General features: G+C 40.7%; 1 protein-coding gene and 1 pseudogene across 3 annotated transcripts; one reads left to right on the top strand and one right to left on the bottom strand.

The window, feature by feature from the left end:
• Positions 1–6,839: 6,839 nt before the first annotated feature.
• Positions 6,840–7,984, bottom strand: LOC129552426 (mitochondrial carrier homolog 2 pseudogene; annotated as a pseudogene).
• A 13,833-nt stretch (positions 7,985–21,817) lies between these two features.
• CAV1 (caveolin 1) lies at positions 21,818–58,408 on the top strand. 3 transcript variants are annotated; one of them, XM_055420823.2, is made up of 3 exons: positions 21,818–21,949; positions 23,376–23,540; positions 56,211–58,408. In XM_055420823.2, exons 1-3 carry the CDS (start codon positions 21,920–21,922, stop codon positions 56,550–56,552), a joined length of 537 nt encoding a protein of 178 aa, XP_055276798.1. In that variant the 5' UTR covers positions 21,818–21,919; the 3' UTR covers positions 56,553–58,408. The 3 variants fall into 3 exon arrangements, with proteins under 3 accessions (XP_055276798.1, XP_055276799.1, XP_055276800.1); XM_055420824.2 differs by lacking the exon at positions 21,818–21,949 and adding an exon at positions 22,516–22,647; XM_055420825.2 differs by lacking the exon at positions 21,818–21,949 and adding an exon at positions 22,651–22,669.
• Positions 58,409–68,546: the final 10,138 nt, after the last annotated feature.

Here is a 68,546-nt window from a genome sequence, read left to right as displayed (position 1 = left end):
GTGAAGAGTAGCTGCTGATATTGGCATAGATTTTCTTGTTGTGAATTAATCTGGAAAAATGACCTACCTCCAATAATAAAGTACATGTTTCGCTTTGTAAAATGCTCTTTAAAGATGTGGAGAACTTCAAAGTCCCTCTTTTCAGTAGTTGTCTAAATCCCATGAATTTACTTAAATAATTTTCTTGGGAAACTGTTGGACTTAGTGAAAAGAGCCCTGCCCTCCAGGTCAGGCATCTGGATGCCTATCTCAGCACTGCCATTACTGAGGTATGTCACCTCCTGCAAATGGTTTAATCTCAAGGTCTCAGTTTCCTACCTTTAATGAGAGGATTGGACTCAAGGATCTCTTAGAAGCTTCCCATCTTCTTATTTTCTGTGATTTCCGTAGAATGAAGTTTGGCTATGTATACGCAATCTTGCTCTTCAGTCCAGGAATTTTTTTTAATTGGTTTTTAAAATCATGAATTTTCTAACAAAGGACTGGCATGCTATAAATACAGGAATTAGTGCACAGATGCTGACTGCAGCCATGAAATTAAAAGACGCTTACTCCTTGGAAGGAAAGTTATGACCAACCTAGATAGTATATTAAAAAGCAGAGATGTTACTTTGCCAACAAATGTCCGTCTAGTCAAGGCTATGGTTTTTCCCGTGGTCATGTATGGATGTGAGAGTTGGACTGTGAAGAAAGCTGATCGCCGAAGAATTGATGCTTTTGAACTGCGGTGTTGGAGAAGACTCTTGAGAGTCCCATGGACTGCAAGGAGATCCAACCAGTCCATTCTAGAGGAGATCAATCCTGGGTGTTCATTGGAAGGACTGATGCTAAAGCTGAAACTCCAATACTTTGGCCACCTCATGCGACGAGTTGACTCACTGGAAAAGACTCTGATGCTGGGAAGGACTGGGGGCGGGAGGAGAAGGGGACGACAGAGAATGAGATGGCTGGATGGCATCACCGACTCTGTGGACATGAGTTTGAGTGAACTCCGGGAGTTGGTGATGGACAGGGAGGCCTGGCGTGCTGTGATTCATGGGGTCGCGGAGAGTCGGACACGACTGAGCGACTGAACTGAACTGAACTGAACTGAAAGTTGACTGAGACTTTGATTTTCATGACAGGGATTCCTAGATTTATAACAATTCTGTCTCCATCATTGTGAAGTTTCCCCCCAAATAATATGTTGCTCTATGGTTTAAATTAATTACAATTTATTTTATTTGTAGATTTTTTTTTTCTAAAATTACTACTACACCACCATGATCATTGCTATCTTCTTTTGCCTATTCAGTTGCTATAGCCTCCTAACTGATCTCACTCCCAGTTTCAATATGATCTTTTCCAATTCATGTTCCCCTTCAAAAAAGAAGTGATCTCATCAAATACTCCATGCCTCTGCCCTGTGTAAATTACCAATTACATGTCATTGCCTTATAATAAAATCCAAACTCTTCAGCAGTGTTCACAAGGCCTTCACTATCCACACATGGTCTTCAGTAACTCTCTTCTAAAGCACTCACTGAAGTACCCAGCCCTCTCCTGTCTCCATGGCAGCCTCACTCTTCTCCTCAGCCTGTGCTAGCCCCTCCTGTTTCCAAAACTCCTTCACATTAATGCCTCTTTTATGTTTTCACATAACATCTTGTAAGAACCCCTATTATCACTTGCCACATGGTAAAACTATGCCTGCTAACTAACCCCATTAGACTGCTGGTTAGGTCTTTGAGAACCAAAATGTGACTTCATTACTGTTTTCTGGGATTCTAAAATGGTGCCAAGCACTTAACAAGTGCAATCAATATTTTCTGAATGAATGGCTACATGAAAAAATAATTGAAGAAAATTTGGGATGACTGCTGAGCTGGAGTGAAAATCACATTTTGACATTATAATTTTCTTCATTTGAATGAGGAATCTGAAAAGTACTGATCCTGATAAGATGTTCCTTCTCATCATTTTTCTCACTCATAAGTTATTAAGTTAGGAAAATTAAAATATATGTAAAGCACATCAAGTATATTTCATCCTTCAGGGTAATGCCTGTCTACTCTCAATTCTCTTATCTGAAATTTATTTTCACATCTTCAGGGGTAGGAAATGCTAGTATTAATACATAGAAACTGGTTAGGAACAATTCTCTCTGAAATTTCAGAAAGTTGCTATTTCTTTTACTACCCTATTTCCCATTTTGAAATTTATAACACTAAAATATTATTTTATAGAATTTTACATTTTAGAAAACACAGTCTCATACACTGTCTCATTTGAATCCAGGACAAATTAAATAGCATAGTGGAGAAATCACATAAATAATAGCTTGGTTTCTGTAGCTTGCAATCTTATCATTTTTGAATGTTTACTTAAGATAACAAGAGTTTAAAGAATTTTTACATAGTTACATATTACTTTAAGATAAAAAATAGGTAGTGGTGCGATGAAAAATTAAGACTACTACTGTAACTTATCATAGATCAGAATTTGGTATATTTCCTTCCTTCAAGGTATATATGTATACAGGGAGGACAAGAGAAGTATTTGAAGCAGGATGGAGCAAAGGATAAGGATATACTAGATATTTAGGTTATACTTCTTAGGAATAAAACTAATTTGGGCTTCCATATCTAATCTTCCCAATTTCTCCTCCCTGTTAACGCTCAAATAGCCAAATGAGCAAAAGAATGCCCCCTGCTGTATTTTTAAATCATTTTTGTACCCATTCTTCAGCTTCTTTCTTCAATCTATACCTGAACTGCCACCTCTGAAACCTTACACTGTGATGTTTGTTTAAATGAAAGGTAGCTGTGGGTGAGGTAACATTTTAATCTATTAGTAGACATCCATTCAGTTCAGTTCAGTTCAGTCGCTCAGTCATGTCCGACTCTTTGGGACCCCATGAATCACAGCACGCCAGGCCTCCCTGTCCATCACCAACTCCCAGAGTTCACTCAGACTCATGTCCATCGAGTCGGTGATGCCATCCAGCCATCTCATTCTCTGTCGTCCCTTTCTTCTCCTGCCCCCAATCCCTCCCAGCATCAGAGTCTTTTCCAGTGAGTCAACTCGTCGCATGAGGTGGCCAAAGTATTGGAGTTTCAGCTTCAGCATCAGTCCTTCCAATGAACACTCAGGATTGATCTCCTTTAGAACGGACTGGTTGGATCTCCTTGCAGTCCAAGGGACTCTCAAGAGTCTTCTCCAGCACCACAGTTCAAAAGCATCAATTCTTTGGCGCTCAGCTTTCTTCAATGTAAATGGATGATCTAAAACAAAGAATGCTGAAAACTGTGTAAGGGACTTGAGCAGGAGGGCTTTGAGTGGGGTGCCACTTGAGAGCATCCAACACTGATTAAAAGACACGCCACCAAAGAGAAAATCAAGACAGAAAAGGGAAAACAGGAGGTTCCAGTGACACAGTCTTCACCCTTCACAGATTTGTTTCAGGAAACCTCTGTTCAAACCCCTAGTCAATGAAATTAGGTCAAAGGAAACTGAACTGAGGGAAGGAGCTGAAGTCAGCTAAGACCATAAAGGAAAGTTACTTATGTCTTCTTAAATGAAAAGGGCCCTGGTAGGGGGCATGAGGGCTCTCCTAGAACCCTGTGCCCTGAAGACAATGGCAAAAGTTAAAATGAAAACTGTACTACAGCTTGTGACCGTCTGTCTCTCTTCCACCGCGCCTCTCTGTGCTTTTGACTGTTGCCGTGTATCTGTGGCAAAGACCAGGCAGCAGTGAGAGAAATCAGAGGACACCACTTCAACATTTATCCAAAAATAGGACAGACACCTATCCGCCTGCACTTGGACGTGTTTGTCATTTGGCTTGGCTACACAGCTGGAGAAGTCGTTTTACCATTATAGGAAAAGGTAGGGGTGGAGAATGAAGAGAGAAAGGAAGAGACATGACTCATAGTGGGAAAGAGCACGTAACCAAGGGCAAATATTTCTCCCAGACATAAACGGACCAGGAAGAGATAGGCGCTACAGGTCATCTTTGGAGCATTCTTTTCTCTCCCTGCCTCTGAGTAACTTGTCATCAAGCACCTGCCAGTAACAAAAGGGTAGAGAAGGGCAGGAGGCAGGACCTGCCTCTAACTGAATCGCATATAAATTCCAGCCAAGGGCTGGCTCAGCTAACTGGGACAGGGAAACAAGGAGACATTTGGAAAGCTGCAGGGATAAACACCATTTCTCAGGGAGGCAGGTGGCAAGGATAACATGTTTCTCAGTTTCCTGGGAAGGAAACTGGTTGGAATCCTTCATACATTACAACAGTGGGAGAATTCTGATTTCTGGTACAAATAATAGTTCCATTTGTTGAGCACTTATTACCTGCTGGAAGTTATTTGGGGCTTCCCAGATGACTTGCAGACTTCAGTCCATGGGATCACAGAGTCAGACACAACTGAGCGACTAACACTTTCTCAGATGGCTCAATGGTAATGAATCCCTCTGCCAGTGCAGGAGATGGAAGACACGTGGGTTCAATCCCTGGGTCAGGAAGATCCCCTGGGGGAAAGCATGGCAACCTCCTCCAGTATTCTTGCTTGGAGAATTTCATGAAAGTGACTGAGCGTGCACTCATAGGCATTTATTTAATTTGCACAATAACTCTATAATATGAGTTCTATTATCATTTTTCAGATGAGAAAACTGATGCCCTTAAGTTGAACAATTTTCCCAAGATCACACAGAAGTCAAAATTTAAACCAAGAGAATCTGACACTGGAGTTCAGGCACTTAATCACTGATTAAGATTACACACATATTTCCTCACAAAGTCAATATCAAAACAGACAGCAATATGGAAAATGAAACCTCATGGAATATATAAAAGTCACTGGAATATATTAAAAAAAGAAGCATAAGATACAAGCAAGCCTTCCTCTCCAGTTTAGATATGACCTTGTTGAGGCAGTCACAGGAATAGCACACATTATTTAGGGTTTGGGAATATAAACTAAATTAAAATCACCTCAGAGCATCTAGTACAGTCAATCAATTTCATGGGATCCTCTGCATGAAGGGGCCATGAAGAGGGCAGAAGGGGAGAGGGAGGGCCATGATCAAAGCACTGGAAATAAAACAACAAAAAATTTTTTCATCATGTAGAAAAAAACAAATGAGCAATTAACTGAATTATTTATATATATTTTATTTAGACAAGAGGAAGATCCTATGATGATCATAAATTTGAAAACAGACCCCTGAAAAACAGACAGAGTTGTTGGCATTATGTCTAAAGGTGATTAAAGAGCCACCTAAAATATGAAAAATATTGTACAAAAATTCCTCTATTAAACTATCTTTTTTCTGAGAGAAAGTCTAAGTGAAGTCATCCTAAGTGATAATTTCACTGGAGTAGACACACACAAAAAGAATTGTGATCCTAAATATATTCAACAAGGGGAAATGGCATAAAGAAGATCTTAAAATATTTTTCCTGAAAGAACTTTGGGAATGATGAGACAGATCAGATGCAGGCAGTCTCTATCATGCATGATGAACTAGGGATTCACATAAAGATTTCCACGATTTCTTGATTCTTAGAGTTGAAGAAATATTCAGAATTGGAAAGGGAAAGTCATCCCAATCTTAAAATCTTCTATGAAGTTGGCCCAGCATGACACACTTCTAGGGCAGGATGGGTTTGGGCTACCTTGAAGCCTTCCCTAAGAAACTGCTCTGTCTTCCTGTAAAGTTAAAGATTGGTCTGCCTCACTTGTTGTCACAGTCAATACCTTTTGGGTCTGGCTAATGGGAGAACTTTGGGGCTTCCCTGGTGGCTCAGAGGTTAAAGCATCTGCCTCCAATGCGGGAGACCCGGGTTCAATCCCTGGGTCGGGAAGATCCCCTGGAGAAGGAAATGGTAACCCACTCCAGTATTCTTGCCTGGAGAATCCCATGGACGGAGAAGCCTGGTAGGCTACAGTCCATGGGGTCGCAAAGAGTCGGACACGATTGAGCGACTGAACTGAACAGAATGGAATGGGAGAACTTTAGCTTCCCAGGTGGTGCTAGCGGTAAAGAACCCATCTGCCAATGCAAGGTTTGATAAGAGACACGGGTTTGATCCCTGGATTGGGAAGACCCCCAGGAGGACAGCATGGCAACCCACTCCTGGAGAATCCCATGGACAGGGGAGCCTGGTGGGCTACAGTCCTTAGAGTCACAAAGAGTTGGACATGACTTAGCGACTTAGCACAAAATGGGAGAACTTAAAACAGTTCAACTTTTTTTGTAGCAAAAACCATAAACAAACAAGCAGAAAAAAAAAAAAAAACCACCACCAACAAAAAAAACCTCATCTTGGCTGCTGCCCAGTTTATAATTCTTGATTTCACATTCCAAGAAGCCTTCAGTTTATAGAAATGGAAAGAACTGCCAGTTCCCTGCAAGCAACTTGGCAAATGTAGCCTGTCGGGTTCCCCCTTAAATGATGTTTCCTTCAATTTGCTTACAAATATTTCTCTAACAGTATGTCACTTCCTTTTCAGAGTTGGGATTCCCTGTTAAGTTATCCAGGATGCCTTTCTATTGCTCTTTCCATTATGATGTCCAGGCTCTTCTATGTACATATTTTTGAAGGTTTTTCTTCATTCATGGTTCTTACTCAGGAGAGGACTTTTTTTTTTTTTTTGGCTTTTTAGTTTATTTGCTGACATAATGTCTGCCATTTTTATTCATTTTCTCAAGATTGACCGATTATTAAAATAGTTGACTGATTATTATTATTGACTGATATTAAAAATATGCCACACTTTATAGAAATCAACACTTTCTCCCATATTTCTGTGCATCTGGGACTATAGAAATGTCACTGTCTGTGCCCCACATCTTCAAATTAACATTCTTGGATCACAACAATAATTCTTCCCAAAGGGGAACTTCTGGAAAAGACGTTATTTCTTGGCTAATATATCCCCTTTTTTTGTAGCATGCATCAACCATATAAATAAGAAATATATATTAGGGGGTAAGGAGGGCATCCATGAGCAAGTCCACAGCTGTTGACAGTCATAAGACTAGAGACAAGCATAAAGGAATATGTAAACATACTGGCAAAAAATCATGTGACAACTAGAAACCAACTCTTCATTTCATTCATGATGGAAACTCCATTGTCCAATGCATGGACACTGATGAGGTAGACCAATGAGTTACAGAGCCACAAAGAAATGATGTCATCTAGGAGGTGAGGAATAAGATCTGCAAAAAATCCTAGGATTCCCTCTTCCTGGTAGACAATTACTATGGAGTCACAAAATCCATAGTACTTGGGTTCTCTCCCAATGAATTGTACCATAGATCTCAGAGTGATCATGTGAAAGGGATTTGTGATGAGAGCAATAGCACAATGCACTCTCTCAAGCTGTCTCCTTGATAACTCTGTCAAAGGAAGATGAAACTTCTTTCTCTGTGTTTCCAGATCCTGACTCCTCAACCTTGTTACACTTCTGGTAATTCTGTAAAACTTTATCATGGACCACAGTTCCAAGGATTTCTGAAAAGTCTTGGAGTTCTGTGAACAACCTATGCTTCCCATAGATGTTCACAATGTGCTAAGCATAACAAAACAGACCAGGAAGCTGACATACTTGCTGCCCCAAAATATTTGTCCTATTGCTGAAGTTAGCGGCTCATATCCCACCTGGTTGAGAACCTTCACATACATAAGCAGCTAGAACAGAATGGTGAAATAGGAACCGAGTAACACGTGACTGGCCAAGTCCAACAATATGGCACCCGCTGACAGACAGACAGAGACACCAAGCAACAGAGCCAGCCTGATATCACGTCCCAAGGCCACTAACGTCACTGGCCCAATCTCACACACACCCACATACTCACCAACGTGTCTCTCACTGCCCAACTTCTGCCTTTTAAAACACATTGAGAGAATAAGCATTTTCAAGTTTCCCCTAGATCACTGCTTTTCAAAGTTTAATGTGCACATGAATAACCTGGATATCTTGTTAAAAAGCAGATTCTGTCTCAGTAAATCTGGAATTGGACCTGAGATTCAGATTTGTACCTGGATGCTGCAGGTCGTTTTGAGTAGCAAGATCCTAGTTACTAACTTGAGTAAGACACAGAGAGAGGTGAAAATAAAGTAGCTCTCAGTCAGAGGAAAGAATAAATTGAAAGAGAGATTACTTGGCCCTCTGAAAAGATTCTACAGTCTGTCCCATACCTATAACTCCCTACTATTGCAGGGAGGAAGCCAATTCTGACTCCATATTGGAAAATGTTTGACTTGCTTTTCATTGCTTTTGTTATTATGAAAGTCGCTCAGTCATGTCTGACTCTTTGTGACCCCTTTGGAATTCTCCAGGCCAGAATACTGGAGTGGGTAGACTTTCCCTTCTCCAGAGGATCTTCCCAACCCAGGAATCAAACTGGGGTCTCCTGCATTGCAGGGGGATTCTTTACCAACTGAGCTATCAGAGAAGCCCTGGAAAAAATATTTTCCAGGCCAGAATACTGGAGTGGATAGCCTTTCCCTTCTCCAGGGGATCTTCCCAACCTAGGGATCAAACCCAGGTCTCGCACATTGCAGGGGGATTTTTTACCTGCTGAATCACAAGGGACATGATTATAATCATACTTAATAGCTTGCCTCAGAGGACCCTGCCCCTCTGCTTGGCTGTAAGCTAAAGTGCCTTTGTTCAGCTCAGACAAATAATTTGTCCCTGCTGCTGCTGCTAAGTAGCTTCAGTTGCGTCTGACCCTGTGTGACCCCATAGACGGCAGGCCACCAGGCTCCCCCACCCCTGGGATTCTCCAGGCAAGAACACTGGAGTGGGTTGCCATTTCCTTCTCCAATGCATGAAAGTGAAAAGTGAAAGTGAAGTCACTCAGTCGCATCTGACTCTTAGCGACCCATGGGCTGCAGCCTACCAGGCTCCTCTGTCCATGGGATTTTCCAGGCAAGAGTACTGGAGTGGGTTGCCATTGCCTTCTCCGAATTTGTCCCTACCCACCTGCAAATAGAAGAGGTTAACACACCCTTTCCAAAGGCTGACCATTCCTTTGGAGATGTTTTGCAAGACTGAAGACCCTTGCACTTTACTTCCCCACTGCCTCTGCCCCTCTTGTCTACCTTTTGACTTTAGTTCCTCGTTGATTTTCCTCTAACTCTACAAAAGAAGCTGGCATCCAGACTCCTACAAGATGGTTATTTTGAGGCGCTAGCCTGCCATCTTCTTGGTCTGCCAGCTCCCCAATTAAAGTCTCTTCCTTGCCTCAATACCTCATCTCTTGGATTCATTGGCCTGTCCTGTGGCAAGCAGAGTGGGCTCGCACTCTGTAACAATGCCAGCTTTAAAACACATTCACATTCCCTCTGAGGTAAGGTAAATTAATTGACAGACAATTCAGCAGTGCAGAATTAAACCTATCCTCCAGTATGTACAAAAGTCGATGTTACAGTCCCAAATTTTCTCTGGAACTGGTTAAAAAAGAAAAAGAAAAAAACCTCAATATGTAAGTAAAAGGAAGTTCTCTATGAAGACCAGACCACTTAATAAATGGTTGATATGAACTGATATGCACTTTTTTAAGAGTGAGATATTTTATAATTAAGTATCATTGCCTCACAGGGAGTGGCTGTAGACATAAATTTCCCCCAGGTAAAAGCAACTCCTGGTAAATAGTTTATTTACTAGGGAAAGGGCCAAAAGGAAAGCGAGTTTCCTTTGTTAAATAATGGAGCTCTGACTAAGCCAGATGGATTGGTTACAAAACAAAGGGCTTTTGTAAAGGACTCCTCCCAAATATTTACATTAACTTAAGGAAAAAACAGAAGTTCTACTGTGTATATCTCCTTATAAATTCATAGTAATATTTAGGCACCACTAGCATTTTTATTCTTTATCATTTCATTATAACCAAAATAAAAAATTATTTGTTAAAATAAAATGTTCTCACATGCTGTTTAAGTATACCATATATAGTATAAGTATAAGTTCATATGTAGTATAAGTATAGTATGTAGTATACTATAGTATGTAGTATAAGTATAGTATGTAGTATAGTATAGTATAAGTTCATATGTAGTATAAGTATACTAGTATACTATGAAATGCCAAATATCTCAAGTATATATGACATTATATTAAATCATACTATATTACATTTTGTTGTCTTATTGGGTTTCTTGAGAGTTGGTCACACATTGGATAAGATTTATGGAGCTTCCATCTTCCTAAAGGGTGATCAGAATTTTGTTTCACTTGAATAGGAGGAAATGTAGTCATTGTCCACATATCTAAATATTCTACTTCTCTCAACTAGATATAAGGTAGTAACCTGGCTCACACCTTGACCCAAATCTTTCTGAAACATTGCTATGCTTAAGCCTGCTATTAAACAATCCCAATCTTGGATTAGCTAGGATTGCTTCTGCTGCTGCTGCTAAGTCACTTCAGACGTGCTAGGATTGCTATTATCATTAATTTTATATTGATATAAATCTACCTCAATGAAAAAAAAATGAGCCAAGTATTTTTTACATCTCTTCTCACACTTTCTAACTATATTACTCCTTGATTATGTCAGTGTTTCGACTAAGACTTTTCCTATCTTCAGTGAAAGTTAGAAGGATGATTTTAGTAGGGCTATTATAATCCAATTATTAAACAGTCAAGGTAGGTAGATCCCTCAATTTCATAGCAGTTAGTCTGATTTCTTATATGACATCATGATGAAATGATGAGCTGAATCTGGCATTTTAAATGGACTTTAAGCATAAAAAAAGAGAACTCAATGTGATTTGTGTTTGCTTACATTTAGTATTGTTAGGTAGTTAGAATAGGAAAAAGGAGTCCAAAATGGGAGTGGCTAAAAGACAAAGAAAGGTAAAAGCCTGGGAAAATGGAACAAAAGAAAACCTGAGGACTGGAGTGAGAACCTTAGGTGAAACAAACATTCCCCCTTCCTGGCTAGCCCAATTTGCATAGGGCAGGCTCAGCAGGCAGGAAACAAGGGAAAAGAGGAAGCCAAGACAGACTGAGGCCTCTCCTTTGGGGTTGGCTGATCCTCACACCTCGCAGTTGTACTCCAAGGCTATGGTTTTTCCAGTTGTCATGTATGGATGTGAGAGTTGGACTATAAAGAAAACTGAGCACTGAAGAACTGATGCTTTTGAACTGTGGTATTAGAGAAGACTCTTGCAAGTCCCTTGGACTGCAAGGAGATCCAGGCAGACCATCCTAAAGGAAATCAGTCCTGAATATTCAATGGAAGGACTGATGCAAAAGACCCTGATGCTGGGAAAGATTGAAGGCAGGAGGAGAAGGGGATGATAGAGGATAAGATAGTTGGATGGCATCACCAACTCGATGGACATGAGTTTGAGTAAACTCTAGGAATTGGTGATGGACAGGGAGGCCTGGCATGCTGCAGTCCGTGGGGTCGCAAAGAGTCAGACACGACTGAGCGACTGAACTGAACTTGTTTCCTGAATAAAACTCTGAGCTGTAACCAAGCTATAACACTGGTCCACTGTTTCAAATCTTTGTTGGAGCAAGACAGAACCAAGGAAATTACACACTCTCCTGACAGTATTTTCTCAATATTTAAATTTACCTATATGCTGACAAATCAGATTATATTATGATTTTGCTTTTAATGTAATTTATGGGGAAAAAGTTCAAGGAAAAATTGACTGATAAAAGAAAAAACAAACCTTTAAATTTTGAATACCTACTCTTAGAGATAAGATTTTGCTGCTTTTTCAAAGAAAAATCATGTTTCATTATATTGAGTTCTAAGGCCAGAGGAATAATAATGATGATGACAATAAGATGGTCTAAGGTAAGGTAGACTCTTAGTAGCCTTGAAAATCATATTCTGCTTTAAAGCAAGAGAATGTGCCTTGTGACCTGCTGGGCCCCTCAATCTGAGGCCCTCTGTCAAGCATCATATTGTGAAATGAAAATATCTCTGGCCATATTCGTAAATAAGAAATGTCACAGCCATCAGTGATTTCTGGCTTCCAAATGTGAGTGAGGGCTCCCAAAACTTTGATCTAGGGATGCTGTAACCCACTATGGTGACTGCTGAGAAGCTGAGGGAATGAAAGAAGCAAGGTGAACAAGGATTGGCCACAGATAGCTGAGGTGTATATGAAAGGAATGAATTCAGTGAGCCCAGAGCCTTTCATCTACCCATATACATAAGCCAAGTTCCTTAACTTGATACCTGATCCCTTTGATGTTCAGACTGCCTGCTCCCTCTGTTGCAAACTTGTATATAACCTGACTTCCCCTCCTGCCTCCTTGGAGCAGTTTTCTGCCTCCTTAGAGCAGTTTTCTCAGAGCTACTGAAATGCCGTCTCCTGGGCTTGGAGTCCTAAACATTCCCACCAAATAAAATAACTCTACTTCCAGGTTGTGACTATATTTTTCAGTCAACAATATTTAAGAATCTTCACATAGAAAGTCTGCACTTAAGATGAAGAGATTTTGTTATTGTTATTACAAATGGTTTAATAGATTTTAAAAATAATACATAAAGCTTTCTGAGAATGAAATAAAAGAAGCAAAAGGTATATAGAATTTATGCTTTTGAAATGTGGTATTGTAGAAGACTCTTAAGGGTAGCTTGGACTTCAAGGAGATCCAACCAGACCATCCTAAAGGAAATCAGTCCTAAATAGTCTTTGGAAGGACTGAGGCTGAAGCTGAAACTCCAATACTTTGGCCACCTGATGCGAAGAACTGACTCATTGGAAAAGACCCTCATGCTGGGAAAGATTGAAGGCAGGAGAAGAAGGGGACGACAGAGGATGAGATGGTTGGATGGCATCACTGATGCAATGGACATGAGTTTGAATAAGCTCCAGGAGTTGGTGATGGACAGGGAAGCCTGGCGTGGTGCAGTCCATGGGGTCGCAAGGAGTCAAACACGAGTGAGTGACTGATCTGAACTGAACTGAACTGAGAGGGTATATCTCAGAAATTTGATTAAGACTTGAAAAACTGAAAGCAAAAAGCCAGTCTCTAATGACCACACACATTTGATGTAGATTTGGGCTCCTCACAGCTTGCTGCATCACACCCTTGCCTTGGCCTCATCTTGGGATTTATTTGCCAGTCCCTTGACTTTGGATGACTTGCTGTGGCCAACAGAACAGGTTAGAAGTGTCAGCATGTCATCTCCAAGTGTAGACTTCTTGAAGTCTTGCGTATTTTATCTGACTCTTGTGCCTCTGTTACTTCTTAGAGCCTGAGAAGAACCTGCCCTGACTAACTTACTGGTCCAAGAAGGCTGAGAGGCATACAGAGCAGAGCCAGCACAGACCTGCAGTGGGAAGCAGTGGTGCCCCAGCCACCCCACTAGACCAGCCGGGACCCAGCCAAATCAACCCATAGATCTGTGAAAATAAATGGTTTTTCTTCCACTGAGCTTTTATATAAATTATATCTTTGGAATATAGGGTTTGCTATAATTCAAAAAGACCAGATAGATTCTCAGTTCAGTTCATTCGCTCAGCCGTGTCCAAATCTTTGCAACCCCATGGACTGTAGCACGCCAGGCTTCCCTGTTCATCACCAACTCTCAGAGCTTGCTCATTCTCATGTATATCGAGTCGGTGATACCACCCAACTATCTCATCCTCTGTCATCCCCTTCTCCTCCTGCTAACTGAGTCAGTTAGTTCTTCCCATCAGGTGGCCAAAGTGTTAGAGTTTCAACTTCAGCATCAGTCCTTCCAATGAACATTTGGGACTGATTTCCGTTACGATAGTCTGGTTGGATCTCCTTGCAGTCCAAGGGACTCTCAAGAGTCTTCTCCAACACCACAGTTCAAAAGCATCAATTCTTCAGTACTCAGCTTTCTTTATAGTCCAACTCTCACATCCATACGTGACTACTGGAAAAACCATAGCTTTGACGAGACAGATCTAGATAGATCTTAGATGCTACTAACAATATCTCACCAGGATTATTTTTTCTTCCAGTTTTATTAAGATATAATTGATATACAGCACTATATAAATTTAAGGTATATAGCATAATGATTTTACTTATATACATCGTGAAATGATTATCCCAAAGTTTGAAAGTGAAAGTCACTCAGTTTGTGCCTGACTCTTTGCAACCCCATAGACTATATAGTCTATGGAATTCTCCAGGCCAGAATACTGGAGTGGGTAGCCTTTCCCTTCTCCAGGGGATCTTCCCAACCCAGGGAATTAACCCAGGTATCCCGAATTTCAGGTGTAGTCTTTACCAGCTGAGCCACAAGGGAAGCCCATCCCAAAGTTTAGTAAACACTGATCATTTAATATAGATACAAAATTAAAGAAATGGGTGGGGTGAAAAAATTTTATTTCTGATGAGAGCTCTTAGGATTTACCCTTTCAACAATTTTCATATATAACATACAGCAATGTAAATTATATTTATCACATTGTACATCAGGTCTTTATTACTCTTATCTTATAACTAGGGATTTATACCTCCTGACTCAGTTCAGTTCAGTCGCTCAGTCGTGACCGACTCTTTGCAACCCCATGAATCACAGCATGCCAGGCCTCCCTGTCCATCACCAACTCCCGGAGTTCACTCAAACTCATGTCCATCGAGTCAGTGATGCCATCCAGCCATCTCATTCTCTGTCGTCCCCTTCTCCTTCTGACCCCAATCTTTCCCAGCATCAGAGTCTTTTCCAGGGAGTCAACTCGTCGCATGAGGTGGCCAAAGTATTGGAGTTTCAGCTTCAGCATCAGTCCTTCCAATGAACACCCAAGATCGATCTCCTTTAGGATGGACTGGTTGGATCTCCTTGCAGTCCAAGGGACTCTCAAGAGTCTTCTCCAACACCACAGTTCAAAAGCATCCATTCTTCGGCAATCAGCTTTCTTCACAGTCCAACTCTCACATCCATACATGACCACGGGAAAAACCATAGCCTTGACTAGACGGACCTTGGTTGGCAAAGTAATGTCTCTGCTTTTTAATATACTATCTAGGTTGGTCATAACTTTCCTTCCAAGGAGTAAGCGTCTTTTAATTTCATGGCTGCAATCAGCATCCGCCGTGATTTTGGAGCCCAAAAAAATAAAGTCTGACACTGTTTCCACTGTTTCCCCATCTATTTCCCATGAAGTGATGGGACCAGATGCCACGATCTTTGTTTTCTGAATGTTGAGCTTTAAGCCAACTTTTTCACTCTCCTCTTTCACTTTCATCAAGAGGCTTTTTAGTTCCTCTTCACTTTCTGCTATAAGGGTGGTGTCATCTGCATATCTGAGGTTATTGATATTTCTCCCGGCAATCTTGATTCCAGCTTCTGCTTCTTCCAGCCCAGCGTTCCTCATGATGGACTCTGCATAGAAGTTAAATAAGCAGGGTGACAATATACAGCCTTGACGTACTCCTTTTCCTATTTGGAACCAGTCTGTTGTTCCATGGCCAGTTCTAACTGTTGCTTCCTGACCTGCATACAGGTTTCTCAAGAGGCAGGTCAGGTGGTCTGGTATTCCCATCTCTTGAAGTATTTTCCACAGTTTATTGTGATCCACACAGTCAAAGGCTTTGGCATAGTCAATGAAGCAGAAATAGATGGGTTGTTTTTTTTTTTTAATTCTCTTGCTTTCTCCATGATCCAGCGGATGTTGGCAATTTGATCTCTGGTGCCTCTGCCTTTTCTAAAACCTGCTTGAACATCTGGAAGTTCACGGTTCACATATTGCTGAAGCCTGGCTTGGAGAATTTTGAGCACAGACGCGAGAGACGCCGGCTCCGACGGCGCAACTGACCACGCGCAGAAGCGTGGCGGAGAGGAGCTTCCCCACGCCAGAGGTCAGGGGCGGAGGCGGAGAGGAGCTGCCCCACGTCCAAGAGGCGGTGGCTGCGCAGGCGCAGGAGGGCTGAGAGGAGCTACTCCACGTTCAAATCTGGAGGGGCGGCCTTGAGGAGATACCCCTCGTCCAAGGTAAGGTGTAGTGGCTGCGCTCTGCTGGAGTAGCCGTGAAGAGATACCCCACAACCAAGGTAAGAGAAACCCAAATAAGACGGTAGGTATTGTGAGGGGGCATCAGAGGGCAGACACACTGAAATCATAATCACAGAAAACCAGTCGATCTGGTCACACGGACCACAGTCCTGTCTAACTCAATGAAACTAAACCTCCTGATTACCCACATCTAAATCCCAAGGGAAGAAGGAAAGCTTATGAATGATGACACTTTTGATATGTTTGTTCTTTTCTGGATGCCCACGGAGCCTTCCCCTACTGCACTTCCCACTATACCTAGGGAAAGATTATTACAACAGAAAAGCGGAGATAAAGAGAGAAGGTTTCTCTTGATTCCAAAAGCCTTGGTCTTGGGGGAATTTAGGGCATGATAAAGAACTGTTGAGTGATATATGAGCAAGACTTCCTGGTCAAGGGAGAATGAGTTAGGAAAATAAGCAAAGTAATTTTTGACACATGTGCATTTCTAGCATTGACCCAGATTAGGGAGGATCTAAAAGCAGAGGTATTTGTGCCACCTGCTTGAGTAGGGCCCTCTGAGTAGTTCCTTCCAAGTAGTTCCCCTGCACAGTGGCAGGGCATTTATTCTGTTCTCCACACCACATTCACCATATGAGGCTCCATGATGCTGCATCAGGCCTGCCCACTCAGATTTACCAGATTTGCACAGAGCCCCAAGAAAAGGAAAGAGGTATCAAAAAGTGTCTTTAGCCCTAAGGGTCATATCGAATGAGCATGAAGGACATTAGAGCAGCATCCCCAACAAACCAGTGACTGAGGACAGACAAGATGATGTACCCATCAGCAGATCCAAGATGTAAAACTAAGGAAGAGACTCTCCTCACAGACCCACCCTGACAGTCCTTGGCAATAAGCCCCTGGAATTTATACACAATACAATCTTAATAAAATGGAAGAAACTAGGAATTAATTGAGATGAAGTTTCTGCCACCTGAAGGAATGGGGGTTTGTAAAAGAAATTAAGTTCAGTTATTTAAAAAATAGAAAGTTTTATCTCACAAAGGACTTCAATAATCTGTGTTTTCTACTTTTAAAAATCTGAATCAAACCAGACAAAACAAAATTATCTCATCGAGTTGATGATAGGTATTCATTATACTATTTGGTATATCTTAGATGGTTGAACTATTTTACAGAAGAAATATTGCAAAAAAAAAAATCTATTTATTCCAATCCTGAATCTATGGACTGAAATTTGCCTCTTGAACCCTAGCATCTGTTATGATTTAGGCAGTATCCTCAGTGCTTTTAAGTGTATCACCTCATTGAATGTTCATGGCACCCCTCTTGGGTAGACGCCAATTATATTTTTCATTTTACAAATAAAGAAAGGAAAGCTAATTTAAAGAAACAGTATAAAAAGAATACTTTCTTAGCCATCTTGATCAGATTTTTAAGATGTAGAAATTTTTTTTTTTTTTAAGAAAAAAAATAGAAAAAAATCATTTAAGAGAGTCAAAATGAAAAGACTCAAACAGGAAGATTCCAGTGAGGCCTTCAAACCAGCACAGGAACAGGAAGGGATTGGGTAATGAGGCAAAGTCTTCTCTAGAAAGCGATTTTTTTCCATGTATAAAATGAAAGGTATAGAAGAAGTTACAACAGATAAGGGAAGAAGGCCTCAATGGGCTCTGGTGTATGAGGGTGAATAGGGAAAGGTATGAGAGGCAGTGGTGGTGAAAACAGGGTAAATACTCAGCAGAAATACAGGCTGTAAAAATACTGGCATTTATGTACTTGTATATAAATAGCCACTGCTCTAAAATGTACTCCCTCCCCTCTTGTCCTTCTCCCAAGGGCCCCCAACTCCTAGTGAACCAGCAGCTAGCCAGCAGGACGCTCAGGCACAGCTCCAGAGCTGCGACCAGGCCTGGAATGACTCCTTGGTGGCTCTGCATACTGGTTATTAAATAGTTTTTATATCACACCTAGTGATAATTCTTATTATAATCCAAGCTATACTCTTTTTGAACCCATCAACAAAGGCATATTTGGGCAGTCTGAACTTTCTGTGTGTTAAGAAATCTTGGAAAGATGACTGCATTTTCAAACCTTCATATCACTGCTGCTGCTGCTAAGCCGCTTCAGGCGTGTCCGACTCTGTGCGACCCCATAGACGGCAGCCCACCAGGCTCCTCCATCCCTGGGATTCTCCAGGCAAGAACACTGGAGTGGGTTGCCATTTCCTTCTCCAAAGCATGAAAGTGAAAAGTGAAAGTGAAGTCGCTCAGTCGTGTCCGACTCTTAGCAACTCCATGGACTGTAGCCTACCAGGCTCCTCCGTCCATGGGATTTCCCAGGCAAGAGTACTGGAGTGGGGTGCCATTGCCTTCTCCACTATAAGTGGTCAAACCTTAGACTCCTAATCCTGGAGTAGGAATCAGATGAAGCCAGCTGAAAGTATGAAGAGGACCCAGGGAGGTAAGGATGGAAAGAGGAAGCTGAGCTAAGGGGTTTAGGAGGCCAAGAGAAGGAGGTGAGAGAACATAAAAGGCAATGAACTTCAGTCTTGCCATGAGCAGGCCCTCACTGCACTACTTAAGAATCCCACACCCCATAAGCTGTTAACAGGTTCCATAGTTATTTACCAACTTTAAAATGTTTCATTGCCCCACAAAACTCCTTAAGATCATTTTCTTGTCTTTAAACTTCAGTTTTTCCATTTCGAAGATGGCTGGTTTGATGATCTACATCCTTTTTAGCTCTCTATACAATAACATTGAATGCATGAGCTGACCTTTAAGACAGCTTCTTATCAAAAAGAAAAGAGGGCAAATGAGTCTCCATTTACCCATTTTTTTCCTAGTCAATGATTTAGAGAAGTTATTAACCTGCCTCTAAGCCTAAAGTTATCTGTGTGGGTATCAAAGAAAAAAAAATATTTTTTAACATGATCATTCATTTCAATCTTGTACTCTGCTAACAATGTCATACTTCATCTTTTCTTTATATCTTATAAAGTTGGATGCAGCCAATTATCTAAATCAGCTATTATAACCAGAATATGATCTGTTTCTCTTTGGTGCCAGCTTCTTGTTGGGGCAGGTTATTGAAGAATTTGTGGTTTTTCCTCTCATTAGGAATTCATTTTGGCCTTGACAACATTTCACTGATCATTCTGATTTTATGTGCTATGCTGACTTTGGGGTAGAATCCTCAGGGAGGCTGCTTTCCCTTCTTTAAGTGCTAATTAAGCATTCACTCAGGCCTCCCCACAAAGTCCATTCCTTGCTGGAATGCAGGACATGCTGTCTCCCTGTTCCTGTTGACTTTTTTCACAGTCAAGATTACTCATCGCAGCTGAAGACTGGATAACAATAGATGGGAAACAGCTTCCACATTTTTCCATAGAACAAAACTCAACTGCTTTGCAGCCAACATTTACGGAGTGTTTCAGAGAAGCCAGTTCTGACCCTGCTGCAGAGAAGAAGCCAATTCTGACTCCATTTTGAAAACTGTTTGGCTTGCTTTTCAATGCTTTTGTTATTATAATCATACACAAAGGCTTGCTTCAAAGGACCCTGCCCCTATGCCTGAAACTAAAGTGCCTTTGTTAAATTCATAGATAATCGGACCCTGCCCACCTGTGAACAGAAGAGATTAACATACCCCTTCCAAAGGCTGGCCATTCCCTGGAGTTGTCTTGCAAGACTGAAGACCTATGAACTTTACTTCCCAACTGCCTCTCCCTCTCTTTTCTGCCTTTTGATTTTAGTTCCTCTCTACTTCTTTCTCTCCAACTCTATAAAAGAACCTGGCATCCAGACCCCAGCAAGATGGGTATTTTGAGGCACTAGCCTGCCATCTTCTCCGTTAGTTGGCTCCCTGAATAAAGTCCCTCCTTGTTTTAACCCCTAGTTTTTCGGATTTATTGGCCTACCGTGCAGGGAGCAGAATGAACTTACACTAGGTAACAGAAAGAGTTAGAGGAACAGTAATCTTTCAGCAATTATTAGAGATAGACTAGGCACTACAGAGGGTTTCACAGGTAGCTCATCTGGTAAAGAATCCACCTGCAATGAGGTGACCTCTGTTTGATTCCTGGGTCAGGAAGTTCCCCTGGAGAAGGGATAGGCCAGGTACTCCAGTATTCTTGCGCTTCCCTGGTGGCTCAATGGATGTAGGAGACCTGGGTTCCATCCCTGGTTTGGGAAGACCCCCTGGAGGAGGGCATGGCAACCTACTCCAATATTCTTACCTGGAGAATCCCATGGACAGAGAAGCCTGGTGGGCTATAGCCTATGGGGTTGCAAAGAGTCGGACACGACTGAGTGACTAAACACACACACAGGCACTATACAACACACTGACCCTGACACACACACACCGCCTTTGCTAGAATATCTTGTTTGTTAACATGTAATCTGTTTAAAGCATTTAGAAGTAAAATGAAAAGCCCAACTTTGGGAAGATATTTAGTATTCTAATGATGACTAGCCAGCATAATTAGTCATCTAACATTTCTGACACTTCTCCCTTACAGTCGAAATTTATCTTTTCTTAAAAAATTATATTGCCTTTCTGCCATCAACAACAACAAAGCCTGTGCTTTGTCATCCCTTTTATGTGTTTATGTTTTCTCTCCGCCTGCATAATCAACTCTAGGAGTTCCATTCTCTGTTTCTCCTTCTCCTTCTTTTGTACCCAGATGCCCTTTTCTAGACTGCCATGTATCCTGTGCCATTTCTGGTATAGTCCTAACTTTTTCAAGTCATAATCTGACTTCTGATAGCATGTGGAACATAATGTAAAATGTCCTTTCCATTTTTGGAGAGTGAATTTCCTAACAATAACAAGTGAACTTGTCCTAAAGTAAAATGACTGATTATTGCTCAATTCATCTTGTGCTGATTTATAATAAGGTAAAGAGAGAAGCTCCCAATTTAGGAAGTTTCTTAGATAAGATATTTTAACTCCTAACAACTTTTTAAAATTTCTAATCAATTACTAAAAAAAACCAAGCCTCCTTTAACTCACAGTCAAGTACTTTAAAAAATATCTGGAAACTTGAAACTCCAATTAAATATTTGTACAACTGTAAATATTTTATGTATTTTGTAAACATGGCATAACCTGTTGGCACAGATTTCCTTTGTTCCAGAAAAAAAAAAGTAAAATTATAGAAAAGTTAAACATTTTTATTTCTTATTTCAAAGCATTTGGGAGACATTTCAGAACGTTAAATTCTGCAGGCCTGTTTTTCCAAGTTTCCATTCACACAGACTAGATGTAAACCAGTGTCACCAAAAGCACACCACACGCACCCACACAGATTCCTTCCTTGTGTTTAGGTATGAAATACACCTAAAGATTCTGGGTCGCTTTTCATCCCTTTCTCTGCAAAACTGGGAGATAGTTGTATCTTAGGCAACGATGGAACTTGGGCGATGGGAAGAAACGGCTTAAAACAAGGCAGAATTCTCTCCGAAGCTCGGTTGCCTATACTGGGCATCTCCGTACACGGTCTTCGTCTCCCTCCTCCCGTCCCCACCCCTGTTGGGATGATGCACTGAGAAAACATTAGCTCTCCCCAGTACGCCTCTCAGTGGCTTATAGCTGAGAAAATGTTGCCCCAGGTTTAAAATATCTGCCCAAGGAGCCCAGCGCGAGTGAAACGCTTTCTCATTGCTCTTGACTCCCTGCGGGCTCTCCCCACCCTCTGCTGCCATAACCTTGGGGATGTGCCTAGACCCGGCTCAGCGCACATCCCGGCCAACCGCGAGCAGAACAAACTCTTGGCGGAGAGCCAGGAGGCTCCCTCCCAGCCACCGCCCCCACCCCCCACCCCGCCGCCTCACCCTCAGCGCCTTTTTTTTTTTCCCCCATACAATACAAGATCTTCCTTCCTCAGTTCCCTTAAATCACAGCCCAGGGAAATCTACCCAGAACCTTCAACCAGCCACGAGCCAGAATGTCGGGGGGCAAATACGTAGACTCAGAGGTACGCCTGGGTGGGTGCGCTCCGGAACGCGGCGCGCAAGGAGTGCTGCTTCTGCTATCTCCCACTCTAAATATTCTGACTGCTTTGCTTGCCCCAGCCCTCTCTCGACGTTGAAGCACTCCTCTGGCTCTGGCATTGCTGAGGAATGGGCTTGGGCGGGGAGGTGAAGAGGAGGCAGGAATGTTTCATGTTTTCCTGTTAGGAAGGGAGCCTAGGGGCCTAGGTCGCGGAAAGAGGGGGTCGTCGGGGTCCTGAAGTTGGGTTGGTCGGACTGAGGGCGCGTTTCTGAATGGCTTAGGGGTACTGCCTTATTGAGAGCCCCCCCCCCCCCATGGTACGGTCCCTGTCTGCTGGGAGGTGGAGAGCTGGAGTGCAGGGTGGGAACTCATTCACACGCAGTCTTGAGGACAGTCCCCACGACTCCCCACCAGGCACCTCAACCAGCTGGCCGGGGCGGCGGCGCGCGTCATGTTTGCACTTTCCAAAGCTCTTGGGCCACCGCTAGAACTCTTCCTGCATCTCGGCTCCTGGCAGGGGTGCTTGGATAAAGCACCCTCCTCATAACTACCATTCCCCCCACCCCCCACCTTCTTACCACCTCCCGGCGCTCGGGCTCCGCCTGGGTGTGGAAACCTAGTTTTCCCAAACGCAGCCGCCGCCGTTCAGCAACCGGCCAGGGGTCTGGGAGTGACCTAAGGGTGGGTCGGAGGAGTTGTGCAGGTGGAATATCGTTCTAGACAGTACAGAGGGGTCTGACACTTGGCCCGATCCAAAGATAGGGGATGCTGGCTTGTGTGCACCGGGGGAGGGGGGTGTGCGGGGAGCTGTGGAGGGACAGAAACGGCAGAGGGAGGGTGGAGGATGCGGGCAGGTGCAAAGGATACTTGGCCAGAAAGAAACGAAAATGGGAACACTGCGTGGGGCGGGGGTCAAGCTGGATCTTAAGGATGAAGTTAGAAGGAGTTATGAAGAGAAGGGAAATAGGAACCAGGGCCTGGAGCAGGTGAAGAGCTGGGGAGAGGGTGGCATGGCGGAGAGAGGGGCTGGATAAAAGTCGGCAGTCAGATCCGCTCCCCTGTGGGGGTCTCCGCGGGATTCAGCCGGTTGGGAGTGAGTTGGGCTGTGGCCGGGCGGACCGCGCTGCGGGGTTTGCCCTGACCCCTGGCGGTGGCGGGCGAGGGAGGCTGGAGCTCCCAGCCTGGTACCGAGGGGTGTGGTGTCCTCTCCCCGATCCTCTTAAAAAGCTTGCGGCGCCAAGGAGTTTACTGTGCGCGGAGCCACCGCTTCGAAATCGGTTAGTTCGATTTTGAGCCTCGAGGTTTGCCTCGCTGCCAGGCTAACTTTTCTGATTCCGGACTTTTCTTTTTGAAATCTCCTTCCCACCGCCGGTGCCACCCTCTCCCTCCGGGCCGTCCGCCCTCTGCAGGGACATCTCTACACTGTTCCCATCCGGGAACAGGGCAACATCTACAAGCCCAACAACAAGGCCATGGCAGAGGAGATGAACGAGAAGCAAGTGTACGACGCGCACACCAAGGAGATAGACCTGGTCAACCGCGACCCCAAGCATCTCAACGACGACGTAGTCAAGGTAAGGTGAGGCGGCCAGCGCTGACGGGGCCGGGACAGCTCTCCTCTGTCTGGCTAGCAGCCTGTGTTTCTTTCCCTGTCTTTGCCACACACTCACCGTTTTCTGGGGCTTGATGTGCGGGAACCGCGGTCGTCAGAAATGTCACATGTACCCTACCCGCTCCTGCCAGTTAGTTCAGCTGGAATTTAGCTAACTTGAGTTTTGTAGGAGTTCAAATAACTGCACCCTTCTCCTGGCAATATGAACCTCCAGGTCTCAGTAGCAGACAGCCCCGCAACACTTGAGAGCGGGAGGTGTTTTCTCTACAGGTCATCCTCTCTCCGACTTCAGGCTGAAAGTCTAAGTGAAGCGTGGTGCTCCACTGCATATAGAATTAATAAGCAGTGAGATGGTTTTGTAAGGTCTTATGCCAAAGGTAACAACCGGAGTACTAAGGAGGCAGGTTCCCCCGGTTAAAATTAAGATAACCTGAAATGATTTTCTTAAAAATATGGATGGAAATGCTCCTGACTAAAGATGAAATATGTGTGTGTGCATACATATGCAGAATAGAATCGAATATTTAATATTTATAAGAAGGGTATTGGAAAAACATGGTGTTTGTTGTACACAGCTAAGCATATTTACACAACCAAAAATAATATGTGCCTTTTGATTTCTCCTATAGACCTCTAGTTAGTTGTGGAGAGTTGCTTCTTGAGCTTATGGGACATTCAAGATGGAGTTCCTTTTTATATTTCCAGGATGTACTTGGTGAGATTAAAAACAGATTAATTGAATGGGTGTTGGCTAAACTTAGATCTTACTGGATGGTCAGTTTTTAATTATCATCGTGTTATCTAACTTTGATCCTTTTAGTAAATCTTAGAGGAATTTGTTGCTTGAACCCATCTTGATTGGGAAATCATAGGCCTGAGCCATCCTTGGCTGAGGATTTTCTTCAGGAAAAGGGAAGTTCAAGGGAATTCCTGGCCCTTGACCAGATTAAAGTGTGAAGACCCCCAGGGCAGCCAATGGGGTGGATGAGCAGTTTCCAGCTACCCAGCATCCTATCCAGGATGGGAGGAGCCATAGTTCAGAGACTGTTCACATTTATGAATAATATATTTCAAAAAGGGGAACAATTTAATCTGTAACTGGAAGGAAAATAGAACAGTCAGAATTGAGTCTCTTGGCTTGCTGGTGAAGGAAAAAAGAAAATTGGAGCCTAGGTAGACTTTTCTACTAGCCAGATTATGGAATACTTAAAAGCAGCAGCAGCAAAAATAGTAGTTTATAAACTGGAAATTAGAATTGCTAAAAACTATTTATTAAAAACATTACCTTAAAGGAGCAAAGGGCATTTTTACTTGTTTCCCTTCTCATGTAGTTTTGAACAAGATGGAAAAGTGTCAGGAAAAGAGACAGATTTCAGAAAGGCCTAGCTTCATCTCAGCCTCCCTGTTGTTCCCCTGCAGTGGAGAGGGATTCCTGGAGCAAGAGAACCTCCCAGGATGAGTCAGACAGGCCAGTAGTGTGGATGTGGGTCTCTACACAGAGCATGACTAAGTTGAGAAAGAAAGGCCCCACTGGGAAAAGAGACTTCAACACAGATGGAAAAAAGGCATAACAGGCTTAGTGGAAATAGCAGTTTACAAAATAGCATTTCAAAGAGCAAATGTGGGGATCTTCATATTAAAGAAATAAAAAGGAGGAGATAGAGCAAGCTTCTGATGGCCTAGAGAAAGCAAATCCCACCCACTTGCTCATAGAACTATGAGCAAAACAAGACAATCAGACAGAAAAATCAACCTTGAGAAGAATTTCGTAGGCCCACTTACTTAGAGGTCTTGCTTAAAGAGGCCTTTCAAGAACGCCCTGCAAAGAAAGAGTACCATCTGCCAGTAGGGCTGGGAAAGGGAGCCTATGCCCAGTGGAGACGCCTATCTTATATTATTTTTCTTTGAGTCCAATCATAAATGTAAGGATAGAAACAGTGATCATCCTCTCTGTGTTTCCATGACAGTAAATAATAAATCTCTGCAAATTTTACTTTTGACAATATATATTTCTTAAAATAATAAAGGCACTCAAAACTTCACTCTTAATGCCTGGTAACTTAAAATTTCATAAAGAAATGGTGGTCAAATGAATGTACTGTTAGAGCTACCCAGTCAGGTAAGACAAAGTCTATTCTAAAAGCAAGCAGCTCTGTAAAAGCTGCCAATTCTGTCCAATACTATAGTCACTAGCCACTTGTGGCTGCTGCTGCTGCTGCTAAGTCGCTTCAGGCGTGTCCAACTCTGTGCAACCCCATAGACGGAAGCCCACCAGGCTCCCCCATCCCTGGGATTCTCCAGGCAAGAACACTGGAGTGGGTTGCCATTTCCTTCTCCAATGCATGAAAGTGAAAAGTGAAGGTGAAGTCGCTCAGTTGTGTCTGACCCTTAGCGACCCCATGGACTGCAGCCCACCAGGCTCCTCCATCCGTGGGAGTTTCCAGGCGAGAGTACTGGAGTAGGGTGCCGTGTTGCCTTCTCCACTTGTGGCTATTACGATTTAAATTACAAGTAATTGACATTAAATGCAATTTAAAATATAGTTTTTCAGTCACACTAGCTACATATTGGGTTCTCAGCACTTAAGGTTAGTAGCTACCATATTGGATAGCACAGATATAGAATATTTCCACCTTCATGGAAATTACTATTGGACAGCACCAGACTCTTCTTCTTTTTATATTAAAAATGTCCCCATACCAAAGTTAGAAACTTGTAGATGGAGAAGAAATGGTAAGTGTAAGGAGCAGCCCGGCATGTCTCCACAGTATCCTTTAGTCTCATAAAACAGCTATTTAGGGTGGAGAAGAAAACCCAAAAGCTAGAGGTGCCATGAATTTATATTCACGAAGGTGGAGTATTATTACCTATTCCACTGGTGATAATGACATAAGTTAGACTACAATTTAGTTCCAATAAAAATGGTTTCTTCTTTCACTAAAGGTTTGTTGTACCATATTATGTCTGTATAGGTATTTATCCCCCAAAAAAGTCAGTTATAGATTATTTAAAAAATTCCTTCTAATTAAAATGGTCATACCTCCAGACCCTCCATTCTCCCTCTGAGATTTCTGTCTTCTTCATTCATATCTTTACTGTGTACTATTTTGATTTTCTGATAAAGAAAATGGCTTCAGATTTATTACTCTGGTATCACAATAGCCATTGATCAATTTATTAAATTCCTAACATATGCTAGAATAGACACTGTGCTACGTTCTACAAAGGTAATTCCTAAAATAAGCCCTAGCAATCACAAAGATTAGAGTTAATGAAGATGAGATGCATATAGATTAAAAATACACACACACACACACACACACACACACATACATATACACTATCACAACAGTAAGTTACTGCCAAATGTTAACTAATTGGTCCTTTTTTTTTAACTTTGACTGCCAGGAAACATATAACTAGATTTTAAGTTTCATTAATCCATGTTACTTGTTCTCTCACATATGGTTTTGAATTTTCACTTTTTCAACTGGCATGTTGTTTTATGTGCCCTCTATTGTAATGCTTCTCATCACTTTGGAAAGAGACTAAATATATACTATAATAAGAGCTGTCCCAGGTGGTTCAGTGGTAAAGAACCTGCCTGCCAATGCAGGAGACATAGAAACTTGGGTTCAATTCCTGGGTCAGGAAGATTCCCTGGAGGAGGGCATGGCAACCCACTCCAATCTGCTTGCCTAGAGAATCCCCCTGGACAGAGAAGCCTGGCAGGCTATAGTCCACGGGGTTGCAAAGAGTCAGATACAACTGAAGCGACTTAGCATGCACTCACACATATTATAATAAATTAAAAGAAAATAGTATTTAGCATTGCATAATAAAAAGTTTATTTAAAAGTGAATCTTTCAATTATCTTGATCTTAGTACTAATTCTGCAATATGGATGTATATCAAGTCATCATGCTGTGCACTTTAAATATTATATTTGTCAATTATTCCTCAGTAAAGTTTTTTTTAAAGTTTCTTAAAAAGTGAATGGAACTGATATTATTAGGGAGACCCTACTTGGATAGGGCCATAAGGTGAGAGAAGAAGGATCTATTATAGAAAGTTTAATGGAGAAGGGCATGAAGGAGATACAATCTGAGTTGGGTCATAATAATAGACAGATGGAATTCAAATAGCTGAGAAAATTACAGGAGAACATTCTTAATGAAAAGGCATGGAGATGGGAATGTCCCACACAGGACATAAGTCTAGGAGGTTTAGTAGCCCATTTTGACATTAGAGTTCTTGTGGCATAGTCACAGGTCATAAAGATGAAAACGCTGAGTGTGGCCAGATGATAGAGTCCTAAGTCCAGTATTCCTGATAAGTTTGAACTGTATTATGTCGGATGCTGATTGCAGCCAGGAAATTAAAAGACACTTACTCCTTGGAAGGAAAGTTATGACCAATCTAGATAGCATATTAAAAAGCAGAGACATTACTTTGCCAACAAAGGTCCGTCTAGTCAAGGCTATGGTTTTTCCCGTGGTCATGTATGGATGTGAGAATTGGACTGTGAAGAAAGCTGATTGCTGAAGAATTGATGCTTTTGAACTGTGGTGCTGGAGAAGACTCTTGAGAGTCCCTTGGACTGCAAAGAGATCCAACCAGTCCATTCTAAAGGAGATCCATCCTGGGTGTTCACTGGAAGGACTGATGCTGAAGCTGAAACTCCAATACTTTGGCCACCTCATGCGTCGAGTTGACTCACTGGAAAAGAGTCTGATGCTAGGAAGAATTGGGGGTGGGAGGAAACGGGGATGACAGAGAATGAGATGGCTGGATGGCATCACCGACTCTATGGACATGAGTTTGAGTGAACTCCGGGAGTTGGTGATAGACAGGGAGGCCTGGCGTGCTGTGATTCATGGGGTCGCAAAGAGTCGGACACGACTGAGCGACTGAACTGTACTGAACTGATGTCAGCAGTGGGAAGCCAAGAAAACTTCAAGCTTGGGATGACATGATGAAGGTGGGGCTTTTTGGAGATGACTGGTGGAGGTACAAGATGTAATAAAAAGGTAGCCAGTCTGGATGAGGAGCAGTTATGATGTAACTACATCAGGGTCAAGACATGAAATGAGAAGAACGGGATGTGGTGGCATTGGAATAAAACCACATAAGCACAAAAGGACAGAATTTTAGAAATAGAAGAGAATGTAATGGTTATCAAGTTAACCTCCAATTCCTTTTTTTTTTCTTTAACATTAAGAGAAATTTAAGGGTTAAGAAATGTTAAATTTTTATACACATGTTCACATGGTTACTGTACAACAACAGATATTTTCAAATATCATAAGGGATGAATAGATAAGATTATGTGATTATTGTCATTAAAGGAGAATTCTGAGCCTAGTTCTGAGACAAATCAAGACATCTTAGAGGAGATATTTTTTAAAATAAAAATAATGCATTTATAACTTTCTTTTCTAAAACTTTAAGTTAATATTATTAAATATACACATATACAAAGTTTTCTTTAGCAATCATGGAAAAAACATACAAATGGTAATCAGACCAGTTTTGGTTTCAAAATAACAGCCTAAAGCCACCATGATCCCTTTCAACTATAAAGCATTCTAGAACCATTAGTGATTAATATCAATATAACTGATTTTAAATCTTATGTTTGCTTGCTATACTTACAATCAGAGCACAAGATTTAAAAGATCAGATTGACCCAAAGCACTCAGCATCATGTTAATAGTCTCTTCTGTTGGAACTGGTATTGGTTTTATTTGTTTGTTTAGGAGATAGACACACAAGATGGTTATTAATACTCTGCCACATGTAAGATCATGCATGGCATTCAGAATCCCCAGTTTGTAAAAGAGCACTGTTGTTGTGTTTGGTGGGAAATTATTCTCACATCACTGAGCAAAAAAAGATATTAAAATGGGAGACATTATTCATTCTTAACCATTTGAAATATTTTCAAGGTTAGTCAACAATGATATACATTTTAAATGCTTATTAAAAGAAAATGTTATTTTTTTTCTTTCTCTACCTCATAATTTCAGTTAAAAATTATTGAAGCATTAGCTCAACTTTGGTTCAAACTGAATAGATTTTCATATTATTTATTATCCTTTAAGACAAAATACACCAAATATTCTTGAATTATTAAAAAGTTCATGATGTGGGGTTTTCTTCCAATTAATAGCAGTGTTGGCTACATTTTAAAGTGGCTTGAAGTAAGAACAGCTGCAAGAGTAAGCAGCATCTGGAAAGTTCAGTAATTTATAAAACCACCTGCTTATGCATCCTGCCCACTCAGGTTCATAAAATAGCACTTTCATATTCCACATGAAACTGCTCTTTAGTTTGCCCTACTTTTAAGCATTAGTTATCATTCTCTATGATGAAATGTTTAGAGTGAGCTGGTCCCTAGATGAAGAGGGCTCTGTGCCCTGAACTATGGCGTCCTGGGCTCTTTCGTGATTCTCCTGGCCAAATTTGCAGTGGGCAAAGGGTAGGGCTGCTCTTTTCATATGAAGAGAATTTAGACCAAGAAATACTCTCTCTTCTTCCACTTTTTGGACCTCATATATATATATAAATCTAAGTTACTATACTTAGAAAAAGATTTACATACTATACTTCTGTTAAAAGAAGTTTTTATTTTTTAAAAAAAGTCTTCATCAAAAGCTTAACCATCAGCCTCTAGAAATATGCTTAACCATAGGTGCCCAGAGGCACCTTGACAGTAAGAAGAGTATTGTGTCAGGAAAATAAATTTTTGAGACTTTGATAACTTTATTTTTAAAAACTTGAACGTAATGATTCTTAAATATATTAGACACAAAATTCTGTTTCTTTAAAAATCAAGAAAAGGCATGCACACAATAATCAGGTCCATTTTGGTTTTAACCTAAGGACCAAATTCTTTTGCGGTCTCTATCAACTGGAAAATGTCTTATCCCATTAGTGTGGGACTGAACGCCAAGGAAGAGGGAAAGTAATGTCTGGACAACGGGTTTCTCAGCTTCAGCAGTCCCCAAGAGTGGAACTTAGAAACAAAGAGCAAACTTGTTTGACTAATGAAAGCTAGTAAACCCCAGCCCTAAAAATACTTTCAATTCAGTTCAGTTCAGTTCAATCATTCAGTCATGTCTGACTCTTTGCGACCCCATAGACAGCACGCCAGGCCTCCCTGTCCATCACCAACTCCCGGAGTTCACTCAAACTCATGTCCATCGAGTCGGTGATGCCATCCACCCATCTTATTCTCTGTCGTCCCCTTCTCCTCCCGCCCCCAATCCTTCCCAGCATCAGAGCATCAGAGTCTTTTTCCAGTGAGTCAACTCGTCGCATGAGGTGGCCAAAGTATTGGAGTTTCAGCTTTAGCATCAGTCCTTCCAATGAACACCTAAACACTCTCCTTTAGAATGAACTGGTTGGATCTCCTTGCAGTCCAAGGGACTCAAGAGTCTTCTCCAGCACCACAGTTCAAAAGCATCAATTCTTCGATGATCAGCTTTCTTCATATATCTATGCTTCTTCAGTTTCTCTAACTCTAAAGAAAAGAATGAGAGTCATTCTCATATAACAGCATTCCTGCCTCAAACCCATTTATCTTTCAATAAACGACTATTATATACCTACTATTATGTGCTGCACATTATGATTGGAACAAAAGTAGACCGGAGCACGGCCCACAGAGTTTTTTTTTTACTATCTCCTTTGCCTCTCTTCACACAGTTTCCTTTGAAAACTTTTGCTGAAATTCCTTTACCAAATTCTACTGTCTGTTAAAATCTTAAAACCTGCAGGACTTTCTTTTTAAAATGCCTCATCAAGAATGCTTCAAATTATTCCTGAGCCAGTAAATAAAACTAGCAGAAAATAAGGAGCATATATATTTTTTAAACAATTTGCCCTTGTTTTGGTCCTGTAAAAATTGTAACTAACTTATAGAAAATATTTCAGTTCTCTAATATTCTCTCTTCCCATATTAGTGCTGAACCTTTAATCTTTCTATTGAAAATTTAAAATTTCCAACCTTTTAAAAACCTCATTGCCTCTTTGCAAACCTTTCATATTCATCTGGGCATCAGAGTCATCATAGGAGTTTTTAACAATAAAGATACCTGGACCCACTGCTGCTGCTGCTGCTAAGTCACTTTGGTCATGTCCGACTCTGTGCGACCCCATAGACGGCAGTTGACCAGGCTCCGCCGTCCCTGGGATTCTCCAGGCAAGAACACTGGAGTGGGTTGCTATTTCCTTCCCCAATGTGTGAAAGTGAAAAGTGAAAGTGAAGTCGCTCAGTCGTGTCCGACTAGTAGCGACCCCATGGACTGCAGCCCACCAGGCTCCTCTGTCCATGCGATTTTCTAGGCAAGAGTACTGGAGTGGCTTGCCACTACAGAGCTACTAAATTAAGAGTATATAGGAATGAGGCCTAAGCTAGGGGCTCTTGGCTCCCTAGATTGTGAAGTCAAGTTTAGAAATGATTGTACCTAAGGTCAGCTTAAAGATATACACCTGGATGTTACTATCCTAAGAGAACAGTCATACTGTGTAGTCTAGATGTTCTCCCTACCAGAATACTTGAAGGTTGCGTGCATGCGTGCTGAGTAGCTCAGTTGTGTCTGACTCTTTGTGACCCCTGATAGGCTCCTTTGTCCATTGGATTCTCCAGGCAAGAATACTGGAGTGGGTTGCCATGCCCTCCTCCAGGGATCTTCCCAACCCAGGGATTGATTCTCAGCCGCTGCATCTCTTATGTCTCCTGTACTGACAGGTGGGTGCCACCTCTAGTGCCACCTGGAAGCTACTCTTGCAGTGCCACCTGGAAGCACCTCTAGTGCCACCTGGAGGCCCCACTTGAAGGTTCCATTCCATTCCGTCGCTCAGTCGTGTCCGACTCTTTGCGACCCTGTGGACTGTAGCCTACCAGGCTTCTCAGTCCGTGGGATTCTCCAGGCAAGAATACTGGAGTGGGTTACCGTTTCCTTCTCCAGGGGAATCTTCCCGACCCAGGGATCGAACCCGGGTCTCCCGCATTGGTGGCAGACGCTTTAACCTCTGAGCCACCAGGGAAGGCCAGTTTAAACCAGGGAGTTTTGAAACACCATAGACAGTTCCCAAATCAGCCTTGCTCAATGGTCCTTCATCCCTTGAGGCCACTTGGGCTTACAACCAACTGCAAGCTTAGAGCCTCAGGGTGACCTAGGGTTGGGGTAGCCATATGTTTTGGGTTGTCCCATGCCCCTGAGTAACTATTAACAGTGCCCTTTTCATGCTCAGAAGTGTCCCAGTTTGGAAGAAAAAGTATATGCTCATGAATGAATTGGCAATGACCTGTAACTGATTCCTATACCTGGAATTCACCAGAAGTCCCTGCTTACATTATTTTTTTTAGCAAATGGGCAAAATTTCCATATTCTAGGAATGTCATGCTTTCATTCCTCTCTAGTCTCACCTTTCTCTTATCCTTCACTGGGCCATCAAGCTGCACTCTAACTTGGAGGACATGCTCTTAAGTACCAATCTACTCTACCCTCAGACCTTAAGTTTCTTTCCCTGCAACACAGGGTTAATGAAACCAACATCCTTCCATCACATATTTTGTCAGCTACTCAATCAAAGAGTAGTAGCAGCAGCAATCAAAGATTAAAATGTTTAAAATAGTTTTGATTTTTTTCATTCAGTCCAGGAAACATAAAATGGCATGCTTTCATATGAGCCATTGTTTAGGGTGGGGGAAGTGCTTTTAATTTTGTCCTAAAGGAAATCTGCATGATCCATGTACTGTGCAACTACCAAGGGAATTTAATTGGTAGAACAGATTTACACCTGCACATAATACATATTTCCTGCCTCTCTTATGTTGATGTTTTAGATATAAAATACATTTTATTTTCTTTATTGAGCCTTGAGAAGATGTCTGTTGTCAGTCATTATTTCACAGCAGGGGAAGTACATGTTCCTAAACAACTGAGCTTCCCCTTAGTCATTGTTAGCTATTTAGGTAATAAAGAGTGAGTCATTTTTAATTTTTATTAAGACTTAAGTGTTGATAGTGTATATATGTGCTTAATATATTTTAGCAATTTAAAAGTGAAAAATTTTAAATTGCATTCAGTATATAAACCTTTCTTGAGCCCAGCAAGGGCATTATAATATAAATAGACATTGATATGCTGCTGCTGCTGCTAAGTCGCGTCAATCGTGTCTGACTCTGTGCGACCCCATAGATGGCAGCCCAACAGGCTCCTCTGTCCCTGGGATTCTCCAGGCAAGAATACTGGAGTGGGTTGCCATTTCCTTCTCCAAGACATTGATATAGTCTATGTAAAAAGATAAACTACATCCAGAGACTGCACTAGGTCATCTCACTGATGTAGGCATCAAACACAATTTCTCACTTATAATGAAGAACTATAAAAGATGCTGACTTCTGAACCCAAGTAGTGAGAAACTAGGAAATTGGGAGGGAAAGAAATAAAGATAAAGAACAACAAGGCCCCTTTTCCCTGCCCTGCTACTCACTCTCTGCTGGACTAGGTTTTACATATGCCAACTCCAGGACCCGCCACATCCATTGCTTTGCATAGTGCTGGCATATCTAATGATATGATCAGGTCCAGGCACTGACTATTAATTCTCAGCCCCTGACCCCAAGGGGTTTAGAGGTTATCAGGAAACTACACATGCAAACAAATAGTGTGGTCACCGAAACTTGGGGATGGCCTATAGCTGGGCACAAAGCGGAGAGTTCTCAACAGTCTCTAAAGCTGAACACCAGGCACACATGGCAGGAAATAGATGCCACCAGAGGGAGCAGCAGGAACAAAGGTATGGAGGTCTGAGGGCACCTAGCATGTTGTGGGCACCAGTGGCAGGTCAGTGTAGCCAGAGCAAGGGATCCAAGTAGGAGCCAGGTCAACAAGGCCTTCTGTGCCCAGCCAGAGCATTTGTCTCTTTTAAGTCCATAGCAACCCACACAGGTATTTTTAGGACAGGAAGTGACCTGATGAGATAAGACTCCTGTTAATAGAAAGGGCTAACTTCAGTGCAACTGGGCAAACCAAAGGATGCCAGATGTACAGGTGGTAGTGAAATAGGCATGGAGAGCTTTCTCCAGTACTTTCTATAGGCTAGCTTGCTGGCAAAGATTATTTTACTTACTCTTCCAATGGCATTTTGAGGAGGTAGTATTATTTTCAGTTATATTCACCTGGTAGATAAGCAAATTCAGGTCTAACTATTTGCTCAGGATTTCATAGGTAGGAAATGGTACACTCAGAATTTGAGCCCAGACCTCAGGACCAGGGTTCTCAATCACTGTGCTCCAGTGCCTCTCTGTAATAGATCACGATCTAAGCAGACAATGGTGTCTCCATAGAGAGGAAAGACATGACCTTGTTCTCATAGCAGCTGAGCAGCATTTGGCAGGGGGGATTCCAGACATGGTCTATTTGTGAAGTGACAGGCCTACAGTTCTAAGATCAAACTTCAGATCCTGGTAGGTGAGTTGAGGGAGGAGGAGAAAGGACCAATGTAAAGAACAAGATAAAGCCTCACATTTCAAGAAAATATGCAAGGTGGGTGAGCAAGCTCCCAACAAGGCAGTGAAGGTCAAATCCCAAAGACAGGTGTGGGGTACAAAGTAGGGATGTGTCCCAGTTATTAGAAGTGGAATACACACTTGGGATGAGACAAGCTGCAATGCTAGCATGTGTTGAATTACCTGAACCTTTAAAGCACCCTGACTGCCCAGGTTGGCCATAGCTTCTGGGCTGTAGCTGATCCTGCCTGGATGTGCAGGGAGGGGCAGGTGTGAGTAAATGAAGCAGGTCCTGACATGCACTTTGCATTTAACAGCTTCATTTAAGGTTCTCAGTTTGTCTGCTCAGTTTCTACAGATATTCATGCCATTACAGGACTACATTGTAAAAATAGGAAACAGTTGAGAAAACCCCTAGTTTTATGCTGGTGGGAGAAATGCCTATTTAATCCTGAAAGAAGTTTCTCTGAGACTTCCTCCCTGTTAATTACATAATTGTTCTCAAAAACAAATACCAGAAGTAAGGAACAGAATTAATACTGCATTTTACAAGGCACCATTAATCTTTCAGAAAAACAATTAAAATGTTCTATCAATCACAGCTCACTGTTTGCCTTTTCTATATTATTAGCAATAATATATAGCTGGAAATGGGCATGTGTTCAGGAAATGGAACTGCATTCATTGGATTTCATTGCCAGTTATTTTGGATGGTCAACAGATCCCTATTTCTCACGTGTTCTTAGTGTCAGGCTTGTTACTAATATGTAGGGAGAAATTGTCTAAAACAGTTAACAACCACCAGTTCACCAAAATATTTTGGGTAAACCTTTCTCTTATTCTAGCTATAAATGTAGGATTGAGAGTCATTCTCTGATAAAATGCTCCCCAGAAAGCCCATTCAGCAACTATTTAGGAAGCACTTACTCTGCACCATGCACGGAGCCTGCCATGCATCCTGGTACACCAGAACCTGCCTAACAGAGCCACAGGCACCTGCTAAGCCTCACCTCAGATATCTGGGCCTCTGTCAGCCCTCCTTGATGGCCCTCATCAGAACTGATCGTCTCTTCTCTTGGCTCCCACCACATTGTAGTTTTGTGTCTATTTTAGCATGTATCAAAGTCGTCTAAGCATTCTGCTTCTCTATCCTCATGGCTCTCTCCTCTTCTCTCCCCACATCATGTGTGAGTCCTTCAGAACAGAAGAGTGGCTCCCTGTGGTCTCAGGACTGTGGCTGCCCAGTACTCACCTAGGGCCCCCACTGAGTCTGCTATCAGAAAACGGATGCCCAACTGAATCATCTGAAAAGAATCTGAAATTTCTTTTTTAACTGTTTTAAGTGAGTGAAATGTTTTAAGTGAGCGAAAAGACAGTAGGATTACGTCACTGTCTTCCTTTGTTCCTCTTCTCTGTGGTGGCCACCTTTAAAGCCTTACAAGGAAAAACATTTCCAAATAATTAAGAAAAAAAATCTAAAAACATTCACTCTATCTCAGGTAAAGAGAAAACTCGTTCTAACATGTATATATATTTATTATTAAAAATTCTTTTTAATCCTCAGTTTGAAGAGGACACAAATATGCCTCTCCTGAGCCTTCCTATGAGCAGCTAAGACACCTGGACAATCTCCCAGGGCCTGCAGGATAAGGCGAATCTCCTAAGTAGATGGCAGGCAGGGCAGGCAGATTCCCAGAATGCCAAGAGATACCACTGTTGCCGCTTGGCACTGTCTCCTATGGCCAGAAGTATGAAGGCTGAGAGTTGGGTCTTAGGCTATGTGAGAACTCCCCTGCCAAGAGAGGGGTAGGAGGACTTCCTGTCAGACCCTCCATATACCTCTGGACAATTGCAGGGGTCAGCATCAGAGGAATGACTAGGTCAGGAAAGAGCCTTGAAGAAAAATCCAAAACCTGAAGAAAAAAACAAAGCCTAAAGAAGACAACAGTTTTGAAAATCCCAAGCCTCGTCTTCCTGCTCTTTCATTTTATTGCTTCCATATATTAATTATACAGAGCTCTGAGATTTTACTAGCTGGGAGGTGGTGACTGTTAATCTACCATTTCAACAGCACAGAAATTTCTTTCTCTCAGAGATTTCAGATCTCAGGAGCAAAACAGAACAAAACAAACAAAAATAAGCAAAACACTTCAATATTTCTAGGAGTCAGACATCATTTGTTTCATTATTGATATCTGGGCCAAGTGAATGTTAGCTCCTTTTCCAGACACACTTCTTTCTCTCATCTCCTGTGATACAAGGTGGATTCACTATAATAAGGATAAGAGTAAGACATGTCACTGGTAGTCACTCAGTTGTGTCCAACTCTTTGCGACCCCATAGATTGTTGCACACCAGGCTCCTCTGTCCATGGAATTCTCCAGACAACAACACTGGAGTGGGTAGCCATTCCCTTCTCTAGGGGATCTTCCCAACCCAGGGAACAAACCTGGTTGCCTACATTGTAGGCAGATTCTTTGCCATCCGAGCCATCAGGGAAGCCCCAAGACATGTCAATTTGATCCCAAATAGTTTCCCTATCAACAAAGTATAGGAAATTAGGATAATTTAATATAAAGTAATAATAATTTAATATAATAATCAATAATTTAATATAAATTAAATAATAATATAAATCATTATTCAGTTAAGCATAGGTAGAACTAGAAAGCTGCCATTAAAAAAGGATGCTGATGTGTAATGTGGATTTTAGATGTGACTGGTATCTAATACACAACCAGGAACACAGTTTTAGCACATTTACCGTTTTATCAATGAGTGGCATGAGCAAGTTAAGAGGACTCTCAACTTACAAATGACACTAATTATAACAACCTTGTTAACATCTATGATAAAAATAATATCAAAGTGATTTTTGGCAAGTTACAAATATTCTATACAAATAAGATTAAAAACCAATACAAAGTGAGATAATGTTAAAAAAACTAGGAATACAACATATAGCTATTAACTGGGAAACAAATAGGCAAAAATATGAAGAATAAGAAAATACTAGGAGAGGGTTTCTCCTGGTATTTCTGTGGGAGCTTGTGAGGTGGAACATCAAGATGCTTGGTGAACACAATGGATTTGGAAACCCTTTGTAATAATTCCCTAGGACCAAGATCTCCTGGGTGAAAATCACTATTGTAAACATACCCTTGAATGAATCCATCAAGTTCCATACCCCTTGGGCAATAGGGGAACCAAACTAAGTCTTATCAATTGTTCCTGAACATTAAACATCTCAATAATTTAATGACATTTTAAAGGAAATATAATAAATAGACTCAAAAGGAGAATGCAGTCCAAAAAAAAAAGTCATAGACAAGATTCTCTATTTGCTACAAATCAGGCTTACTAAATATGGGTTCTGTTTTGAGCTTATGAGGGAGGTGGAGATGCTGGAAAGATCCTATAGAAGAGCAAAAGGAAAGAGATAGGGATGAAGAGAAACACCCAGGTAGGGCTGGGGAGGGACTGTCTTGTCTGGCAATTTGTTAGAAGAGTTGAAAGGGAACATAAAATGTCAGCTGCTTTTAGTTATTGCTAGGATCTTATGTACTCTTGCCTAGAAAATCCCATGGACGGAGGAGCCTGGTAGGCTGCAGTCCATGGGGTCGCTACGAGTCAGACATGACCGAGTGACTTCACTTTCACTTTTCACTTTCACACATTGGAGAAGGAAATGGCAACCCACTCCAGTGTTCTTGCCTGGAGAATCCCAGGGACGGGGGAGCCTGGTGGGCTACCATCTATGGGGTCACACAGAGTCGGACATGACTGAAGTGACTTGGCAGCAGCAGCAGCAGCAGGATCTTATGAGACTTACAAGGGAATTATTGCTCATATGCAATCACCACTCAGGACAAGGAAAAAGGAGGAAAGAGTTAGTTTTTAAAAAACAAAAACGTTAGATTATGTGGGAGAAGAAATTCCAAGTAATGAGTGGTTAATCCCAGGAATGTGTCACAAGAGGTTATTTTGTAACAGTTGTGTGTTGAATTCCTAATTTGTCTATGTAGCTTCTCAAATCCTTCTACCTCTACAATGACAATTTGGTGTGTAAGAATACTGACACAGAGTCTCATAACTAAGCATAGGCATATGTATGAACACTTTCCTCTATTCCTGCAGGATACCTGGTTTGTTTGGGGGCAAAGAGGAGTTGATGTGGCATTGTGTTAACAGTGGTTGAGAATGCAAGTGGTAAACATCTGAAAGTAGAACACTGAAAAATGCATGCATTGTATGTTCCAAAAGGTCAGTATGAAACATTATCTTTATGGCAAGCCTGCCCATCCACTCCCTCCTACACATTGCATATTCACACAATTTTGCAGCTTGTATAAATCCCTATTGTGATTTAAACTCATGAGACAGTGTGGCTTCTGCAGAGGGTGGCTGTTTTGTGACTTTAGACCAGTCATTCTTTATACTAGTTGCAAATCATCTGGGGAACATTTAAAAATACTGTTGCGCATGCCCCATCCCTAGAAATTCTGATTGAATTGGTCTAGGATGGGGCCGAGGCCTATTTATTATTAATTTTATTTTTTGGCAAGCTCCCGAGGTGATGCTAATGTACAGCTGGAATTGAGTCTGGTTTCAACTCAGACTTTCTCTATAATAAAACCACACATCATGACAAAACTGTAAGCACTACAGTGGGAAAATTATTACTTCTCTAGGTCCTCATCCGGCAGAGTCCTTAGAATTTTTATTGGAATATGATGTTTGTCACTCAAATTCCTATTAAAAAAATGCTTTCTGGAGCTCTGCTCTAGCAGCTATATAAGATAGACTTTGTACATAGGATAAATCTCGTGTTACTTACGTAATTCAGTCCTGATGTTTTTCCGTTTCCTTTGCTCATTCTTTCTATTCTCCCCAAGAGGAAGGTCAGCTGGTTAAGAGTATCAGAACATCATCCCTGTCATTCCTTTTTAACTTGGGTTCATGGTTCAGGCATATACTAGGAATGGAGCTGACAACATGCACTGGTTTCTCTTCTAATGGTGTAGAGGCCACAGGAACCTTCACTGGACATAGGGATGGCTGCTGCTGCTAAGTCACTTCAGTCGTATCCGACTCTGTGTGACCCCATACACGGAAGCCCACCAGGCTCCCCCATCCCTGGGATTCTCCAGGCAAGAACACTGGAGTGGGTTGCCATTTCCTTCTCCTATGTGTGAAAGTGAAAAGTGAAAGTGAAGTCGCTCAGTCGTGTCCGACCCCCAGTGACCCCACGGACTGCAGCCTACCAGGCTCCTCCATCCATGGGATTTTCTAGGCAAGGGTACTGGAGTGGCTTGCCATTGCCTTCTCCTACATTTCTCCAGACCTGGCACAGAGAAGAGACCCCAAGTCACTGAGAAGTACTTTACTGATGCCAATCATTCCTCAGAACAGATGGGGAAACTGAGTCTCAGAGGAAACCTGAATTCCTGCCCTCTCTTGGACACTGACCTCAAGTATTACCTTGGGTCTTGGAAGTCACTTGGATTCTTTGGACAGCAGTTTCATCATCTGTAGCAATCAAGAAGTTGAACTAGAAGATTGCTAAGTCACTTTTTATTTCTAAAATTCTGTGATTCCAGTTAACCAGTATTTATAAAAGTGTGGAACACTATAAAAGCACATAGAAGTCCATGCAGAGAGAAGGGTAGAAGGCCCCTCATCAATATAACCCACTCCAGTATCCTTGCCTGGAAAATCTCATGGACAGAAGAGCCTGGTGGGCTGCAGTCCATGGGGTCGCAAAGAGTCAGACACAACTGGGCGACTAACACTTACTCCTAGATTTTACCAATTGTCATTTTCACGTTTAATATTAAGGCTGTGGGACTTAATCATTTTTGAAATACTGAACTACCAACAGATGGCATGCTGAATACAAATATATCACAAACAAACATTTGGTCCTGAAGAAGATTAAGAACTGGAGTTCATTTCCCCTTCTCATTTGGGTTCAGAACTCTGTGGTCTTTCCTTTTATTGCCCATGCCTCCAAAGTGACTGTTTGTGTTCCAAGATAGATCAGTTCCAAAGTTGGTTACAAACTTTCCATACTTTTATTTTTTTTAACCAGCCAATTCCTCTTGGTTCACATAACAGCAGAGTGCATCATCACTTGCAACTTTAGTTAAAGCAATGGCATTAATAAGGTCTAGCTAAACAGAAAATGCTCAGACTTTCTGAGCGCTGACAGTTGTCAAATTCACCTAGTTCATATGGCCACATTTCTTAAGTTCTTTTTAACAGCCCATCTGTGAGCAATAGGATCAGATGACTAAGAACTACAGGGCAGAAGCACCATGACTTTGAATCAGATTTTCCCATTACCCAGCTATAAAGAGTCTGTTTCTCTCTGACCCATATAAAGTTCAGCATTTAAGACCCTATGTGATTTTAATCCCATCACTTAGCACCCTGGCTGTAAGAATCTGAAGGAAAACATTAATTTGTTTGAATTCCAGACGCCCTGAACATTCTCTGGGAACTCATCAGCTCCCTAAGCTAAAGCTATAGGTTTAAATCTAAATCTAACTCTGTAAGTTTCAACCTAAATTTCATGATAAACAAAAATGAAATAGATCTGTCTTCTCTGTCTTTGATCATTCTTTTTCCAAAATTACTATGCATTAGGACAATAGAATGCAGTCAACAAATGCAATCACTAGCCCCTGGCCAGATAACACATTCCAAACTTTATTTCCTAAAGGAGATTTTATCAAGTTTGTGCTGTTATAAACAGGAGAGAGAAATATAACTTGGCAAATGGAAGCATTCATTAATTTATCCATTTATTCAACAAACATTAATTTAGTATCTACTACATTCCAGGGCGGAGAAGGCAATGGCAAGCCACTCCAGTACTATTGCCTAGAAAATCCCATGGATGGAGGAGCCTGGTAGGCTGCAGTCCGTGGGGTTGCTAAGGGTCGGACACGACTGAGCGACTTCACTTTCACTTTTCACTTTCCACTTTCACACATTGGAGAAGGAAATGGCAACCCACTCCAGTGTTCTTGCCTGGAGAATCCCAGGGACGGGGGAGCCTGGTGGGCTTCCGTCTATGGGGTCACACAGAGTCGGACACGACTGAAGTGACTTAGCAGCAGCAGCAGCAACATTCCAGGGAGCTTATAGTCTAGCAGCAGAAATAACCTCACACACACAATCAAACCATTAAATAAGTGTGGGGTAGATTGGATGAAAAAAATGGTCTGGTCTAAATTCAAGAGGTTAGTGATTTGGGGAGGGGCAAAAAAGTGATTCTTCTATTACCTTAAAAGTAAGGAAGTGTACCACAGAAAGACATCACTCCTCCTTGATAATGATTGTTGAGGAAGCTTGAGCAGCCAGAAGCCATCCCTATTTTATTTGCACTGTCCCCTTTTCAAAGACACTTGTACCCAAATCATAGATCCTATCCTGGTTCTGTTTCTTCATTTCATTTATTCCATCCTCAAAAAGTAGGTACTTAATAACTACTGAATAAACTCACAAGGCCACAGTACTGTAAACCAAAAGTGCCTGAAATAAATATGCAAGCATTCTAGGCTATAAATGTTTCTAAAGTTTAGGTTACAGCCTCATCAAATCATATTCTGATTTTCTAGAGCAGCAGATTACAACCAGGGATAATTTTTTGCTCCCCTCACAGGGAACATTTGGCAATGTCTGGAGACATTTTTAGTTGTAACAATTTAGGAGGTGCTACTGGCGTCTGGTGATTAGAAGACAGGAATGTTGAGAATCACACTACAGTGCCCGGGACAGCCCCCCAACCCTCACCCTAACAACAAAGAACTAGCTGACCCAAAATGCCAACAGTGCCCAGATGAAGAAACCCTGTAAGAGAGATTGGAAGTTGTGTCTTGGGAACCACATAATGGGCTGTGATTATCCTTGCTTAAGCTTTACAAGGACCCTAGTGTAAATCCTTTTCCTCACTAGCCAAGCAATGTTCAAACCTGCAGAGATTTGTTTCATTCATTTTCTATTTGTTTAATAAACAGACTGGAAGCACTGGAGGGAAAAATATTCCAGCAGTGAAGTAAGATGAAAGCTATTAGTAACCCTAGTTTGACTTAAGTGAATAGTAGGAAACAACATCTGCCATCAGGAAGTGAGTTGTAGAAACTGAAAAAAATAATGTTAAAGAGTGTTTAAAAGCTCTGGTTCAAACAAATGTCTATGTGAACCAATGGGTAGCTTGAAAACAGTGAAGACATTTCCGTTTCTTATGTCTTTGATAGAATGGAAAGAGCTTTTATTTTCTTTAGCATGGTAATCATTCATATTTATCCTATGACATGCCCTAAAGCTTAAAGAGTAACAAACTCCCAAGGGTAAACACATAACTTTGTGAGCAAGTGAGATCTCTGGATGAATCCTTATCATTGTATGCTCGGATAAAACAAGATTTCCATGCATTAAACAGTACAAGTCTTTCTATCTGGGAAGTAAGCTTCCACCATTTTGAAGGGCTCTAGCTACTTCTCAAGGATAACAAACATGAGTTCCCCCAAGGTGTGACTCCTTCCCCGTTCAAGTTCAGCACTCGTCTCAGTGCTCCTATCACCAGCCCTTGCTTGGCTTATTTTTACACTGTTTGCTGTTTCATGTCATTTATTTGGTAATACTTGACATCGACAAGTGCCACCAAATAAATCAATACCAGAAGCCTGAAATTTTAAAAAAAGGAATCAAAACACATGCAGCCTGCTTTGTACCAAGCCATCTGAAACTAGGTACATTTTGTAATAATGGAAATGTGAGGCCATGTGAATGGGAGAGATGGTTCCAGATTCCTGAAAAAGGCTCATGGTCTGCTGGTCTCAGGTGCACCAAATGCAGTTTTAGGTTCCTGCCTGGGATCCCCAGAAGAAAGAGCACTCAGCTTACTCAAGGAGGTATAAAAATGCTATGGAACCCCCAAATCGTCTCATCATCAAGGACAGTTTTTAACAATTTCAGAAGGATGTATATTCATTTCAAAGGAATGCCTTAAAAAGTATCACAAACTAGGGGCTTAAAGCAATAGAAATTTACTGTCTCATGGTTCTGGAGGCAAGATGTCAAAATCAACATGTCAGCAAGACATTGTGCCCTTTGAAACCTGCAGGGTAATCCATCCTTGTCTCTCCCTAACTTCTCCTGGTTTTCTGGCCATCTTTGGCGTTCCTTGGCGTTCAGCTACATAACTTCAATCAATAACATGGCCTTCTTGTGTCTTCACATTACACCATCTTCTTAGAAGGATGCCTGTCATCTCAGATGGGGAGCCCACTCTACATCAGTGTGACCTCATCCTAATTACATCTACAAGATCCTGTCTCCAAATAAGGTCACATTCCAAGGTACTGGGGGTTCAGACTTCAATATATTTTTTGACAGGGAACACAATTCAAGGCACAACAGGATGTAAACTATGAATGTATATTTTTGTTATCAAAACAGGGAAATTTAACTTTAATACAAACCCAAGGATCATTTATACTCCCTCCTACAAAGAGCAAAAGATGGAGACACCTGGTGGCTCCCTTCAGGCTAAAGGTGAAAAGAAAGGAAGAATAAGGCAAAAAGGAATTAATCTAAAGCAGAGTCATGTCTACTTGGTGTTGCTGCCACTTTCAGACATATCCACGAACTCAGTCAGCTGGAGCATCTTCTCCCCCAGGGCACGTATGCTTCAAGTTTATAATAAACTCCAGAAGGCTAACGCACATGCAAGAGACGAACTAATTCTTATTTGCTCAATGGCAGAATGCAGAATAAGCACCCACCTGCACAAAATGATTTCGGGAATGCCAAGAGGGTCTCTCGTTCCAAAAGAGCTCCTCCATCCTCCCAACACTGTTACTGAAATCCCTGACACTTCCCCACTTCTGGTTTGGGTGCCTGGGCCAGAGGCTCCCGATGTAGTATTGACCACTGCCCTTGACACTGTTCCAAATATTTTGCCTAAGTTATTTAATACCCAGGATAATCCTATGAAGTAGATACGATTATACCTAGAATTTACAGGTAAGAAACTACGGCACAGGGACATTTAATAATCTTAGCAAAGCTGAGATCCAAAGTGGCCCCCAAGCTATCAACCATGTTACCATATTGCCTTTCAACAGTAGGGAGAAACACAGTAGCTAACTTACTATCATGCCCTTTAGATCGGAGTGTTAGGATATTTAATCCTCTCAGTAGAGAATTAAGACAGCAAACAGTTTTTTGTTTTTCAAAGTGTCTTCCCTCTACCACTTGTATCAAAATGAGAGGAGGTACACACACCTGGACTCTACCCTCAGATACAGCTGATTCAGAATCTCAGTGCCCAGAAATCTGCATTTTGACAAACAAATGAGTGGATTAATGTTTGAGAACCACTTGCCCTATAGGAATGGAATAGGGAAAAGTCCAATGTTAAAGCTAATTAGAAAAAGCCACAGAGAAGTGACAAGGCAATGCGGACCCCATAATCAATGGTCAAATGACTCAGGGGGTCCTGAGCAGAGAAGAACTTGGTTGCTGGAGAGTGAAAGTAATGCTGAACATGGAGGTCTGATAGCAGAAGTAGGCCAGCCACAGCCTCTGAGTTGGATACACATGCCCTGTCCTGTTAGAAATGGTTATTTGCTGAGTCAGGACAGCATTTTCTGTTCATTTGGATGAAAACCATGGTTGCAGGCAAGGGAGAGCAACCAGGGCACATTGATTCAGAAATTCTTACTCTGACTCTCTTTGAATGAGCAGGGTTTCATAAACAGAATGAGTACTGGTGTGAGATTAAAGCGAGTGATGTGATGGAGGATCCAAGAGACTTAAGTCCTGTGTTTGGTTCAGTCACTGATTGTAGCCTCCCTGAGGCTCAGGCTCTTGATCTGTAAAATGGGGGAAATAACACCTGCTTTACACACACACACATATACACACATGAGGAAAGGTGGAGCGCGCACACACACACACACACACACGAGGAAAGGTGGAGGCTAAAGACACCAAAGGACAAATTCACTCTTCTCACCCTATCTCATCTGCACTGGTGTGCTCTACCAATTCTCTGAAGAGCTGGGCTGCTGCTTCTGCCTCTACCGCTGCTTATCCTCCTCAGCATACCCCAGTGCACACCCCTTGCTTTCGGGCGAGATCGGTACAATTATATTTATTCAGATCATTGCAGCAAAACTCAACCACACAACAACATAATCAGCATTTTCTAAATCATTGTTCCTTAAATCTGAAAACTTCTGAGTCCAAATTGCCTCCTCCTCTGTAGGCTTTCCATTCCTTTCAAGTAACTTGCCCTCCACTTCATTTTGATCAGATCATGGTATTACGGAGCTATGGTAAAAAAGAATATAATTTTGAATAAAATAGGATACAAAAAAAATCGATAAATAAAAGTGTCCTTGTGAAATCAGGACTAGAATTCATAGTAGATAATATGATGGTTAATGTATGCCTACATCCTTTCAATGGCTATTTATAGCACCTTTAAAATATATATATTGATGGAATATTTGCTAATTAATGTATGCATAATACAATTAGGGATTGTGGAGGATACCAAGATGGGTGCAGTGGACACCAACTTGCCCTAGATCCTGGTTTGCTCACTCATTCAATTAGTTAAGTGACCTTTTCTTGTCAAGGAAATAAAAGACTATTTTCTATTCTTATTATGAAAATAACCTAGAACTTCACAAGTTTGTGAAGAGAAGCAGATGAGTGAAATAGGACACTAAATGTGTATAATATCTATTCTGAGGTCTCTGTAATGTCTGAGAAGCAATCCAGAGGGACAGACTCAAGGGTTCCAGCTAGAGGCCCAGGTCAAGGACTGCAGGTCCCCTTTGCACCCTTCCCTGTACACCCAGCCCTCTCCTGTCACTCACAGAAGTATGCAAACACCCACCTTTCTGTTCTCCAGTTTGAAATCTGATTACTAATGCAGCCCTCTCCCTTTAGGTCCAAAGGCAGCCCAGTGCTCTCCCACAGGGTGAAGTTGCCTAGCACCTGTTACCCCAAGGCAATCCAAGAACACTTCAATGTTCCCACCCTTGGTTTAAATTCTTCCTAGTTTTCTGTGTAGATTCTCTGGAAGTCCAAACAATCACAAGCATTAAGGATACAATACAGGCCTCCTCTTTTCAGTACAGGCTACAAGAACACTGCAGCTTTTACTGCCCCTTTTTCCCCTCAATGATGCCAGTTCAGTTCAGTAAACAAATGGATATTTGCCCTTGCCCCTGAGAAAACACATAGGCATTAGGGCAGAGTTCCTGTGTTCTGGTAACATTTAATTGTGCTAGTTCTCAACCCTCTCTACACCCACACACTCATGGACCACATTTATTCCACTGACTTCAAAGGCCATTCAAAATGTTGGAAATATGTGTGAGAACACTGAGGGGAGTTTGAAATTAGTTTCAACCCTCATTCTGTATGTGTGGGTTTTGTTCATGTAGTAGGTAGGATTTTAGAAGTACGTATTTGATTTTTAAAACATTCATTTGTTTATACTGGGTTTAAAAATCATAAAAAATAAATCAGGCTTTCTATTGCCAGTTTTTGTGTTTTTCATAATAAATAATAGTCATTCATCCTTGCCCAATAAATATTTATAGGTTTATATTAGGGAAAGCTTTTCAAGAGAATTTCCATTCATTCTTTATCCACCAACTTCCATATGCCAGCCAGCACAGGAGGAGTTTCAGGAAAGAAGCAGGAAGCAGACTAGGGCTTCCAGGCACAGAGGGAAGAGTATTGACAACAGAAAGAAGCTGTCATTAAATCCATACGGATGTTGCCATTCACTAGTTCACTTTTTTGTATAAGATTCACCAGGCCCACCCCAGAGTGTGATCTAAGTCTGAAAGGAGCCCAATAATCTGCTTTTTAACAGGTATCCTTCCTTCCTCCCATTAACCTTTGCCACACTACCCCTGTGCTGGTGCATTCAACACATTGTATTCAAAAGTCCAGATTCAGTGGCATGTCTTCAAGGTGGAGCTGACTCAGTCTTTGGTGCATATCTGGGTAGAAATCCAAGCACATTAGCAATGTGAGCTGATAGCACTATCAACTGTGTACAATTTTTCTAATATTCCATTTAATATGAATTGTTGAAAGTTTAAAATGCTGTATTTCCTTCTCATATATTTCTGGACTTTGCTCCAGGACCAAATTGCAGGATTTTTATATACATTCATTGTGCATATTTTTCTGTAAGCATGAAAATGGATTTATATAACAAAAAAAGAATAATATAATGAAAAATAAAACATGATCATCCAAATAAAGGTGGTTTATTTTAGAATTATATTAGTCATCTATGGCTGCATAACCAATGGCCTCAAAATTCAGTGGCTTAGTATAGCAAATATTTAAATCATCTAACAATGTGTCGGAAATCCAAATGTGACTTAGCTGAGTGGTTCTGTACAGGGCCTCTCACAGGCTTTAATCCACGTGGCAGGGCTGGAGTTCGTCTCAAGGCCCAACTGGGGAAAGACCCACTTCCAAGCTCACTCACATGGCCACTGGTAGGATTCAGTTCCTCCCAGGCTTCTGGTTTGAGGACTTAGTTCCTCCATGGCTACTGGCTATAGTTCTGCCTCAGTTAATTTCCTCACACACCTCTCCATAAGGCAGCTCACAGCTCGGCACCTGGCTTCCCACAGAGCAAGCGAGCAAGAGAGCAAGAAAGGAAGGAAGATGATACCATGGTCTTTTTAATCATGGAAGTGACTACCCCATCATTTTTGACACATTTTATTATTTAGAAGCAAATCAACAAATCCAGCCCACTCTAAAGTAGGGGAACGTTACACAAAGGCATAAATACCAAGAAGTAGAGGAGGAGGGATCATTGGAAGCCATCCTAAATGTTGTCTATCACAGAACACATGAATTTGCTTTTTTTATTGTCAATTTATCATCCTACTTATGGTTTGCTAAAACTAAATGTAAATGTAAAACAAACTTTTCTGATACACGTTAGGGAGTGTATTCTGGGGGTAGAGTATAGTAGTGCTAAAAAGATTCTGAAGTTACTAATCGAACTTAGGTTTCTAAATGAGGAGTTGTACACCTACTATGCTAACCAAAAGGAGAGAGTGTTAGTTACCATATCACTTCAGAATGCTTTCTGATAGAGGTAACTGAAAATCTGTATAGCTGTGGCTTAAAAATAAAAGCATGAGGAGAAGTCTAGAGGCAGATAGCTACTGAATTGTTTCAGTAGATTGGTAGAGCAAAAGCAGCATCTTCTTCTATTCTCTTGGTCTTTTAATTATATATGTCACCTCATGGTCAAAAGATGACTTCTCTACATTAAGGCAATACATCATTTTCTAAGTAGGAAGAAAAGGGCAAAGGGCCGTACCAAATGCCTCTGTTTCTTTTCATAAGAAAGATAAAGCTTTCCAGAAGTCTAGCCCAGCACATTCCCACTTAATCTCATTGGCTAGAACAGGGTCACATGTCTACTCTAAACTGACCACTTGACAAGGAGACTAAGATTACCATGGCAAGTCTAAACCATCTGTAACTTATCTCTAAGATAGAAGAATTATTTCCATGACCTGAACAAATGAAGCTTCACCGGCAGAAAAGTGGGACTGTGGGTGTCAGGCAGACAACACATATCTTCTATAAACATCTTGTTTGTTATTATTTATGTGTTCCATATATCCAGTATAATCACAGTTTCATAATTTTATCACAATTTTCACAAAAATCTAAAATGATATTTTCCCATGGAAACAGAATAGGCAAGCATCTTTGCTTATTAAATCCCAAATGTACTTAAAGTTTCCTTCTTGGAAATTCTTTATCCAGAAATAAAATGTCCAAATTTTGAGACAAAAACATGAGCCCATGTTTTTTAATCCTGTGTACATGGAAAATTCTTTTTTAATATTTCCATCACATACATTTAACAAAATGACTTACTGCACTAGCCAACAACTATTATTAAAACACAATGAGACAGATTGCTTTTCTTGACGTCCGCTGCTAGATTTTTGCTAACTTATGTTTTAAAAATTATAGCATCATAAGTCAATGTTGGACAAAAGTATTTAATGTCATTTATTAAAATCTAATAACATAAACTCTTGACTCCTTATAAAGCATCTATTAAGACATACAAATACTGAAGTTTATTTATGCCTTTGATTTTGAAGTCTGATTCTTGCCAGAAGGGCAACTTGTTCCATAGTTTACAGAACAGAAAAAGCTCATGGAGGAGCAGCTCAACCTTATCTGAAGCATCCCCATTCTAAGAAATTAAATGGCACCTGCATGTCTTGGCTTTTGTGTTTGTCCAAAAGGAAACCTCTAATTCTTGCTCTGCTCCAAATCTAGGTGAGCAAATACAGTTCGCTCTGAGTAACACCTGTTCTGAGACTTCCTTTAGAGGGGTAAGAGGGTCACATCCCTGAGGAATGGGACTCCAGAGTGACAGCTTTGATGAGGGATAAATCAAACCAATGATGCCTATGAACAATGAGCACACTAGAAATAATCAGAAAAAGGCACCACTTTTCACTCAGTGATGTTCAAATTCACATTCAAGCCTAGTTGCCTTTTCCACTGGCTATGGAATGTAGCATCCAGATGATGGAGGGTGTGAGGTGATTGCAGACAGTAGTGGAAAAGCCCAGGAAAGTTTCTAAGCCTGAATTCCAAGCCTGTGCCTACCATTAAGTGGAAAAGTATTCTTGATCTGGTCATCTGACAGCTTTGCCCATCAATTTCTCTCTCTCAAATGGATCTCCTTTTCTTTAAGAATCCTTTCAGCTTTGTATATCTATGAATCTGCTAAGGCAACTATGCTTGGATGGAATTGTGAACTTCCTTTAAATGGAATGACTGATTACTAACAGAATTTTGTTGGGTTAAATCGATTATGAATGTTTCAAAATGTATAATGAGGATATTTTTCAAAATATTCCCTCCAGTTTTCACCTTGTTTGCTTGCTTGCTTGCTAAGTCACTTCAGTTGTGTCTGACTCTGTGTGACCCCATAGACGGCAGCCCACCAGGCTCCCCCGTCCCTGGGATTCTCCAGGCAAGAACACTGGAGTGGGTTGCCATTTCCTTCTCCAATGCATGAAAGTGAAAAGTGAAAGTGAAGTCGCTCAGTCGTGTCCGACCCTCAGCGACCCCATGGACTGCAGCCTTCCTGGCTCCTCCGTTCATGGGATTTTCCAGGCAAGAGTACTGGAGTGGGGTGCCATTGCCTTCTCCGCCAGTTTTCACCTATTCACCCTAAATAGGTATACAGAAATGTCTATATTCATGTTGAGAAAAGGACATTTCTCCTAACCTCACACAGTGATATATTTCAAGTCTGTGTCTTAAAAGACAATGAGAGACTCACAGGAGACCTAGAGATAGGAATGGGGTAGGCAGAGAAGGGACATAATGAGAAAAATGTACATTCATAGGGAAATAGTGTGGAAGGCAGGGGTGGACCTAGGCCTGGGAATCAGGAAGTTAGAGTTCTAATTTCAGCTTTTCCACTGATTCACTTGGGACCTTGAGAAATCTGGTCCATTTAAATTGTGCCTCAGTTTCCTTATCTGCCAATTAGAGAGAGAGTTCTTGGCTAGGTGCCCAGGATTGTGAGAACATGATGTGCAGGGCCATGGAAATTCAGTCAGTACCAAAAAGGCAAAACATCCTTGTTACTAGATGTCCTAACTTAAAATAGAAACATTAACAAGAGTAATTTCTTTAATAATCAAAATGTGAATATTTTAGGAAGCAAATAGGTCTATTAGAAGAGCTTATAGTCCCAGGGATACAAAAGCAAAAGTAAGTTAGACTTGAAGAAGGACAAGTTCCAGTTTTGCCACTTATCATCTGTGTGACCTTGGGTAATTTCTTAACCTCCAACAGTAGCCTCATTATGTAAAATGAGAATAATGGCACGTACCTCAGAGGTTGTAGTAAAGATGATTACAGATGGAAGTTAGTTCTTTTGAAGCACTGATGAGGTTTGAATTTACAGCCACCATATACTTTGCAACTGATAGTTTCTCTTATTTCAATTGCCTATTAAAAAACGTAGTCACCCAGAACAAGTAATTTTTAATGCTGTTTATTGAGTATTTACTATATTGCAATGCTCTATCCCCATGCCAAGCACTTTGCATAAATTTTCTCATGTCCTCCTCACAGTATTACTATTACTGTTGCAGAAATGGAGGTAGAGAGAAACTAAAGATTATTTCTGGCTTCACTGTGTTTCTTTAACCTACCTTTTCTCTCTTCAACTGCATCTAATTGACTTTACTTTTATTTTAAGCCACGTTACATTCTTAAGACTAAAGCAGCAACTAACTAAGGAATATATTTATACAACATGTTATTTTTGTCATGTTGCTTTCCACCCCTGGAGACTTGCTCTAAATTCACTTGGATATTTGAAGATAAATCATACTCACTGCAGTTTTGGAAAGCATTAAAAAAGTAGTCACTCAAATTTTCTAAGCAACTTAAAACAAAACTTAAGAATTTCCAAAATGTTCACTGAAAAAAGCATTTATATTTATGTTTAGAAAAATTGAATTATCAGTAAGAAATCTTACATATATGACACATGTTTATAGATCTTCGCTAAGGACCAATCGTGTATATATGTGTATGACCTCATCCTAACAGTGTTCTCAGAGACCAGATTGTGGGAATTTTTACAGTTACCAGAGGGTTAAACTCAATAATCTCTCCTTTTTTTTTTTTGTCAATGTGCCTTTTAATTATGAAATACTAATTGCCTTAGAGAAAATTTGAAAAATATTTTTTAACAACGTGGTATTAAAAGAAAGAATCAATATCTTTCAAACCAGATTGGAAATTCAAATCTACCTCTTATTTTCCTGGACAGTTTATTAAACTTCACATTTTTCTATCAAATGGCAATAATAAATTACAGAGTTGCTGTGAGTTAAATGAGAACCGCTTTTGATCATGATAGCCAGTCAACAAATGTTAGTAACTATCCATTCCCTTGGAAAAGAATCTGTAGGCAAACATGCTTAAATTCTGTTCTGTAAAGAGACAGGAATCCTTGGTTCCTGTAAAGTCCTCAACAGCCTCCTTTGGCAATAGACTCTCTATTTTCTATAAAAGTGATGGCCTTCTATTAAGTACCCGCTTCAGAGCATTCATGGACACCATTGCCCAACCTTTGATTCAGATTAAGAATACCTTGCTCTAGTGCATTCATTTTGACTTCACCAAATCCTCTTACAAAATAGGGTCATCTTTAAAAAATAAAATTCTTTGGGGATGTTTCGAAGGAAAAGCACAGACCTTTATTTTTAACAGCTTTAGGAAAATTCAGTATCAGAGCAAAACCCTATAGTAAACAGGTATCTGCACAGAAACTTCATTAAAAGATTGATCTGACTTGCCACACATTTAGAACAATCGTTTAAAACACACAAATGTTTACTTCTGAGTCTGGATCTAAACAGAGAAAGAAAACTTTAGAACAACAATAAATTTATTTAACTTCCTTTAGATAATTATGGACATACCTTTTTTATGTAGTACATATTCTTAGGACACTGGACAACAGATCAAGAAAGAGAATGTTTTAGAAAATAAACCTTAACTATTGGTAAGCATCATGTATTTTTTCCAAAAGAAGTTTATTGTGTTTAACCACAAGTGACTCCTTGGCACTGAGAGGCTCCATGGAGTCACATAAGTCCTCATTCCTTAATCCTGAGCTTGCCTGGATTGCTGCTGGCAGTCATCAACTTGTTTATATTTCAAACCACATTAGATTCCTTCATATAGCTGCCACCACTCCGCAGTTAAACTGGCTCTGTCCTACACTTCTGGTGGTAATTTTTTTTATCCCATGCTTTAGTTTAGTCTATATAATCCTTCCAGATGGATAAAACCTCCTGAAAAGTAATTCTGTGGGAAAGAATGCTATTGGGAAAGGGGCCAGGCTTGCATCCTGTCTCCACCTTTGCTCTGTGCTTGACTTTAGCAAGCCACCGTTATGTCTCTCAATCTATGTATCTTCCTTTGTAAAATGACAACCTACCTTCCCAGATTGGTTTGAAACCCTAGATCACATGGAGATAATACATGTAGAAGCACTTAGTAACAGTTAACTGCTACATGACTACAGACTAATTTGATTATTTCCTAGTGGCCACCAAAAGGGACTAGTACAGGGGTTGCTTCTGCTGCTAAGTTGCTTCAGTGGTGTCCGACTCTTTGCAACCCTATGGACCATTGCCTGCCAGGCTCCTGTGTCTATGAAATTCTCCAGGCAAGAATACTGGAGTGGGTTGCCATGATTTCCTTCAGTGGATCTTCCCGACCCAGGGATTGAACCCACATCTCTTATGTCTTTCTATACTGGCAGATGGTTCTTTACCACTGGCACCACCTGGGAAGCGCCTAGAGAGAACAGAGGTGACATTAACAGCAAGAAGAAAATTAGGAAGGCAGTTAAGAAAATGTTAAGAGAGAACTTAGTTTTTGAATTGAAGAAACAGTAAAGTTTTGAATAAAGACAAATTCAACCTGTCCTGGGCCTCACAGGTGATGCTAGTGGTAAAGAATCTGCCTACCAATGCAGGAGATATAAGAGACATAGATTCGATCCCTGGGTCAGGAAAATCCCCTGGAAGAGGCCATGGCTTTAATTCTTAAAGCTCAAGATGAAGCAGCAATCCAGACAAGCTCCAGTACCCTTGCCTGGAGAATCCCATGGACAGAAGAGCCTGGCGGGCTATGATCCATAGGGTTGCAAAGAGTCGGACTCACCTGAAGCAACTTGGAATGCATGCACAACTCTCTCTAGCAGGCAAACCTGAAGCTCAAAGTTCTTCTAGGCTTTTCTTTCTCCTTATCCTTGAAGTAACCAAGTCCTGGGGACTCTTCCTTTAACATTCCTGAAATTCATTCTTTTATTTTCTTTTTTCATGGTCACTATTCCGGTTTGGGCCCTGCCATCTCAAACTTGGGATACTGCAAGAATCTTTCTGCCTTGAGTCTCTTTTCCTTTCCCCCTAGCCTAGACACTGCTATCAAATTCATGTTGGTAAATGATTGAATTGGGTTGTGGCTGCATTCCTCTGCTCCATCATCTTCAACAGACACCGCCTCCCCCACTCCCCAACCCCCCCATCACCACTGTATACAAAGTAAAACTGAGTCTGGTCTCAACCTTTCTTTTCAGCCATGGCCACACAGGACTGTCTGCCTGTGACACTCACTGCATCATCCTTCCTTGTCCTGGGGACTTGCTCACAGCGTTTTCCAGATCCCTTCTTCCTTCCTTTCTAAGCCATACCCCATTTTCCAATCCCTGCTCAAATCCCATCACACCATGAAGATTTCTTGAATCCTCAGAGCCCACAATGATCTAATTTCCTGAAGATAGTCTACCAGCTGAGTGTTGGAGAGTTGATAATGAGTTATGAACTGATTCCCAGGTGGGGCTAGTGGTAAAGACCCCATCTGCCAATGCAGAAGATGTAAGATGTAGGTTCGATCCCTGGGTCAGGAAGATCCCCTGGAGGAGGTCATGGCAACCCACTCATTCTCTTGCCTGGAGAAACCCATGGACAGAGGAGCCTGGTGGGCTACAGCCCATAGTGTCGCAAAGAGTTGGATGCGACTGAAGTGACTTAGCACATACGAACTAACTACTTCTTAACATTGTTTGTGTAGTTGTCTTGGAATGCAGTTAAATTAGGTCATGTTATTTACATTTTACTGAATGCCTAGTATACTTATCCATGTTGCTGGGCTTTACTTGAAGGCAAGAATTTTATCATATCCCTTTAGTTTTCCCTAGATCTGCAGTTCTCAACCTTTCACATAGCAAAGAAACACCCAGAGAACATGTTAGAAATCCACCTTGACACTACCCCTAGAGGTTTGGGTGGAGCCCAAATCTGCATTTCCCACAAATTCCAAGTGAGGCTGATGCTGTTGGGTGCCTTTAAGCATTTTACACAGAACCTGTACATAAAAGCTAATATGTATTTATGTATACTCAGAAATGGGTTTTTTCTTTTTTCTTCTATTTCAAGGTCATGTTCTGTCACTTCTTTTCAGATTGATTTTGAAGATGTGATTGCAGAACCAGAAGGAACACACAGTTTCGACGGCATCTGGAAGGCCAGCTTCACCACCTTCACTGTGACAAAGTACTGGTTTTACCGTTTGCTGTCTGCCCTCTTTGGCATCCCAATGGCACTCATCTGGGGCATTTACTTTGCCATTCTCTCTTTCCTGCACATCTGGGCAGTTGTGCCATGCATTAAGAGTTTCCTGATTGAGATTCAGTGCATCAGCCGTGTCTATTCCATCTACGTCCACACCTTCTGTGACCCGCTATTTGAGGCTATTGGGAAAATATTCAGCAATATCCGCATCAACATGCAGAAAGAAATATAAATGACGTTTCAAGGATAGAAGTATATATGATTCTTTTTTCCCTTTTAATTTTCTCAGTGCCAATTTCAAGTTGCTAGTACAGCCACAACATATGAATGAATTTCCTGGTTCAGAACAAAGATATCACACTCTCAGTTTTTATAACTATTATTTTTCTCCTCTGAGCTATTTCATCTATGTTGGGGGTTGTCTGAACTTTTAAAACCCATTTAAAATATTTTTCTTTCATTTGGATCATTGTTCTATTGGCTGAGATATGAACCTATTGTTGAAAGATAACTTGAGAGAAATACGAAGAACTGAGGAGGAAAAAAAGAACTAACAACCTCAACTGCCTGTTCTAAAATGTCGATCATTTTATGGTAAGGGAAGTATTCAAGTATTCCAGGCTATTGTCGCTGAGTGTACAGATATGTGGGCAGTTTTAAGCAAACTCTTCCCTCCTAAGTGTTTAGTGAATTGCTGCCATTCACTGTAATGATTCAGTGGGATCTAGTGATCTTCATCAAGTTAGAAAACATAATCTGCACATGATCTATTGCCTTACTTTCTTGAAATTTTAACCTGTGATAGATACTTGTGTGCCTGGATATTTGTTATATAGATGATGACACCTAAGTGCCTTCCTGTTCTTCAGGTTTTCCTTTTAAAATAGGGTCCACCTCATCAACTTTCATTAGGTCAGCAGCCTTCCTGAAGACCAAAATTAGAAAAATCCATTACCTAGTTCTTCACACTTATTTCTGACTCTAAGATATGGGATCAGATGAAGTTCATGTTTGTACTTGATCACACAACATCTTTATCCATATTGAATATGGTCCACATCAGCCCCATTAAATGAATTAAGGTGAATAAATGGGGCCAAGCCCTCTGGGCTGGCAGAAGTGGAAGCCAACTTTCCCTGCCTCTCACTAGCTGAATGAGGTCAGCATGTCTATTCAGCTTCGTTTATTTTCAAGAATAATCACGCTTTCCTGACTCCAAACTAATCCATCACCGGGGTGGTTTAGTGGTTGAACATTGTGTTCCCTTTTCAGCTGATCAGTGGGCCTCCGGGGAAGGGCTCATAAAATGGAGGCCATTGTGTGAGACTGTCAGAGTTGTTGCAAATGTGACCCCTTCAAATTAAAGCACTTGCAACTGTCTGTTATGCTGTGACACATGGCCCCTCCCCCTGCCACGAGCTTTGGACTTAAGCCAAGCATCACTTTGCTCAGAGAGAAGATGGGGGAGGAGGCAGTAATAAAAGATGGAGGTAATTTTGCTGGAATAAATTCAAATTCTTCTGAAGTCAAACTGAGGAATTTTACCTGTAAACCTGAGTCATACAGAAAGCTGCCTGGTACATCCAAAAGCTTTTTATTCCTCCCGCTCATAGTAAGATTCTTCCCTGGGGGGCTTTATTTTTAACCTTCAGTTTGCTTTTATTTCCATACACCTGTTGGAATTCTGCTTGGTTTCTTTTTTTGCCTCTCTCAGTTTCCCTGGCACTTTAATCGCCAACCTGTTACCTATTTAGGTTTTCTGCATTAAAACAGACACTGGCATGGACATAGTTTTACTTTTAAACTGTGTACATAACTGAAAATGTACTATACTGAATAATTTTTAAGTGCAAAGATTTTTTTATCTTTATATGAGGAAAATCACTTGGGAAATTGTTTTATGATTCAATCTGTAAACTGTGTATCCCAAGACATGTCTGTTCTATATAGATGCTTAGTCCCTTGTGCAAATCAAGTGCTGGTCCAAAAGACTGCTGAAATTTTTATATGCTTACTGATATTTTACACTTTTTTTTATCCTGCATGTCCTGTAATAAGTCTACACAATAAAAATGTTTAACAGTTAAATAGTCAGATTTATTATTTTTCCCCAAAACAGGCCTGCATGTGTTGATTTCTGTAGTGTGGTGTATGTGTGTGTATGTGTGTGTGTAAACTGCATGTATTTAGAGTCTGTACATATTTGTAGTATGTTTTTGGGGGTGGTGGTCTTCCACTTTTCAACTATTAAAAAGTCATGTAGTTGGGATCTTCTAAGGTCATCACCATTCATGAGTTACTTCAGATAAAAGTTATAATTAATAAATATTTGTTTAGCAGTTTAGTCAATATTTTGTTACTTGTCACCTAATTTGAGCCACTAACAACTTTATGTGATTGATAACTTTCTCCATTGGTATTTGACACATTCAGGGAGGCAGTTATGCTTTGACTCTTTGCCATTTCTTAACTGGAATTTTTTAAGATGTACATTTCCAAAGTAATTTATTTTGGCCTTGGCTAAGTTTACATTAAGATATTCTGTATTAGTCAGGGTTCTCCAGAGAAGCCAATAGGATATATATATATGAAATATATGATGTGAATATATAAGGAAAGTACATAGAGAGAGAGGAGTAAGAAATTTGTCCACACAAGTTAAGGAGGCTAAAAAGTCTCAAGGTCTGCAGGCGAGTCAACAAGCTACAGGAAAACTGATGGGATAGTTCCAGTCCAAAAGCTGGCAGGTTGAAACCCAAGAAAAGCCTATGTTTCAGTTTAGTTCAAAGGCAGGACAAATCCAGTGTTCCAGTTCAAAGGAAGTCAGGCAGGAGCAATTCTGTCCTACTCAGAAAAAGATCAGCTTTTTGGTTCTGTTCGGTCCTTCAACTGATTGGCTGAGGCCCACCCATGTTAGAGAGGGCAATCTGCTTTACTCAGTCTACTAATTTAAATGTTAATCCCATGCAAGAATATCCTCATGAAAACACCCAGAATAAAGTTTGACCAAATATCTGAACACACCAGTCAAGTTGACACATAAAATTAACCATCCGTTCCGTCGCTCAGTCGTGTCCGACTCTTTGCGACCCCCTGGACTGTAGCCTACCAGGCTTCTCTGTCCATGGGGTTCTCCAGGCAAGAATACTGGAGTGGGTTACCATTTCCTTCTCCAGGGGATCTTCCCACCCAGGGATCGAACCCGGGTCTCCCGCATTGGAGGCAGATGCTTTAACCTCTGAGCCACGAGGGAAGCCCACAACTTCTAAATAAAATTTTGCAAAGGAATCTTCTAACTTCTTTGCCCTGAAACTCCTTTCATGTGGTTTACAGAGTACCTCTTGCTTGGCTCTCAAGCATACACTGAGGCTCTTTATTTAGTAATGCAGCCTGATATTTGTGTTTATCCAGCAAATCCATTTCTAGTATGCAGTGTGAAGACCTGCTTTTAACCATGGCAGGATGTCATGTCTTGGCCAAAGTTATGCCACAAATTCAAGCAAAATCAATGAAGTGACTTTAAAGAAAAGCTTTTGCACAACAAAGGAACCACTGACAAAATAAAAAGACAGCCAACTGAAGGGAAGAAAATATTTGCAAATGATATGACTGATAAGAAGTTAATATTCAAAATATACATCTCAACATCAAAAAATAACTCAGTTGAAAAATACATAGAAGATTTGAATAAACATTTTTCCAAAGAGTAAATGCAGATGGCCAACAGACATATGAAGATGCGCAACATCATTAATCATTAGGGAAATGCAAATCAAAACCATAATGAGATATCACCTCCTATCTGTCAGAATGGCTATTATCAAAATGTACACAAACAACAAATGTTGGAGAAGATATGGAGAAAAGGGAACCCACCTTTACTGTTGGTGGGAAATTGGTGCAACCACTGTGAAAAATAGTATGGAGTTTTCACAAAAAATTAAAAAGAGAACTACCATATGATCCAGCAATTCCACTATTGGGTAAACATCCAAGAAAAACAAAAACACTAGCTTGGAAAGATACACACATCCCAGTATTCATAGCAACATTATTTACAATTGCCAAGATGTGGAAGCAATCTAAATGTCCATCAACAGAAAAAAATGGATAAAGGAAAAAAGATGTATGTGTATATATATATATATATATATATATATATACACACGTACATATACATATACACAATGAGAGCCATACTGATATGTACACTTTGTTATATTTAAAACAGATAGCCAACAATTCCCTGTGTATCACAGTGAATTATGCTCAATATTCTTTAAAAATCTAAATGGGAAAAAGATTTGAAAAAGAACAGATACTGGTATATGTATAACTGGGTTTTTCTGGTGGCTCAGACAGTAAGGAATCTGCCTAGCATGCAAAAGACCCAAGTTTGACCCCTGGGTTGGGAAGATCCCCTGGAGAAGGGAATGGCTACCCACTCCAGTATTCATGCCTGGAGATTTCTATGGACAGGAGAGCCTGGCTGGTTACAGTCCATGGGGTCACAAAGAGTTGTACATGACTGAGTGACTAACACATACACACATGTGTATAACTGAATCACTTTGCTGTACACTTGAAACTAACAAAACATTGTTAATCAACTATACTCCCATATAAAATAAAATTTCTTTAAATAAATTAATTTTTTGCTGTGTCTGAAATAAAAAAGAGAATGAAATAATCCCATTTGCAGCAACATGGGTGGACCTAGAGAATATCATACTAAGTGAGCTTAGCTAGACAAAGACAAATATCATGTGATATCACTTATACATCATGAGCAATTTTTTCTTTAGGATGGGTTCCCTTTTATCATTAATTCATTGGATTCTGTCAGTTCCATCTTCACTGTTATCTTGCTTTTGAACTCTTGCTTCATTTTCACTGTGACTACCTCAGTGTAAGCAACCATTATTTAAATCCTGAACTATCCTAGCTAGATTTTCTGTTTTTACCCTTGCCCCCTAATCTAACTCATTTGGTCATTTTGTGATACAGAAACACAAACTGTCACACACACATACACAGCTTAAAAACCTCCAGTAGCTTATTGTATTCAGTATAAAATCTAAGACCCACAAAGTCTTACATGACCCAGACCCTAATTATATCTTCCATCTTAGCTCAAACCACCAGCTTCTCTTACTATCTGTGCTCTAGATACACTGATCTTCCATTTCCAAGGGCTTGTGAAGTCCCATCTGGTCACAGGATTTTGCACAGCTGTTCACTCTGACTGGAATGCTCGTACACCGTCCTCTCTACTTTGCTACCTGCTCATCCTTTAGGTCTCAGCCTCAACGTTACTGCTCAGAGTGGTCTTCCATATCTGAAGCAAGTCCTCCTGTTAGTCACTATCTTAGCCTCTTGCCTATTTTTCTTCACTGCATGTGCCATATTAAGAAATTATTTTGTCTGTTTACAATATTTTATCTTTGTCTTCCTTAGGATATAAACTCCATGAAGCAGAGATTTTTATAACAGACATTCAACTGGTATTTGTTAAATGAATGGATTGATGGGTGGATGGATAGAAAGGGTGGTCTATAGAAAGGGAGACTATGAAGGCTTGAAGTGCCAAGTTTCTGCTTTACCACTAATAGTGTCTTAAAGATGGTCTTCTAATCAATTCTGAAGTAAATTACAGCATTATCAAAACATACTTGCCACTTGTTTTCATTCCCCAACTTCATTTTTTTTTCTCCATGACTTTCCTCCATTGAAACTTCCTCTATTGTACCCATTTGAACACTTTGATATGTCCAAACATGAGTTTCCCAAATGAAAATTCTAATGAGGACTAACATGGATATTTGATATACATTTTTTTTCTTATTTGAATAATGGAAAACACATGTTGATACAGTTATTAAGAAAAAAGATGATTTGCCAGCAGCTGTTGACTTCATCAATTCCACTATGTGATGAGTCACTCAAACTTCCACAGAGCTAGAAAGTTACATGCAAGAAAGAGGATTTCTTATTGTGATCAGAGAGGAGTGGGAAGAGTTAGACATGGGGAAAGTGAACAAAATCAACAAAAATGAAGGATTTGATGCTATAGAAAGTTAAGTAATTAGGGGACATATGTATACCTATGACCAATTGATAATATTTGGCAGAAAACAGCAAAATTCTGTAAAGCAATTATCCTTCAATTAAAAAATAAATTTTAAAAAGGAAAATTAAGTAATTTATATGTCAAAGGGAAAACACTATAATCTACCCAGTACTTTAACAGAACAACTGAAAACATGTGGAAACTAGCATAAAGGGCAGGGAGAGCACTTAGAGCAGGAAGAAGGTGGTCATTTAAAAAGGCAACAGCGGCCTGTCTGAGCCACTCCATGAATGTGCAGCAAAGAAATCGACTCCTCTACTTCACTTGTATTATTATCATGCCAAATATTAACAAAATAATAACTGTCCCAGGTGTCAGTCAAAGTCCTTCTTGAGAGGATATTTCTTAAACTCTTAATCACATTATACAACCTCTTGGAAAAGGTAAGATTTAGTTACCTGTCAACTCTAAAATAAATTTCTATCAACTGCATAACACAAGTAAGCACTCTGTGAAATGCACAACACAATATTCACACTGATGGATATAATTTGGCTTGAGACTGACTGCATTTTCACTGTGATTTTGTCCTTTTGCTCGTTCCCTTTCCTTTATTGAGCGTATACCACACATGATGGAGAAAGAAATGGCAACCCACTCCAGTATTTTGTCTGGAAAACTCAATGGACAGAGGGGCCTGGTGGGCTGCAGTTCATGGGGTCACAAAGAGTCAGACATCACTGAGTGACTAAACCACCACCACACACAAAGCAGTATGCTAAGCATTTTACTAATCTTCCTAACAACATAAGATGGCTTATGTGACCATCTTTAGGTCAAATGGTTGCCACTGCTCTGTTTTTGAAATCAGAAAACAGAAGCTCAGGTGGATTAAATAGTTAAATGCTCAAGGTTACCCAAACACTTAAACACCCATAACTATTAGTTCCAAAGCTTTTATTTATAGAGAAACTAACTATGATCTTGGGAGAAAATGCTAAAGTGGAGCACCACTTGGCAGTATTAAAATAGCATTTTGTTTCCTCGAAGGTTAAAAAAAAAGACAGTAAATGGTTAAAAGTCATGCAGATAATACACTCCGGAATCCAAGTATCTGTTCACATAGTTATTCATTTTATTCCTTCAGCAGGAAGCAACACTTTGGTGTAGTAGGGAATAGAAAAATAAGTAAGACAAAGATGGGTAGGACAAAGGCCTTTGTCTTCAAGGAAGCTCAGTGAAACACCAAACGAAGTCAAATCTAAGATACAACAGAATTGATATTTTGCTATTTTTCTCCGAGAAAATAAGCTTTTTGTAAAATAAAAGTTGCTGACAATACATTTTATGGTTCAATACAATGGCCTTAAAACTATAGAACACAGAACTATAGAATCCAGAAGTACTGATAGCTTTCCTAAGAGAACAAGGTTGGGTTAGACGTAGAGACAAGAGGAACAGTATCAAATACTTTCTCTCAAACAAACAAGTTCCATTTTAATTTTTTTCTCATATTAGTTTTCAGCATAATATTTTGCTTGATTAAACAGTCCCATCACTGATAAAATTTGAAAACCTCTGCTTTGGTGACCAACTTAGATCTTACGAAAGACTGGTGCTTGCTTTTGTGATTATTACTCAAATATGTCCTAATAATATTCTTTGAAAATCCAGGCTCAACTGAGAAGACAAAACTCAGACATGATCTATCAAAACCATGAATAAATATATATTAGCCTTGTAAACTCTCACACTCCAGATCAACAGAAATGAATAATAATTTGAGAATTTGAGTGGGATGAGTAGGAAAAAACTGGGAGTGTCATTTATATTCCTGAGGAGGAAACAGATTTAATAGTGAGGTTATGACATTAGGACAGATATCTCAGAGGATGTCAAATATTGCTCAAGCAACTTATAAAAAACATCAGCCTTCAGTATATACGTTGGGTTAGAACAACTTCTTTAGTCCTTGTTTTCTCACCATCAACCTTAAACAATAATGAATGTGAATAAAAAGCCTACTGTAGCAGAGAAAACCTGGAACAAAAATGGGGAACTGTAACCAAATCCACAACCAAACAGCTATGAGATCTTGGATAAGTCACATAACTACAGTCTCTTAAACAGAAGTCATAATGTCTCCAATCTCATGAGATTGTGCTTCAAATAAAAATGTGAAAAATGACTAAAATAGAGCCACACCTCTTGGGAAATAGGTTTCAAATAGTTTCTCAATCCACCACTCAATTTCATTCTTTCCATTGCCTCTGGGTCACTTGATTTTCTTAACACATCCAAGCCATTCTCTTGCCTGTCTTCATGGACAATATTTCTTCTAGTGCTTACCAAATGGACTGAGTCAAAATGCCCCAAATATACCTGACATTTTATTTCAAGAACCTATCATTTTCCAACTTCCATTTCTTGTCTCTATATTCATATATCTGATTGGCTCAGACTAGATCATAGACAGGCTTCTCCTACATTAGTTGTCCATTCTGAACCTATCAGTGGTCTCTACAGCATCAGTGTCAGCTGGTTTGAAAAGTTATCCATTCAAGGTGTAATGGAAGGAAGGGGAAGCTAATTAGAAATAGGGATATGACCAGTAAACTAGCCAAATACCTCTTATAACCTAAATATCTGTAAAATTATAATCTTCCAAACTCTTCCACATCTGTGTCATCCATGTTCCCATGAGACAGGAAGGGAAGTAGTCTCATAGTCTCATTTTACATATGGGAAGAATAAAACACCAAGGACCAATGACTTACCTAGGGTCACTTAATGAGTGACTGATGGAACAGGAAATAAATCCAGATTTTCTGAGAGCTTAGACAGCCTGGTCTCTCTTTAACAATTAAGATCGCAAAGATTTCTAAATACAGCAAGGGCAACAAGTACGGTACCAATTGCATCAGTACCAACTGTACAGGCAGAAATACAAGCACAACTGGAAGAAACCACCCCAAGTCACTAAAGTAAGGGAAAAAATCATCTTGACATGGACTTGTGTCTCGACAGTGCTGTGTTTTCACTCTGGGGCAACTTCCTTCTGGAGAGGAATATCCATGCCAGTCAGAAAGAACCTAAGGGTTAAATCCTTGGCACTAACCCTAGAGGGCAATGGAGAACTTACCCCACCCCATCCAATAATTCAGCCCGTGAATAGATGTCTCTTTCATAAATCTCAGAAAACACAGTTAATATTCAGCCACTACCCTCAAATTAAATGAGGATTTATCTTACTCTAAAAGACATAACGATTTCATTATTTGTGCAAATTTAAACAACACATGATAAAAGGAGAAGAGACACAAAAGAGCAGCTCTCAGAAATTTCAATAAAAAATCACCACTGGCCACTCTCAGAACACTAGGACCATGTTAAACATAAATGCCTTCTGTACCTGACCCATAGTGGGAAGAGAAGATGGGAGGAAGGTTTTAAGCAGTTTTAAGCAGCAGAGTACAGAGAGAAGCGTCAACTGGCATGAGGTCTAATTGCCTGCCTTATGAATAATGTCGCCAGGCCAATTTGGGAGTTGTCACGGTTCCCACCCTATAGTCCAGGATTATTTGTAAAATAAAGCAAAGGGAACCCAGCGCTTTCAGAATGCCAATGCAAAATTATAGTAATTGCTTATTACATAATACAGTTATTAAAGTACTTTCTGTGTTGCTCAGAAAATAGGGCATGTACATGGATAGAAAAGTCAAAAGAAAATGGACATAATTGTTTTCCTCTTGTAACTTTCCCAGGCAGAGAAAGTTGCTCTGCCCTCAAGGCTTTCAGTCAGTTCAGTTCAGTTCAGTCGCTCAGTCATGTCCGATTCTTTGCAACCCCATGAATCACAGCACGCCAGGCCTCCCTGTCCATCACCAACTCCCGCAGTTCACTCAAACTCATGTCCATCAAGTCAGTGATGCCATCCTTAGGACATTTTATTCGTATCTCCACTGAACTATAAGCTACAATGGGGCAGAGGCCAATTTTTAGCCATCAGTATGGCCACAGAGCTCAGCATAAGGACTGATAATAAATATCTGCTAAACTGACCCTCTGTGATTGAACTTACCACAATGTACCCTGTTCAGCCATAGGCATACAGTAATAATAAATTTTTTAAATGGTGGGCCCCAGTCTGATCCCTTTACATCTCTGTCACTTTGGAGCAGTGCTATCCAATGAACTTTATTCGAGTAGAGAAATGCTTTATTTCCAGTATAAAAAATGGAAAGCACTAAAAGAAATGTTTTGCCTCTAAAAAGCTTTATTTGCACTATCCAATAGTAACCACTAGCCACATGTGGCTCCTGAGCATTTGAAATGTGGCTAGTGTTACTAGAAACTGAATTTTTAAATTGTAATAAATTAATTTAAGTCACCACTTGTGATTCACAGCTATTAGGTTGGACAGAGCAGCACTGGAGTCTAGTAAGATGCGTTGCACATAGTAGTTACTATTCAAATGTTCCTGAATGAATGAATGACATACCTATCCTTCCTAAGACCACATCCCTCCAAACAGCCGGCAGCTACAGAGTACTGGGAGCATTCAAATACTGAAACATTAGCTTGGCTCAGTTGGGATTTTTTTTTCTTTTGAATTTATTTTTTTATTGAAGGACAATTGCTTTACAGAATTTTGTTGTTTTCTGTCAAACCTCAACGTGAATCAGCCATAGGGATACATATATCCCCTCCCTTTTGAAGCTCCCTCCCATCTCCTACCCCATCCCAACCGTCTAGGTTGATACAAGCTCCTGTTTGAGTTTCCTGAGCCATACAGCAAATTCCCATTGGCTATCTATTTTACATATGGTAATGTAAGTTTCTATCTTACTGTTTCCATACAACTCATCCTCTCCTCCCCTCTCCCCAGGTCTATAAGTCTATTCTCTATGTCTGTTTCTCCATTGCTGACCTGTAATTAAATTCTTCAGCACCATTTTTCTAGATCCCATATATATGCGTTATAATACGATATTCATCTTCCTCTTTCTGACTCACTTCACTCTGTGTAATAGGTTCTAGGTTCATTCACCTCATCATAACTGACTCAAATGTGTTCCTTTTTATGGCTGAATGATATTCCAAATGTGTATATGTACCACAACTTCTTTATCCCTTCATCTGTCAATGGGCATCTAGGTTGCTTCCATGTTCTAGCTGTCATAAATAGTGCTGCAATGAACAATGGGATACATTGTGTCTTTTTCAATTTTGGTTTCCTCAGGGAATATGCCCTGGAGTGGGATTGCTGGGTCATATGGTGGCTTTTTCCTAGTTTTTAAAGGAATCTCCATACTGTCTTCCATAGTGGCTGTATCAATTTACATTCCCACCAACAGTGCAAAAGTGTTCCCTTTTCTCCACACCCTCTCCAGCATTTATTGTTTGTAGACTTTTTGATGATGGCCATTCTGACAGATGTGAGGTGATATCGCATTGTAGTTTTGATTTGCATCTCTAATAATGCGTGATGTTGAGCATCTTTTCATGTGTTTGTTAGCCATATCTTCTTTGGAGAAATGTCTGTTTAGGTCTTTTTCCCACTTTTTTGATTGGGTTGTTTGCTTTTCTGGCATTGAGTTGTATGTGTTGCTTGTATATTTTGGAAATTAATCCTTTGTCAGTTGTTTCATTTGCTATTATTTTCTCCCATTCGGAGTGTTGTCTTTTCACCTTGCTTAGCATTTCCTTTGCTGTGCAAAAGCTTTTAGTTTAATCAGGTCCCACTTGCTTACTTTTGTTTTTATTTCCATTACTCTAGGAGGTGGGTCATAGAGGATCTTGCTTTGATGTCATCGAGTGTTCTGCCTACGTTTTACTCTAAGAGTTTTATAGTTTCTTGTCTTACATTTAGGTCTTTAATGCATTTTGAGTTTATCTTTGTGTATGGTGTTAGGAATTGTTCTAATTTCATTCTTTCACATGGAGCTGTCCAGTTTTCCCAGCACCATTTATTGAAGAGGCTGTCTTTGCTCCATTGTACATTCTTGCCTCCTTTGTCAAAAGTAAAGTATCCACAGGTGCATGGGTTTATTTCTGGGCTTTCTATCTTATTTCATTGGTCTATATTTCTGTTTTTGTGCTAGTACCATACTGGCTTGATGACTGTAGCTTTGTAGTATAATCTGAAGTCAGAAA

Source organism: Moschus berezovskii, chromosome 3 (genome assembly GCF_049115385.1).
Source record: "Moschus berezovskii isolate FMDL1 chromosome 3, NW_MosBer_1.0, whole genome shotgun sequence".
Taxonomy (NCBI): Eukaryota; Metazoa; Chordata; class Mammalia; order Artiodactyla; family Moschidae; genus Moschus; species Moschus berezovskii.
This window is presented reverse-complemented; position numbering and strand designations above follow the sequence as displayed.

What these genes read in the sequence shown, in the direction of transcription:
- CAV1 (XM_055420823.2), top strand. Translation starts at nt 21,920, where the DNA reads ATGTCGGGGGGCAAATACGTAGACTCAGAG. An exon ending in GCAAATACGTAGACTCAGAG is followed by an intron (nt 21,950 to 23,375) that starts GTACGCCTGGGT and finishes CGCCCTCTGCAG; the next exon opens with GGACATCTCTACACTGTTCC. An exon ending in TCAACGACGACGTAGTCAAG is followed by an intron (nt 23,541 to 56,210) that starts GTAAGGTGAGGC and finishes ACTTCTTTTCAG; the next exon opens with ATTGATTTTGAAGATGTGAT.